The sequence below is a fragment of the Wolffia australiana genome, chromosome 16 (assembly GCF_029677425.1).
Source record: "Wolffia australiana isolate 7733 chromosome 16, ASM2967742v1".
NCBI lineage: Eukaryota > Viridiplantae > Streptophyta > Magnoliopsida > Alismatales > Araceae > Wolffia > Wolffia australiana.
The window spans coordinates 4744107-4816195 of record NC_135850.1 but is presented as its reverse complement, the minus strand read 5'-3'; the positions used below and the strand labels follow the sequence as shown (position 1 = coordinate 4816195).

Sequence of the window (72089 nt, the reverse complement as noted above, 5' to 3'; positions counted from 1 at the left end):
TGATAACATTGCGCATATTATTTACACACAAATATTAATGGGACAAACCATCGTTGCCAAATGAGCAGCAGTATAATATTTTTATTAAATCTAAATATTTTGATGTCCTCAAAACTTTATAAGTATTTTTTTATACAAGTTTATAATCAAAGTATAATATATTCTATATTGTATACATCCTTGGAATTCATTCTTAACATCATATGTTAATGAGAAGTAAAATACTAAATTTAAATGAGATATGGAATAATGAACATCTTTGATACAATATAATATTACACATATGAATCTATCCCATGGCAAAAGATCTTGATATTCCAGAACAGGAAGATTAATGGGCATGAATTCAATGGAATCAATAATGGTCTTAGATCAGATCCTTGAGCTGTTCCAAACCCATGGCCTCATAAATAAATAGAATATGTGACAAATATATTCCAAGAAGTATCTCTTGTGAAAAATTATTAAATAACTTTTTTGATCTTAATGTGTTAGTTATGCTCATAAATTACCCCAAATATTACTCATTACCCTAGATACTAAATGCCCAAGTTTTCCACTAATAATGCATCATGACAGCATGGAATAAATAGATAATATAAGTAGTCCCCTATTCGACACATTATCAAATCATCGAAAAAAGAATCCAAAATATGGAAATTTTGAGCAAAGTATGGAAAACCCAAAATATGGGATAGAAACTTGAGATAATTAAAAATCTGAAGAAAGTTTGAGCAAAAAAAGATCATGGAGGAAGTGAAAAGTTAAATAAAATTCAACCATATTACTTAGATAGATAAAGAAAGCTTATAAATATTGGCCTCAAAAAAAACCATGTGATGTTTTATGAATTTCAGAAACTATGCTTAAAGATCAAATAAATATAGGTTATGCAATAAAGAATGATTAAACCTAGATTATGCTACAAAGGCTCTCACGAAAAGAAATATAACTACAATTGATGGAGAATCAATTGAATACTAGGAAATCAGGAATGAACAATATGATATCCAAGAAAAAATGGTGCAAGGATTACAGGAAACCTACATATGTACCAAAGCATTAGAAAAAATCCAACGTGAAAAATACCTAACAGGGGTAAATCACATACCATAATGAATAATCTGCGAGAAGAAACAAACAAATTATAATATTAGTAGGGCCAGTTTTAAAAATGCTTCCTTAGTCCCATGATCATACTGAAATGGCACACCTTTGATCTTCCTTAAGTATCATCGAATAGAAGAAGTAAACATCATCATTCACAGTAAAACATGTACAGTGTATTTGATTTACCACAGAATTTGGATAATTGTTTTATTTTTGTGTAGTTTATAACCATAAATTTTACCCTATAAAATATAATTTTGACAGAAAATAGGTTGGAAATTTCTAAATGTAAATACAAATCATTGACACCAAAATTTTAAAATAAGTACAAAACGTGTCACTCACAGAATTTGGAAATTCTGAAAACTCCTTAAACACGAGTGAAACCTTTACTAGTCTATTTAATGATGGGACTAAGGAGAAGATTGATAATATAGATAATGTATTCGCAGCTACATACTTATTCATAAATATGGTTTTCAATTGAGGTAAACCCATTACGTACTTGTTTTGTACATAAACATAGAGATGCATTACTAATTGATTTATTTAACCATGTAAAATGGTTTAATTTGCAAAACATGAGGTGATAGGTGATAAGATCAAATTAGACCAATAAAAATATGTTTTTATATATTATGTTTACCTCATATTTGTTATTTGTGATTGTATTATCCACCATTTAAGGCTAAAAGGAGACATCAATGATTTATTTTCCTAAGATTTATTTCATGTGTTTTATTGTTTGGTTTACTGCACCTTGTGACTCCTAAGAGTCAAGTGGACCTCCTACATCATCTTAGATATTGATTTGAAATATAGGAGTTATGGAAATGAATAGTAAATTTTGGATACAAATGCGAGGAAAACAGAAACCCAAGCCATCTTCTCAATAATAAAAAGATGTCAACGACAGAAGAACCTCACTCCTAAAGTCCATTAAGACCTCTTTAAGAACCAGGTCAACTAAAGGCAAGACTTGTGGGTCTAACCCATAATTTGAAATTTAATGTCTATTCTCAAATACCAGGAGGGAACATGAATCCAGGCTAAAAATAAAGTAATCCTATCCTTCCAAACACTTGGAATTAAATCAAATGGCGAGTATAGTTTGGGTACTTCCATTTGATGACTTCCCCTCTATCTTTTGTGTATGTGATATAATTTAATGGCATGAATGCCAGTTAAAAACTCCGCAAATAGATTAAAATCATAGCGATTATAGTTTACATACAATGAGTATAATGAAGACAAATGATATGTCCAACAATAAACAAACCCTGATGAGAAAATATTATGACGATTACTTGTCTTTAAAAAACATCCTTAATATTTTTCTTCACGGGATACTTGAGTGGCACATCAAAATATCTGGATAGAATAACATTATGTATTCGTACTCATAAGATGAAGATGGATGATCTTGTGAAGAATTCTACAAATAAAATATGGAGATATTTTTGATTTTTTATAATTAAAAACATTTCACCAAATTTATATCTATCAATCTTTGGAGTTTTAGTACTAATTATCTCTCTGGTTGATTCATGTGAGGCTTATGCAAGTGTTCCTTAAAATCGATATGCCAAATACATATTTTGAGTGGACAGTCGCTTTTTGATAATGACGTGCTCATTTTGGATCACAGGATTTTAAGCAGTATTCACTTGGATGCAATAATAAGGCCACCAGAGCGATTATTCAGTCAATGTAAAATCATTTTGCCTTGGCATAAGATAAGTTAGCTCAAAGAAAATGATGCAATAAAGTCCTTAGAAAAGGTTTTGGAAACATTTTAAAAATATTTTTATCATAATTGCCTAAATTTGATTGCATTGGCTATGATAATCAGTTAGGATTAGATGACTATACCTGAAGTCATTCATGAAGTGTTGTACGGATGAAGGTTTGTATTTACATAGCACTCGATGGCAGATGAACTCTTTTTACATTCAACAACACAAATTGTTGGTGAATTGACTTGTCAGTTAGGTTAAATCGATATGTAGATAATTAATCTATATATTGGACATGGTTGATTAATTAGGTTAGCAAATAAAGGGTTATTGGGATTGTGTATTTATTGATTACACTAGTACATGGGACTGTGAGAAGTATAGGAAGACGGAGTATTAGCGGAAGAGAGAGATTGAGAAGATGAGGAATAGGGATAGGAGAAGGAAATCCCATAATTGAAATAATGAATTGTCCCGCAATTTATAGGGGCGTAAGGCGGTCATGCATTTAATGACTGCATTAACTACATCGTCTGGTGCCATGTTGTAAGGAATGATGGCTGGCGCTAGTAGTCGTGTCGGGCATTAGGGGCAGTCAAGCATCGCCTCAAGATAGCATGAGATCAATCTTGGGCTCCGTGTTTGTGTCAAACAATGGCGTGGCTCGAGGCCAGTGGCGGTGTCCATATGGGATTCCAGAAGTTTCACTGTCATGTCATCACTTGAGGTATCATTATCTCTAACAGGCCTCCCTAAAACCAAGGTGGATTCCACATTGAGTTTTGAGCGGACCCATTGGTAGTGTTGCTTACCGAAGGGTTTTGTAAGGAGATCTGCAAGCTGATCATTAGTAGAAATAAAGGAAACATGAAGGCTTCTTGTTGAGATGCATTAGCAAACTAAATGAAACACAATTTCAATATGTTTCGTCCGGGAGAGAAAAACGGAATTTTTTGTCAGATAAGTAGCACCAAGGTAATCACACCAGAGTGTAGGAGGCATACCTTGATGAAGTTTGAGTTCTTGAAAGAGGGATTCAACCCTGATAATTTTAGCGGTGGCATTAGCAATGGATTTATACTCAGCTTCAGTACTAGAAAGGGAGACAGTGGATTACTTTTTATAAGACCAGCTGATGAGATTGGATCCAATAAAAATAAGGTATCCTTGTGTGGATTGTCGGTCAGTTTGGTCACCAGCCCAATCAGTATCACTATAGACATTAAGTTGCATAGAGGATTTTTGACAGTTCATTAGTGAAAAATTGGCAGTACCTTTATGGTATCTTAGTCAGTGTTTTACTGTAACCTAATGTTCATCACGAGGATCATGCATATGTTGACATGCCTTGTTTAAAGCATAGGAAATATCAGGCCGAGTAACAGTCAAATACTGAAGACTCCGATAATCTTACAATAGATTGTGGGGCCTGGCCAATCTAAAATATTAGTGGGTTTACAATTACCCATATTGGCAGTTTGAAGTATTTGTGCCAAGTATTTAGACTGAGAAAGAGAAATCCCTTTGGAGGTTTGTACTAGTTCGATTCCTAGAATATTCTTGGTTGTACCAAGGTTGCAAACTGGGAATGCACTTTGAAGAGACGAAATTTGAGGGGGGACCATCTGGCCATAAAGACTCAACTACGCCAGCAACCTCACTGAGCAGCACAAGCCGACGCCCACGACGCGTCGTTCAAGTACTCCTTGTGAAGATGAAGCCGCATCTGTTTTCGTTTGTTTCCTTTTTTATAATCGTTGTAATTTCTTTTGCCGGATTCTGGACTTGGCCTCTCAAGTTTTGGGGCCTCGTCCATTTTGAACCTCTTATTTTCTCGTCATTAAAGAGAACCGCTCGTCTCGAGATGGTTCTCTCCAGTTACCCCCAATTGGGCATGCCCCAACCCTAGACATGGTCGTTCTGTTCTGTTCGCTTGAAACGAACACAAAATTCACACAAAAGAACCGCACAGGGCCTTGTTCTTTGTTCTGTTCTTTTTCTTTTTCAAAAACAAACAAAATTCGTACATTCGCACAAATTCATACATTCGTACAAATTCGTACATTCGTACAAAATTAGACTAAAATTTGCACAAAGCAAACAAGAGAACAGAACACGGGTCTGTGTGATGTTATGTTCGAATATATTTTTGTTCTGTTCGGAAAACCGAACATAATGAAAAATTCGCCCAAATTCTCACCAAAAGAACAGAACGACCATGTCTCCCAGCCCTATATAAGGACGGGATGCCCAAGAGGACAATCACACTGAAAATTTGAATCAAAGTGAGATTGTGGTTTCTTTGTTCTTAGTTTCTCCTATCCATAGATAACTACAGATAGCCTTAGAGAACGTCTATAGTCCAATACCCAGATCGTGTCGACGTGGTCTCCCTTCCACGTTGACCTCATCTCTGTGGAACATTGCCCACGCCCAGCCAGCCACTGCTTCTTTCCTCTTCTTCGCCCTTCCAAGATTTCCGCTTTGGACAGGCCCTCAAGATCACCATTTCTTGGAGTAAGGAGTTTGCAGGAGTAATTCTAAGGCCATCTCTTGAACAATCCCGCCCCCTGATGCTGCTTTTCGAGCAAGAACGCCAACAACCGAACAGCTCTTGGGCTTACTGCCAATTCGTGGGGTTCTTGGATCCTTAGAGTCCTGGGATTCCTCCCTCTCCCCCCCCCCCCGTGTTGTCAACAATGATCGGATGCCGTCAGCTTCATCGGCCAGCACCATGCGCCGGTGCCTCACCGCCCGCACAGGTCTTCTGCTCCCACACACACGCAGTTACCGCCAATGCGCGTGCCCCGTGCTGTGTTCGTGCGGGTCGGCTGCCTATTCTGCACACAGTCCCTGAAGCACCCGGGTGCGCCCACCCTTGGCCCGTTGTTTGATCGATCTCGACACTTTGCTAGGTCCAGGTGTAATTCAAATTTCATGCCCAGTTGTCGCCTCACTCTCTGAACTGGCCCATTCCTGGCCTTGTTACGTTAGCGACAGGAATCATTCCCAACATGTTCTACCATTCCCCTCTTGTCGCAGATCTTAACTTTCTTTCAGTTCTTGTCAATTTATTCTTTTGTGCCTTGAGGGATAGGTATCCCTTCGACAAATTGATTTTATTCCACTAAGTGAGAGTTTAGAATTCTCATTGTGGTAAAACATTAATCATTTACTTGGAGGATTGGACGCCGACGGGTAGTGCGACTACCCCTCGTGTTACGCATCGAATTTGGTCCAAAGGGACGTTGGGAAGTCAATTGTGTCCAAAAAAACATTGCAAATTTAGCTGATCAGCCTACTTTGTTAGTTAATTAATTATACATGCTGTTACTTCTCATGAAAATTGCATCACTTCATCAAGATATCTCGTGCATTTGTCATTATCATTTGTGGTGTAATATGAGCCAAGCGGTCCCAGCCGATAGCGTATTACATCAAAATGTTTCCTGCAATAGTATATGAATTAGAGCAAATGACGAGGATGTCATCTACATAGACAAGGGGTAATGTCTTGGAGTTTGATACATTTTTAAATAATAGAAATGTATCTGTTTTAGAGCTGTGAAAACCTTGAAGTGTGAGAAAATCCGATAACCTTTTATGCCACATTCGTGGGGCCTTTTTGGGTCCATAAAATGACTTTTTAAGTAAACATATGTGATTAGGATAGCAAGACTCAATAAATCCAGGTGGTTGTTTCATATAGATTGTTTCATAAAGATCACCATGTAAAATGCATTAAATATATCAAGTTGCATAATTTCCAAATTGTTACACAACGCAATAGAGAGTAACAGCCGCATAGTGGTCATTTTGACTACTAGACTAAATGTGTCCTGGTAGTCAATCCCTATTGTGATGTCGGACGTTGTCTAGGACGTCGTTTTGCCGACACCAAATATGATGGTTCAGTACCGGTTAAGGATAATGGTATCGGTCTACGACAGTGGCGTCATCTGACCGAAAAAATCCTAGAGCAGAAATGAGCTACGATGTGATGCTCGATGCATCTAATTATGGTACGTGCATGTGCCGACTAACAGAGAATACCATAAAAGATTGTCAACGACGTCGTCCACGCTGCCTGCCGCCGTCGTCGAAGCTCGGATGAAATTGCTCACTTATCGCTTTTCATTTTCATCGCTCTCTCTCTCTCGTGTTTTATGTTTTCCCGTCTCATCTTTGCTTTGGTCACGTTCGTGACGTGTCCGTACGTCCTTCGTCGTCATCATGGGGAGGGGTCCTTAAACATTTTTGGACCTCCTACCTTGTGCCCTTGTCTATTGTTTTCTTTTCTTCTTTTTATTTTAATTTCCCCTTTAATCTTGTAATGACGAGGCCCATTATATAAAGGCCCCCTTAATGGACCCTTTCCCCTTTTGTTGACCCCCAAGGGGGCCCCGACCAAATTGGTCTGGCTAATGATCATCCGCTATCCCAGGCCCCCTCGAGAGCCAGGATTCAAAGACGACGATGTGTTATCATGCCAAGACCAATCGTGTCGTCCGTTAGACAACCGGCGCCACTAGTGAGGAGACCTGCACCATGCATAGCGCCGCTCGAGCCACTCATCCAGCTACTAGAGCCGCTCGCGCCAGTCGTCCGACCAACCGCATCGCCAGCCCGGCCGCCCTCGCCATTCCCTTGGAGCAGACACATGGCATCTCTGCCAGTTTTGTTCAGGATTTTCTTCAACCCAGTGCAGGCCACTCGCTCTTCCACAACTAGGATCATAAGCGGCAGACGCGTTGTGACTGCCATACCATCCGCAAGGTAACGGCCAATCATCATTGCCCTAACCCATGCATCAAGCACGCGCATGTCTCCCCGGAGGCCCGTGCTACTAGATTGAGCCCACCTGAGATCGCTAACGGCCAAGCCCCTCAACGACTCCATACCCTAGCACCCGTAGAAGGTCCTCCTTATGCATTTGCCCAGCATGTTTTGTCACTGCATCATGATCATCATGCTAGATCTTCATATAGGCATGCACAGTACAAGCAGGCTGCAGACTTGCAGAGCCAACTCCGAGTGTCAGATGTGGGAAACCTAGTGTCGGTGAGAATTTGGTTGGAGAGCTATTCTCCCAGACCGGCCACAACGCTACATGTTCGAATTGCCGGCCCGTTCTCGACCCTCTAATGAGTAGGTGGATATGCCTACATCACCGAAGTCCCTCCTTCGTGGGGAACCAGCTTCACGTCTAACGTGGCGGGTCCAATCCCGTACTGAGCCCCTCCTCTCCCCTCCACCATGGCCTTTCTAAGCCCCATCAATGTGAGCAAGTTTGCCGCGAACACTTCCCCAGTGTTCTTAACCGATTGGCACGAGTTAATCGATTGTATACTGCTTGGGGTAATCAATGATACAGGGGACAGGGTACCGCGAAGGGTCCTATTTGCCGGTGCGGATGACCCGATCACCACAAAGTGCGACCTCCGCCAGCAGCGACCAGGTCCCCACCAGATGCCGCCGCCAGCTACCCCAACTCGACGGAGCCGAGTTCGTCCGACCCCCGGAGGATTGATGGTGCACGCCATTGAAGATCGTCAACGGCGTCATCCACGCCGCCCGCCGTCGTCGTCGAAGCTCGGATGAAATTGCTCACTTATCGCTTTTCGTTTTCATCGCTCTTTCTCTCTCTCTCTCGTGTTTTATGTTTTCCCGTCTCGCCTTTGTTTTGGTCTCGTTCATGACGCGTCCGCACGTCCTTCATCGTCCTCACAACGAGGGGTCCTTAACCATTTTTGGACCTCCTCCCTTGTGCCCTTGTCTCTTGTTTACTTTTCTTCTTTTTATTTTAATTTCCCCTTTAATCTTGTAATGAGGGGGGCCCATTATATAAGGGCCCCTTAATGGACCCTTTCCCCTTTTGTTGACCCACTAAGGGGGCTTGTTTGACCTTCCCTTTATAAGGGAAAGGGGGCGCCCTAAATATTTCAGATTTGTTTTTCCTTGATTTTGAGTTGAACTTTTCTCCAAGGAAGACAGGTCTCCCCCCTCCCACGCAAGAAGAAGGGAGGGTGAAGAAGGGAAGAAGAGGACTTGCGAGAAGACTGTCCCAACACGCCGGCGGGTTTTCTACAGGCCGTAACCCCTTTATTCTTTCCCCATTGGACAGCCACGCGAATGGCAATCAGCTGCTCACCAGAGTGGAAATCACCATCCCCGAACAGTGCCGCAGAAATCACGGGAGAAGCTCAACAATTTGCTGCCTAATCTACTGCATTGGATAGTTAAGCGAGCACATTGCGAAGTGGTCAAAATTCCATCTAATTGGGCCAACAACTTGACTGAAGCCATCGCCGCCGTCACGAGCAATTCTCAGTCGTATTGTGGGACAGAGACTTGGCGGAGGTCGTCACTGCCGTTCGAGACAATTTCGGTCAACTTTGGGCAACAAAATTGACAGGCGCCCCTCCACTACTTGGGTTGATTCTCCATCAAGTCATGGCCTCAAATTTGGGAATCTACTTGGCAGAGGTCACTATCGCTGCCTGAGACAGTTCACAGTCGACATTACACATCTATTGCAGGAAGAGAAGTGGGCGACGCCAGCGGCGCCGCTAGGTTCGATTCCCTGTCGAATTGGACATCGAATTTGGGCAACAACTTGGCGGAAGCCTCGATCACCGCCTAGATCGATTCTCTATCAAATCTAGGCGCCGACCTTTGGCACCAGCTTGAAAGAGTACCCACTCTGCCACCCACCATCGCTTGAACAATCTTTGGCCGAGTCAGGAATCCCCTAGCGTGAACATCTGCCGATGTTGATTTCCACGTACCATCATCAACGAGTTCTCACCTGATAAGATCTGCGCCAAACAGGTCATAGCCGCCCCATCGATACTGGACGACTTGACTCCTCCCAAACAACACCGGGCAAGTGACTGTGCCTCCCTCGACTCGCTTAGTTGCGCTAGTTGCTATTGTCAGCCGCCTTGGCCTGCGTCCATCATTGAGACCATCCATTGCTCGCGCCACCCTCGGACCCCGTCCGCACTGGTCCATAGGGACGTGCTAGCCAGGTCCCTGACCGCTTGAGCTGAAGATACGTCTCTCGCTATCCTCCTCAGTCCCTTTGCCGAACGCTTTCTGGCTCCTCTCTATCGCACTCGATCCGGCCGCCGCATCGACGATCAGCCTGCACGATGAGCCACCCACGACGAGGTACTCCCTCTCTCCGCCGCTTGTTATTTTACCTCATGCATTATACCTTCATCTTGATTCCACCGCACTCGGTCTAGGTAGGTGAGAGTGGAAAGAATTGAGAGAAAACTATGAAGCAAGTGAGCGTCTTACCGGTATGGACGAGGACATCCATTACATGTGAGCCCCACGGATAGAATCCGTTCGGCCGTAGATGCCTTCATCGTTCTGACGAGGTTCAAGAGGCCATCGTCGTCGTCACCCGGCGACCCCGTCCAAGCTTGGAGTTTGGCACCTCCCTCGAGTCTGAGTCTGTACGTACGACATGTAGGACATTCATCGTATCGTAGTTACATCGGCCCGTTAGGGTGTTGATCCGTCTGATGACGACATCGTCGATGATTGATACCATCATCCATTATCGGCACCGAGCCATCATACTCGGTGTTGACTGGATGACGTCCCAACGACGTCCGACATCATACTGCTTGACTAAATCCCTATGCAACGAGTCGTGCCTTACACTTGTCTAAGGAACCGTCTGCTTTTAACTTACGTTTAAAAATCCATTTTGAGCCAACCACATTTGCCCCTAGGGGAGGCTTCACAAGTACCCAAGTGCAGTTCTGATGGAGAGCAGACATTTCTGCCTCCATAGCAGCTCTCCAGTCTGGAGAGTTAAGTGCATGGATGATACTTATGGTTTCAACGACTAGAGAAGAGGATGTGGAGGGTAGTACCTTGGTTTGGAGTGCATTTGAAGAACGAAGATAAAATAAGAGCCTTAGATATATTAAAAGGTTACTTAGTTTGGCCATACACTGAACAAGTCAAACTGTGTATTTAGGACTCGTAATTTTATGAAATGAAGATAAACATAGTCTTTAACACTATTCAGATATTTGTGTGAATTTATCTTCATTTGGTTTGTTGAATAATTTATTCGAAATTTTAATTACTACCTTCGAGTATTTAAAGCTGACTTTATTGATAATTTAATGAAAATTAGTTACATCAAGATACTACTATCCAATGGTGATATCTTTATTTAAATGTTGTGTTAAACATATCTAAAAGTTTAATATTATTTTAAATCTCAAATCCTAGGCATAACGGCTTGTTTTTGCTCTTAACTCTTGAAAGGTGTTTTGAATTGATTGCAAAATGTAAATATGAAAAATCAAAGTGAAAATGATTATTATTTTATATTACTTAATCATAATAAATGAATATGACTTTTGGCCTTTTGAAATATTACCATTATGCGCCTTTCAGATTTCCAAGTCCACTTATGCAGTTTTGAGCCCTAATTTCAAACCCCTTCTCCTTGCCCTTTGACAATCACAGTCCAAAAGCTAGAGAGATCTTTCAAGTCCTTGAGCAATTTTTAAGCATTTTTTTAACATTCTTTGAAGAGATCATTTGTTTCTAACATCAATCCAAGTCCATAGAATTTAGAATCATGATTTTTGGTGCAGCGTATTTCAAGCTTCAAAGAAAAGAAGGCAGGGATCCGAACTTGTCACATCCTCGACCCTATGACAAGTTTATAGTTTGTAGCATATTTTGTTATACTGATTTTGAGCTTTTATTCAAAATATGAATTGCTTCTAGCATCCATAAGAAACCAAAAAAAATTTAATCGCATCATTTGGTTGTGTTTGGAAAGACTTATAGGGGTTTGAAGTTGGACACGGAGGAATTGAATGGTAAACAAAGGACGTTGCAAGATTGATCTACGGAAGTTTCTCTGATTCATTTTTGAATAGTTTGTGTGAGATAATATTTGTGCGAAATTGTGTTACGAAACCATTCCAGGTAGAATAAGTGAATTTGTTACAGGATTGAAAAACATGTTTGAATTTTAAGCATCAAAGGTCAAATGCAAATTGAGAATTTTATCCAAAGAAAAACTTTGAGGAGAAAAGGACTGAAGAAAAGATGACCGCAAACAAGGAGGTATTATTGAACGGAATCCATAGTTAGATTTATGAATCTTCAACTCTGAATTAATGAATTTTTGACAGAAAATTTTTCTTGTTGAAATACTTCAAATTGAGCATTGTCTTGAATACTATTTTGAGTAGCCATCAATACTAAGTGCTGTTGAGGAGAATACATTACTCAGAAATATACTGTTATTGCTAGATCTTTGTGATCACTCACGTCAAGGCTTTGGGGGCCATAAGAAGAAGGCTTTGGGGGCTAAGTTGAAGTAGATTAAGCACCGTCATTCCGCAGAAGCCTTTGAAGGCTGAGGATGACAAAGCTTCATCGATTTTTTATTTTTCTTGGTATCCTTGTTCAGCACTATTTCCAAGTGATTTGCTTCAAGGGCATTCGCACAAACTTGGTTAGGGCACGTCATCACCTTGGAACGAATACCCTCGAACAGCATTAAGGATTAGCCTAAGCTGTCTAAAAAAAATAATTGTGTCTTCCATTTCCTCTACCTCATTTCTTAAGTAGAAACATCCTAGGCTAATTAAAATAAAATTATAATAAAAATAGAGAACATAATTCACCCCCCCTTCTTAGGTTGTTCCTTAGCCACCTAAACTAACAAGTGGTATCAGAGTCTACCTAGACTTAGAGCCGTAACAGCTGTCTAGGAGTAAATCCTATAGCTTGGGATAGTGACTTTAGACCTCCCTTGTTTGATGGAACAAACTTTTCTTATTGGAAGAATAGGATGAGAATGTTTCTTATGGGGATTAGTGTTGCACAATGGAAACTAGTGTGTGAAGGGTTAGGAGCAGACCTTGATAAGGTAGATGAAATGGAGTTATCTCTTAACTCTAGAGCCATGAATATTATCTTATGTTGCATTGACCCATCTGAACATGAGAAGATATCAACCCTTAGCACTGGTAAGCAGATGTGGGATAAATTATGTATTGTCCATGAAGGTACATCAAGGGTAAAGCAAACTAGTTTGTCTATTTTAATCACTTAGTTTGAGCTTTTCAGGATGAATGAAGGGGAGACAATTAAGGAGATGATGGGGTGCCTAGACATTTATAGATTATGATATTAATCAAAAACTCTTGAGTTCTCTTTCAGATGAATGGAACATGAAGGTTGCCGCAATCAAAGAATCAAAGGACCTGGATGAAAAACCCATCGATAAGCTAGTGGGCTCTAAAGATTTTAGATTATGGATTTTTATGAATTTCAAAAGTCAAGAAAATATAACAAAATGACAATGGCATTTTGTTATGATAAGAGTTACAAGGGCATTTTTGTAAAATAACAAAATGCCCTTGGACGAGAGCAAAGAAAAGATGTAAAATAAAAGGAAGATAGAAGAAGAAAAAAAAGGTGTGAGTGTACGAAGGAAAAATAGGCAGAAGGTTGAATGAGAGCAAAAAAAGTCAAGAAATTGATAAAGCTTTGGTGAAGAAATTGTGGTTCAAGGCAATGGAGAGCTGAAAAAGTCTGGCTGCAGTGCGACTCAAAAGATCAAGACATTCGAGCTGAAAATCAGGCTTGTGATCTAATTCTATTTTTCATTGTTTGTGAAATCGTTCTATTGCTGATCTATTTCAGGAAACGTGATTGAAGATCGACATAGTTTAAAATCGTTTCTCAAGAATCGTGATTGCAGATCGACATAGTTTAAAATCGTTTTTCAAGAATCGTGATTGCAGATTGACATTTTTTTAAAAAAATCATTTTTCAAGAATCGTGATTGCAGATCGACATTTTTAAAATCAATTTTTAAGAAACGTGATTGCAGATCGACATTTTATAAATCGTTTTTCAAGAATTGTTACTTGCAGATCGACAATTCTTTTAAAATCGTTCTTCAAGAATCAAGATTGCAGATCGACATTTTTTTTAAATATCGTTCTTCAAGAATCGTGATATTAGATTGATATTTTTTAAAATCGTGATTTCAGATCGACAATATTGAAATTGTTTCTATTACAAATCGGATTTCAAGAATTATGACTGTAGATTTCATGTTCTAAAATCTCTGTAATCTGAATTAGATCTTAAAATCGTAACTGCTGAACCCACGGTTGTAAAATCTCTGAATTGTGAATCGAATCTTAAAGTCACAACTGTTGATTCACTGTTTTTAAATCCCTGCATCTCAAATCGAAAGTTAAAATCATGACCGTTGAATTCTCATTTTAAAATCTCTGGATTTCGAATTGAACTCTAAAATAACTGTTGATTCTACAGTTTTTAAAATCCCTATATCTGAAATCAAAAGTTAAAATCGTTACTGTTAAATTCACATTTTAAACTCTCTGAATTTTGAACTGAATATTAAAATTCTTGACTGTTGAATCTACGTTTTAGAATTCCTATATTTCATATTGAATTTTAAGATCGTGACTGTTGAATATTTCAATTACTGTGACTCTCATAATCCTAACCTTGAAAATTTGATAGTCTTAAATCAAATCCGAAATTTGGGTTACCTTAATCAAAATTTAGTAATTACTTTTCTGGTGCAGGATTTAAATTCTAAAGAATATTTTTTTTGGTATTTGTGATTGCGGAGTATTGAACATCATAAAAAATTGATATTCAAATAGATTTCTGAGGTTATCAGATTAGATACCGCTTTCTTAAATCTGTGCACAAGAAGCAGCAACTGTGACTGAAAATTACATAATAAGGAGCAACGTATATTCTTACTTAGGTGAAAATTGTTTGTTGAAATTGGAATATTCTTAGCTAACTTTTCAGGAAAGTTGAAGACACGTTTTTCAATATTTTCACAAGTTCTTTCAGCACTTGTGAGACTAGAGATACTACTTTGAGTAAAGGCGATTTTTGGAAGCTGAGAAGGACTTAAGTGGTCCATTGGAGAAGAAGTGAAAGCAAGGATACCGTCAAAAGGCTAAGGGGGCTCAAGGTCATTCTTGTTTTTCAATTTCTAGATAGGAGGTATCCGTGTATCCCTATTACCAGGCTGTTTTAGCTTGGGGGGCTATAAACTTGGTTAGGGACATTATAACTCCAGTTGGATACCCCGGGACAGGATTAAGGGATTAGCCCTAACCTGTATAAAAATTCTGGGTGTCCAATTCGTCACTCTTTATAATAAGATAATAGGTATAGATATCAGGAAAATAATAGTACAATAAATAAATAAATAAAAACAACAACAAAAAAAAGGAAGGGAGTGGTCTAATTCACCCCCCCCCCTCTTAGACCATTTGTAGGATATTAATCCAACATTTATAGATTATGATATTAATCAAAAAATCTTGAGTTCTCTTTCAGATGAATGGAACATGAAGGTGACCGCAATCAAAGAATCAAAGGACCTGGATGAAAAACTCATCGATAAGCTAGTGGGCTCTCTCATCATACATGAGATGAACAAACAGAGAAAGAAGGAATAAGAGGCACGTTACAAAGCTACTTCAAGTAAGAGAAAGGAGGAGAAGACAAAGGACATAGCTTTGAAGAGCGATGAACAGTCCACTGATGAAGAAGAGCAGATTGCCATGCTCTCTCACAAGCTAGGACATCTCCTCAAAAAGAGAGGTAAGTGGTTAGCCTTTGAAAAAGTAAAAACTTGTTTTAACTACAGGAAAAAGGGACACTTCATCTCTTAATGCCCCAAAATGGAGAAGAAAGAAGAAAGGAGAGGTAACACAAAGGATGGAAGTGACCAACGAAGAAGATTTGAAGATAAGAAGAAGAAGAAAGACTTTCAAGCAACATGGAGCAAAGAAGATAAAGAACATGCACCAAATGGGAAGGATTCCGGATCTAAGAGTGAAGATGCTGATGACTACCACATGGCAAAATCAGCCTCATGTGAATTTACTTATGAATCGTCTTCTATAGCTGATTTAATGGATGATAAAGATTTGAAAACATATATAGATGATATTTTAAGAAAATATGCAGATGCTAAGAAAAAAACTAGAATAGAACGAAAAGAAAAGATGGAAGTTATTGAATCGTTTACAAATGAGGTAGCTAGTTTATAAAAATAAAATGATATGACAAGCAGTAGGATGAAACTCAACAAAAACGTGATTATCAGTGGGTAACAATTGAATAGACAAAAGGTTCTTGGAAATTTAAGGCACATGAAGACAGTTTTTAAGTAAAAGAAGACGATAAACACGAGATTATAGTATATAGGATGAGCTGAGTGATTTAATTGACAAACTTGTGCCATCTCCCATGTATGATTGCTCTAACCCGCCATAGGGAATGGCACAGTGGAGATTTTGTGCGTCGGTCGTGACGTGATGAGTTGCACCACTATCAGGATACCAGGTTTGCTGGTGGGGATGCGGGCGGTGCAGTGGAGCGACTCAACCAGCATGCGAGGCAGAGTATGCTTGGGGAGGTCCTCCGGAGGTATGTCCTAGTGGTCGCATCATCATGGGCGAAGGAGAGTACACTCAAATTGTGCGACACTCTAGTGTATGGTGGCCTTGTTTCAAGCACAGCTGACACCTTGGAATAAACCGTCTATTAGGACCTCCTCGACCACGAGTGTCACCGTTCCGTGAGCCATAGTGTGCATTTCTCTCTCAATGTGAGGTTGTTGGCTGGTATTGGTTGTTGGGGAGATTCATCTTGGTCTGATTGGCCATAGGGGCAACTGGAGCTGCTTCTGCCTCAGCGTCGCTTTCGAAGTTATCCAGAGAGACCTCAGCTCAAAGAGAAGCAAGTAAATCATCGAATGTAAGGTTTTCATTCCGGTGGTAATCCCAGTGCAACACGACCGAAACTTAGAATCAAGACCTCAAATATGACGGTTCGATCGGCCACAAATTCTCTGTCATTGACCAACTCTACCAAAAGTTCCCTAAACTTGGAGATGTATTCGTCTAGGGATTTTGTCCCTTTCTTGATGGAGTGGAAATGCAAGGTTAACTCCATAATCTGAGACTCATAGGCATAAGAGAGCTCGGTGGTGAGCTTCTCCCAAGCTTCTCGAGCTGTAAGACAACCAGAAATGACAGGGAGAAGCTCAGATGACATAGAGGAGATAATGGTAGATAATACCTGTTGGTCGATGCGTTTCCATGGAGTATTTTGATCATCCATATCTTCTTCTTCAAGCAATGGAGGATGATTGAGATGCCTCCCCAAGCCTTGTGCCTTCACAATGGGCGGGATTTTGATTTTCCAAGTCATGTAGCTGGCCTTTGTGATCTTGAGGGACATAGTTGGTGTTGTTGTGACGATGGCCGCTCGAACTTGTGGATGATTCCCCACTATTGGGGCTTCAACTGGTAAGGGAGGGATAGGCATTGCCATCGGCATGGGAATGCCTTCAGTGGAGGAACTGGCAGCCTCGTGTAGCTCTGATACCATGTGAGAAGAATAGGAAGATGGCGTACTAGCGGAAGAGAGATATTGAGAAGACAGAGGAATAGGGATAGGAGAAGGAAATCCCATACTCAAAATAATGAATTGTCCAGAAATTTGTAGGGGCGTAAGGCAGTCATGCATTTAATGACTGCATTAACCTCATTGTTCGGTACCATGCTATAAGGAATGATGGCCAGCGCTGGTAGTCGTGTCGGGCGTTGGCAGTAGATGAGTGTTGCCTTGGGACAGCACACAATCAGTCTTGGGTGTCATGTTTGTGTCGAACAATGGCGTGGCTCAAGGCTATTGGCAGCATCCGTACGGGATTCCAGAAGTTTCACTATCATGTCGTCTCTTGAGTAGTACGATGAGCGTACACCTGCTATAGAGGTATCATTATCTCTGACATGGACTAGTAGGCTATGCATATGCAATTTATTAGATATTGGAGGACATACTTAAGAGTGTAAGCTTTTCAATAAAAATACATTAACTCTAAAAGGTAATAAATCTCCAAACAAAGAATGCAGATGCAAAGTTCTCTTTCGGTGCCCTCTTTCTCCCTTTATCCTTGGGTGCCTCCTCTCTTGATGTGACTACAATATCATCTATGTCTGTCCCCTATCGATGTCCATGCTGATCAAGTAGTAGTGTTCGGCCATCCTGATACTGGTACCGGATGATGGTATCAGGACGGATGCTGTATTGGATACCGAAAAGGCAATTTCCAGTATCCGTTCTATTCGATATCCAGATATCGGATAGCAATATGGGATATCGGTTGCTACAGTGCCGATATCCGATACCGATATCCGTCTCGATGTCGTCATCCGTCTCTATCTCAAGGGGGAGGATGATGACATCGGATATCGGATTTCAACATACACATCGAATTGCATTCATAAGCTAATTTCGTGGGTTTTTTATTCAAAATTTTGAATCAAAAATACACGAAAAACAGAAAGAGAGCCGTAGAGGTTTTGGACAATGGACGGCGGATGGTGGACGGCGGCATCGGTGGGCCGCGTCATTAGCGGAATATGCGAAAAGTGGAATCGACGATCGTGGATTCGCAGGTACGTTTGGTCATGTTCGTATTGGTCGTTAATTTATTTTTCTTATTTTGCCTCTAGCTCTCTTATTCTATGCCGCTTAGTTCTTCTAAATTTTCTTTTTTTTTCCTACTTCATTTGCTAATTCTCAGTTCTATAGTTAAATTAACTATAGCATTGCATCAAAATGCTATAGTTAAATTAAATAGGAACATATGTTTTCACTAGAGATATCTTCATGGTATATGTAGGGCCTGCAACAAACCTATGGTTTGCTGTATGTTTTTGGGCAGGGTAACTGATGTGAAACGGCGACAGCCGGGATCGATCGGCGCGTTTCACGTCACAGGGTTATGATGCGAATGTATGGGATGTAAGCCGAATGATGAGAAAATACGAATGAGCAGATAAGGACTTGACGGATAACGACGTCGGTCGTACCGATCAATGAGAGACGAGTGATCCTAAGATCAAACTCCCAATGACCCGCTGGACCTACTAGACGTCTACTAGGTGAGGGGCATCTAACAGCCCTGGAGCGTTCGGCGTCCAAGTCGGATGACAGTCCGTCTACCACAAGAATCCCTATGCTCGACAAGGTGGCTAGTCCTATCCGATGATGTTCGATAATATCACGGTAGCGGACGCGATAGGGGAAGACGAGACTGTCGAAGATAATAATACTGGAGTTTATAGAGGGGAGACGAGACTGACCTTTGTATCGCTTAGTCCAAGGCGTCCAAGTCGTCGAGCAGATGCTTAGTGTCGGGTCGTGCGGACGAGTGTCGTTGACGAGGACAAAACCGGGTGCGGACGGTGCGGTCGTAACTACCAACAGAGAGCTGAGTCCACGGGTGGCATGCAACAAAAGTCGGAGCAGAGGGCGCACAAGGCGCGCGCTTGGCTGGCCAACGGCGTAGTCGTGTGGGCGGGCAAGACAGCGAACCAAGTATCGTGGGAATAGTCGTGGGGGTGGGGCAGAAAACCAAGTAATCGGTTATGGCGTAGAGGGTGGGAATCAAGAAATCAAGAAAGATGAGGGCGAAGGGGAGAACAAAGGGGAATCAAGGAGATATTGTGAGATCAAGAAATCAAGAAATCATGAAATCAAGAATTCAAGAAATCAAGAAATCAAGGGGAAAGAAAGTGGGCGATCAAGAAAGACAAGAGGATGCGGTTGGGAATCAAGAAACGATGGGGAAAGGAGGGTGGGCGATCAAGAAAGGCAAGACGAGGCGGTTGGGAATCAAGAAACGATGGGAGAAAGGAGGGTAGGCGATCAAGAAAGGCAAGACGAGGCGGTTGGGAATCAAGAAACGATGGGGAAAGGGGGGTGGGCGATCAAGAAAGGCAAGAGGAGGCGGTTTGGAATCAAGAAACGATGGGTAAAGGAGGGTGGGCGATCAAGAAAGGCAAGACGAGGCGGTTGGGAATCAAGAAACGATGGGGAAAGGAGGGTGGGCGATCAAGAAAGGCAAGACGAGGCGGTTGGGAATCAAGAAACGATGGGGAAAGGAGGGTGGGCGATCAAGAAAGGCAAGACGAGGCGGTTGGGAATCAAGAAACGATGGGGAAAAGGGGGGGGCGATCAAGAAAGACAAGAGGATGCGGTTGGGAATCAAGAAACGATGGGGAAAGGAGGGTGGGCGATCAAGAAAGGCAAGACGAGGCGGTTGGGAATCAAGAAACGATGGGAAAAGGGGGTGGGCGATCAAGAAAGGCAAGACGAGGCAGTTGGGAATCAAGAAACGATGGGGAAAGGAGGGTGGGCGATCAAGAAAGGCAAGACGAGGCGGTTGGGAATCAAGAAACGATGGGGAAAGGAGGAAAGAGGGGAAATTCAAGAAATGTGGGAGGGTGTTCAAGAACGGTGGTGGGGTGGATCAAGAACGAAGAGAAGGGGGGGTATGGATCAGGAATGGTGGAAGGGTGGAAAAAAGGTACCAAGAAATGGCTTTCTTGAACTGTAACAACCAAGAACCCTCCAAGAAAGAGGAGTTCTTGATGGATCTGGGGTGTGCTCCCTCGGCGGAGCAGATTTCCCAGGTTGATGACGTGTCGGCGATGCTTCTTGAATCTCCCAAGACCCCCGGAGTAATCTCGACGGCCTCTTTCGATTCTTGATGGCGCGACTTCTTGAAACTCTTTCCTCGCACCGGAGTGATCTCGACGGCGCGCTTTCAAACGTCCCCCTCGGAGTGATCTCGACGGGAGAGACGTGGGCTCTACCCACGGAGTGATCTCGACGTGGGGTGGGGCTAGCCAAACCCCCTACACTACTCTCTACGATAGGGGGGGAGACGAATTGTGAATAAACTTTTCAACAATGACTCCAAGGTGTTCCTTGGGCATGCCATCCCCTTATATAGTGAGGATGGGTGCCAAGTGAACGTGGGAGAGGACGAACCGTCGCGAGACGTGGTTCGGCCTCCCTTACAAATTCAAAATACAAACATAAAAAGTAAAAATGATGAGGACGGGGCCCAACAACATTGGCCCAGTCCACGAATCCAAAAATACAAACACACATGAAAATGAGCATAAGTAAAAAGATAAAAGTTCTTACGCGGGGTACTTAAACCCCGGGTGGCGAGCGTCGGCGCGAGCTGCTCGGCGTGGCTGACGACATCCTGTCGCGTCATCCTCGAGATGGTTCTTCGTCATCGTGGCGTCGTCCTCGAGATGCTCCTCCATCAGTAACTCAGTTTTGTTTATTGGATTGATGTACCCTTAAATGGGTAGAATCGAATCCTTATTTTAGCAAACCATGTATCTCATGGGAAGAAAACTCATCCTTAAGTTAGAGTTCATAAATGATGTTCGTTGTTGCTTGCAAATGAAAAATTATAGATCTTCTAAATAACATAACTGCAATAAAAGCATACAATGCTGAATTCCGTTGATTGAGAGTACGTGCATGGTTGTTTTTAGAATTCCTTGGCAGTGCAAAGCCTGAACTAGAGTCAGACTTGGTCAAATACTCCATCGAGATAAAAACAAGGTTAGAGTCTCTGTGGATCTTGTTATGCTATAGTTAATCAGACTGAATCAAATGAATTTTCTGGGTTGGAAACTAGTGATCTGATATCAATAAAAGAATCTGGCGAGAAAGACGATTGATATCTGTCCTCCACAATATGAATATTTCTGTCACTCCATCTGAAATTTTTTATTACATAGCCTTCCACTCTTCTCTCCTTCTATCTCACTCTCTTGTTTTTTTTAATCCTATCCTCCCTAATTCTCATTCTCTTGTCTCATTCACACCCACTCTAACATGTCTCATGGAATATTTGTGTTCTCCATGTCTCTCATCTTTCTCCAATCCTCCCTCTCCCACAATGTCTGAAACTGTGTGAATTTTTCTGACTTCTTGTCTCTTTCTCTTTGTCCCTTCTCTCTCTCATTTTTCCCAATCTGTGAATATTTCTGTCACTCCGTCTGAAATTATTTATTACATATAGTCTTCCACACTTCTCTCCTTCTCTCTCACTCTCTGGTTTTTTTTAATCTTATTCTCTCTAATTCTCATTCTCTTGTCTCATTCACCACCACCCTAACATGTCTCATGGAATATTTGTTATCTCCACGTCTCATTTTTCTCCAATCCTCCCTCTCCCACAATGTCTGAAACTGTGTGAATTTTTCTGACTTCCTGTCTCTTTCTCTTTATCACTTCTCTCTCTCATTTTTCCCAATCTGTGAATATTTCTGTCACCTGTCTGAAATTATTTATTACATATAGTCTTCCACACTTCTGTCCTTCTCTCTCACTCTCTGGTTTTTTTAATCTTATCCTCTCTAATTCTCATTCTCTTGTCTCATTCACACCCACTCTAACATGTCTCATGGAATCTTTGTTTTCTCCATTTCTGTCATCTTTCCCAATCCTCCTCTCCCACAATGTCTGAAACTGTGTGAATTTTTCTGACTTCCTGTCTCTTTCTCTTTATCACTTCTCTCTCTCATTTTTCCCAATCTGTGAATATTTCTGTCACCCCGTCTGAAATTATTTATTACATATAGTCTTCCACACTTCTGTCCTTCTCTCTCACTCTCTGGTTTTTTTTAATCTTATCCTCTCTAATTCTCATTCTCTTGTCTCATTCACACCCACTCTAACATGTCTCATGGAATCTTTGTTTTCTCCATTTCTGTCATCTTTCCCAATCCTCCCTCTCCCACAATGTCTGAAACTGTGTGAATTTTTCTGACTTCCTGTCTCTTTCTCTTTATCACTTCTCTCTCTCATTTTTCCCAATCTGTGAATATTTCTGTCACCCCGTCTGAAATTATTTATTACATAGCCTTCCACTCTTCTCTCCTTCTATCTCACTCTCTTGTTTTTTTTAATCCTATCCTCCCTAATTCTCATTCTCTTGTCTCATTCACACCCACTCTAACATGTCTCATGGAATATTTGTGTTCTCCATGTCTCTCATCTTTCTCCAATCCTCCCTCTCCCACAATGTCTGAAACTGTGTGAATTTTTCTGACTTCTTGTCTCTTTCTCTTTGTCCCTTCTCTCTCTCATTTTTCCCAATCTGTGAATATTTCTGTCACTCCGTCTGAAATTATTTATTACATATAGTCTTCCACACTTCTCTCCTTCTCTCTCACTCTCTGGTTTTTTTTAATCTTATTCTCTCTAATTCTCATTCTCTTGTCTCATTCACCACCACCCTAACATGTCTCATGGAATATTTGTTATCTCCACGTCTCTCATCTTTCTCCAATCCTCCCTCTCCCACAATGTCTGAAACTGTGTGAATTTTTCTGACTTCTTGTCTCTTTCTCTTTGTCCCTTCTCTCTCTCATTTTTCCCAATCTGTGAATATTTCTGTCACTCCGTCTGAAATTATTTATTACATATAGTCTTCCACACTTCTCTCCTTCTCTCTCACTCTCTGGTTTTTTTTAATCTTATTCTCTCTAATTCTCATTCTCTTGTCTCATTCACCACCACCCTAACATGTCTCATGGAATATTTGTTATCTCCACGTCTCTCATTTTTCTCCAATCCTCCCTCTCCCACAATGTCTGAAACTGTGTGAATTTTTCTGACTTCCTGTCTCTTTCTCTTTATCACTTCTCTCTCATTTTTCCCAATCTGTGAATATTTCTGTCACCCGCCTGAAATTATTTATTACACATAGTCTTCCACACTTCTCTCCTTCTCTCTCACTCTCTGGTTTTTTTAATCTTATCCTCTCTAATTCTCATTCTCTTGTCTCATTCACACCTAACATGTCTCATGGAATCTTTGTTTTCCCCCGTTCTGTCATCTTTCCCAATCCTCCCTCTCCCACAATGTCTGAAACTGTGTGAATTTTTCTGACTTCCTGTCTCTTTCTCTTTATCACTTCTCTCTCTCATTTTTCCCAATCTGTGAATATTTCTGTCACCCCGTCTGAAATTATTTATTACATATAGTCTTCCACACTTCTGTCCTTCTCTCACTCTCTGGTTTTTAATCTTATCCTCTCTAATTCTCATTCTCTTGTCTCATTCACACCCACTCTAACATGTCTCATGGAATCTTTGTTTTCTCCATTTCTCTCATCTTTCTCCAATCCTCCCTCTCCCACAATGTCTGAAACTGTGTGAATTTTTCTGACTTCCTGTCTCTTTCTCTTTACCACTTCTCTCTCTCATTTTTCCCAATCTGTGAATATTTCTGTCACTCCGTCTGAAATTATTTATTACATATAGTCTTCCACACTTCTCTCCTTCTCTCTCACTCTCTGGTTTTTTTTAATCTTATTCTCTCTAATTCTCATTCTCTTGTCTCATTCACCACCACCCTAACATGTCTCATGGAATATTTGTTATCTCCACGTCTCTCATTTTTCTCCAATCCTCCCTCTCCCACAATGTCTGAAACTGTGTGAATTTTTCTGACTTCCTGTCTCTTTCTCTTTATCACTTCTCTCTCTCATTTTTCCCAATCTGTGAATATTTCTGTCACCCCGTCTGAAATTATTTATTACATAGCCTTCCACTCTTCTCTCCTTCTATCTCACTCTCTTGTTTTTTTTAATCCTATCCTCCCTAATTCTCATTCTCTTGTCTCATTCACACCCACTCTAACATGTCTCATGGAATATTTGTGTTCTCCATGTCTCTCATCTTTCTCCAATCCTCCCTCTCCCACAATGTCTGAAACTGTGTGAATTTTTCTGACTTCTTGTCTCTTTCTCTTTGTCCCTTCTCTCTCTCATTTTTCCCAATCTGTGAATATTTCTGTCACTCCGTCTGAAATTATTTATTACATATAGTCTTCCACACTTCTCTCCTTCTCTCTCACTCTGGTTTTTAATCCTATCCTCCCTAATTCTCATTCTCTTGTCTCATTCACCCCCACCCTAACATGTCTCATGGAATATTTGTTATCTCCACGTCTCTCATCTTTCTCCAATCCTCCCTCTCCCACAATGTCTGAAACTGTGTGAATTTTTCTGACTTCTTGTCTCTTTCTCTTTGTCCCTTCTCTCTCTCATTTTTCCCAATCTGTGAATATTTCTGTCACTCCGTCTGAAATTATTTATTACATATAGTCTTCCACACTTCTCTCCTTCTCTCTCACTCTCTGGTTTTTTTTAATCTTATTCTCTCTAATTCTCATTCTCTTGTCTCATTCACCACCACCCTAACATGTCTCATGGAATATTTGTTATCTCCACGTCTCTCATTTTTCTCCAATCCTCCCTCTCCCACAATGTCTGAAACTGTGTGAATTTTTCTGACTTCCTGTCTCTTTCTCTTTATCACTTCTCTCTCTCATTTTTCCCAATCTGTGAATATTTCTGTCACCCCGTCTGAAATTATTTATTACATATAGTCTTCCACACTTCTGTCCTTCTCTCTCACTCTCTGGTTTTTTTTAATCTTATCCTCTCTAATTCTCATTCTCTTGTCTCATTCACACCCACTCTAACATGTCTCATGGAATCTTTGTTTTCTCCATTTCTGTCATCTTTCCCAATCCTCCCTCTCCCACAATGTCTGAAACTGTGTGAATTTTTCTGACTTCCTGTCTCTTTCTCTTTATCACTTCTCTCTCTCATTTTTCCCAATCTGTGAATATTTCTGTCACCCCGTCTGAAATTATTTATTACATATAGTCTTCCACACTTCTGTCCTTCTCTCACTCTCTGGTTTTTTTAATCTTATCCCCCCTAATTCCCCTTCTCTTTTCTCCTTCACCCCCCCTCTAACCTTTCTCATGGAATCTTTGTTTTCTCCATTTCCTTTATTTTTCTCCAATCCTCCCTCTCCCACAATGTCTGAAACTGTGTGAATTTTTCTGACTTCCTGTCTCTTTCTCTTTACCACTTCTCTCTCTCCTTTTTCCCAATCTTTGTATATTTCACTCCCTCCGTCTGAAACTACTTATTACCCCTAGTCTTCCCCCCTTCGATCTTTCTCTCTCACTCTCTGGTTTTTTTTAATCTTATTCTCTCTAATTCTCATTCTCTTGTCTCATTCACCCCCACCCTAACATGTCTCATGTCGTATTTGCTATCTCCACGTCTCTCATTTTTCTCCAATCCTCCCTCTCCCACAATGTCTGAAACTGTGTGAATTTTTCTGACTTCCTGTCTCTTTCTCTTTATCACTTCTCTCTCTCATTTTTCCCAATCTGTGAATATTTCTGTCACCCCGTCTGAAATTATTTATTACATAGCCTTCCACTCTTCTCTCCTTCTATCTCACTCTCTTGTTTTTTTTAATCCTATCCTCCCTAATTCTCATTCTCTTGTCTCATTCACACCCACTCTAACATGTCTCATGGAATATTTGTGTTCTCCATGTCTCTCATCTTTCTCCAATCCTCCCTCTCCCACAATGTCTGAAACTGTGTGAATTTTTCTGACTTCTTGTCTCTTTCTCTTTGTCCCTTCTCTCTCTCATTTTTCCCAATCTGTGAATATTTCTGTCACTCCGTCTGAAATTATTTATTACATATAGTCTTCCACACTTCTCTCCTTCTCTCTCACTCTCTGGTTTTTTTTAATCTTATTCTCTCTAATTCTCATTCTCTTGTCTCATTCACCACCACCCTAACATGTCTCATGGAATATTTGTTATCTCCACGTCTCTCATCTTTCTCCAATCCTCCCTCTCCCACAATGTCTGAAACTGTGTGAATTTTTCTGACTTCTTGTCTCTTTCTCTTTGTCCCTTCTCTCTCTCATTTTTCCCAATCTGTGAATATTTCTGTCACTCCGTCTGAAATTATTTATTACATATAGTCTTCCACACTTCTCTCCTTCTCTCTCACTCTCTGGTTTTTTTTAATCTTATTCTCTCTAATTCTCATTCTCTTGTCTCATTCACCACCACCCTAACATGTCTCATGGAATATTTGTTATCTCCACGTCTCTCATTTTTCTCCAATCCTCCCTCTCCCACAATGTCTGGAGCTGTGTGAAGGGTTCTGGCGTCGTTCCCGGTGGTCTCCGTCTCTTCTATCACTCATTTTTCCCAATCTGTGAATATTTCTGTCACCCCGTCTGAAATTATTTATTACATATAGTCTTCCACACTTCTGTCCTTCTCTCTCACTCTCTGGTTTTTTTTAATCTTATCCTCTCTAATTCTCATTCTCTTGTCTCATTCACACCCACTCTAACATGTCTCATGGAATCTTTGTTTTCTCCATTTCTGTCATCTTTCCCAATCCTCCCTCTCCCACAATGTCTGAAACTGTGTGAATTTTTCTGACTTCCTGTCTCTTTCTCTTTATCACTTCTCTCTCTCATTTTTCCCAATCTGTGAATATTTCTGTCACCCCGTCTGAAATTATTTATTACATATAGTCTTCCACACTTCTGTCCTTCTCTCTCACTCTCTGGTTTTTTTTAATCTTATCCTCTCTAATTCTCATTCTCTTGTCTCATTCACACCCACTCTAACATGTCTCATGGAATCTTTGTTTTCTCCATTTCTCTCATCTTTCTCCAATCCTCCCTCTCCCACAATGTCTGAAACTGTGTGAATTTTTCTGACTTCCTGTCTCTTTCTCTTTACCACTTCTCTCTCTCATTTTTCCCAATCTGTGAATATTTCTTTCACCCCGAACTTTTTCGAAAATTCAAGTTACAGCCCTTACTTGTTTTTTGCCGCGACACAGCCCGAAGTCCCATTTGGTCCGCAGCCTGTGACGTGGAGACTACGTGGCTGCCAGGTGGAGTTCCGGCGGAGTCCACCTAAGCGGAATCCACGTGGCAGCCGCGTGGATTCCACGTCACTACGCGATTTGAAGAAAGAAAGATTTTAGCCCGCCCAATGTGAGTCACGCGGGAGAGAGCTGAGAAAGGCGACGAAGGAGAAGGAGACGGTGGAGAAGGAGGAAGAAAGGGCGCGAGGGAGAAGGGGCTTCTTCTTGGCTACGGGAATCGTTGCGAGCTTCTTCCTGGCTACGGGAGTTCCACGAGGTAGGGTTTACTGCTTTTTTAGCTATGTGTAACTTTCTCTATCTCTCTCTAGATTTCATGGTTTACTGCGCTTTTAGCTACGTGTGGGTTGCTTTCTCTCTCTCTAGATGGACATACATTACTGCTTCTCAAAATACCGATGATCTTCTATCTTTATCTTGAAGCCCATATTTTATTGCTCTCTCTTCGATTCATGTAACTTTTTGTGTCTCCCTCTAGATTTCATGGTTTACCGCATTCTTTAGCTACATGTGGGTTTCTTTCTCTCTCTCCAGATGGACATGCATTACTGCTTCTCAAAATACCGATGATCTTCTCTCTTTCTCTTGAAGCCCATATGTAACTTTCTCTGTCAATTTTAAGATCTTGTTCAATGACTTTTGAAAGTTCTTATCTCTGTCCCTCTCTTAAATAAAGATTACCCAGGGCTGCTATTAATTTTTAGCATTCTGTTCAGTAACATTTGGAAAGCTGTGCAGTCTCTCTCCCTTTAATGAAGACTACCTTGGGCTGTTTGGTTGTCTCTATGTAAAACTTTCAAACTCCATTCTTGCAGCTTTCTCTCATTTTTCACATCTTGTTTAATGACAGTTGAAAATTTTACGATCTCTTTCTCTCTTAAAGGAAGATTTCCTTGAGTTGCTCTTTTGATTAACAAGACATTGGGAAATTGCAGTCTCTCTCTTAAATGAAGATTCGCTTGGGCTGTTGTTTTTTGTCTCCGTGTAAAACTTGCAGACTACATTCGTTTAAATTTCTCTATCAGTTTTGACATCTTGTTCAATGACATTTGGATAATTTTAGTCTCTCTCTCTCTTCATTAAAGATTATTTATGACTGTTACTTTTGCCTTCATGTAGAACTTTCACACTCCACTCATGTAACTTTCTCTATCAGTTTAAACATCTCATACAATGGCATTTCAAAATTTCAGTTCCTCTCTGCCATAAATGATGTTTATGGTGAGCTGCGTTTTTTGACTCAGTGTAAAAGTTAACTTTCTCTCTCTTCTTTTCATCTTACCATGTTTATTTTTTAAATTTGTGTCGTTCTCTCTCTTTCATTCGTATAAGTTATCTCTCCCGCATTTCCTTTCTCTCGCTTGGTATAAATGTTTTGAGTTCACTCGTGCAATTCTCTCTTATTATGTGTATCATTATTCTCTCTCTCTCTCTCTTTATATCTCTTGGATGAATAAGATTATTTTCATGACAAAGATGTTGGTGTTTCTCTATTGATCACGGAGGATATGGGTGTTTCTTTCTCATACTTATTGGTGAGAACAAGAAGTGTGATCCCTATTTAATTTGTTTTGAATTTGTTTTGCTTTCTGTTATGAAAAATATGAAGAGTTGTCCTCTTCTCATCATAGTCATCTATTTTTTGCGCTTTTAGGCGTTCTTCTCTTCTTCGACAGTGGACGCTTGGATTCAAGTAATGTAAGATTTTATTATCTCTATTTGTCCTGCACGTCTTATAATTTTAATTTTTAATTATTTCCAATGTTATTTCAGATATATTTGCACATCGCAATACTAACCCTCTTCGCGTTGATGATTCAAATTATTTTTAAAATTGGTAATGTACTTTTTTTGGCGTTGAACTCTCTACAGAGTTATAAATATGTCTGTGGGTTGTATAATCTTTTTATAAAACCTGCATGATGAAAATTTATGGTGTTAATGCATGTTCTATTACTATTTACCATCCGTCACTTAACAGGGCCGATGACGAGTGCAAGGTGTTCGGTTTTGAGTATAATAGCGATGATGACTCAGAATATGATATCTGTAAGGAAGTTGAGGAAAGTGACGTGTATTTAAGTGCACCAGACGAATATTCCAGTGAGGAATGGAATGACGAATTGGTAGATCATAGCGAGTATGACGATTCAGAGGATGATATGTTAACCCCCGATGGTACCGATGACGATGATGAAAATCGAAGGTACAGATACAGGGGCAATACGTATGATCCGAGATGCCCCAATGAGAGTTTTATATTTCAAGTGGGCATGAAGTTTGAATCGGCGTCGCAATTTAGGGCAGCTGTGAAGGACCACGCTATTTGGAACGGATTCAACATCACTTTTCCGAGGTCCGGTGACCGGAAAGTGGAGGTCGTCTGCAAGGGAAACTGTTCGTGGAGGATATATACTAGTTTGGATGCTAGGAGAGAGGCGTTTGTTGTGAAAACGCTTAATGATACTCATATGTGCAGCAAGACGCCGAGGAATAGCCAAGCTGATTATCACTAGGTTGCGAAACACTTCTTGGAGAAAATTCGAATGAATTTGGATATGAAGGTGACAGATATGATGCGGGAAATAAATGATCTGTTCGAAATCACTGTTTCAAAACAAACATGCTATAGAGCCAGAGCCGAGGCGCGCACGAAGCTTCTAGGAACATTGGACGACCATTACCACATGCTTCCCGCATATGTTGCCGAGTTAAAGAGGGTAAATAGGCGTGGTACTTTTGAGCTGGTTCTCGATAGAGCGATCCCAGATTCCTTGGTTAGGTTTAAGAGGCTCTACATATGTTTTGATTCGATAGCAAGAGGGTTCCTTGAAGGCTGTAGACGAGTCATTGGAATGGACGGATGTTTTTTGAAGACCAAACTGAAAGGCCAACTATTGAGTGCTGTCGGCAAGGACGGGAATAATCAAATGTTCCCCATCGCCTGGGCGGTAGTTGAAGGTGAAAATCAATCTTCGTGGACGTGGTTTATTCAGCTACTGATGAATGATCTAGGAATGGTGGACGGAAATGGCTGGACGATTATTAGCGATCAGCAGAAGGTACTTAATTTATTTCTTTGGACTCTTATCGCCATCGTTAGACACGTGTAGTAAATTAATAGATGTGTACCGTCTAACATTGTGCAGGGACTGGAGAACGCAGTGTCCTCCTTATTGCCCAATGCGGAGCATAGGAATTGTGCTCGGCATATCTACGCGAATTGGAAGAAGAAAGGACATTCCACGGCATTTTTGAAGAACTTATTCTGGAAAGCTGCGAAGGCCACAACGCACGAAGATTTCCAACGGCTGATGAGGGAGATGAGCAGTGTGAACCCACAAGCCGCGCAAGACTTCCAAGATATAGGTATAAAGAAGTTTTGCAGGGCGTACATTAATGAGGACAGAAGGTGTGAGGTGATCGACAACAACATTTGCGAGTGCTTCAACAACTACATCATGCAGGCCAGGTGTAAGCCAATCATCGACATGCTGGAGGATGTCAGAGGTGCAATAATGCAGAGGGTAGCAAAAAAAAAGGGAGTTATTTTCAAATAGAACTGATACGTTATGCCCTCGGATAAGGGAGGTGGTCGAAGAGAACAAGAAGAAGTCCAGGAGATGCACTCTTAGGCATGCAGGGAAGTATCAATTCGAGGTCACAGACTTGGGAAGCAGGTTTGTGGTCGATGTACTTCACAGAACATGTAGTTGCAGATATTGGGAGTTAAGGGGCATTCCATGCGCCCATGCTATATGTTGCATTCATTGGGTCAAGGAGGACCCCGTCATTTTTGTCAGTGAATGGTTCAAGAAAGACATATACCAACTAGCTTACACTTATGGTATCCCGCCAATGAATGGCAAAAACCTATGGAGTGAAGTTGATGGGAGCTATGTATTCCCTCCTCTTGTGAGGAGACAACCTGGAAGGCCCAAGCTAAAGAGGAGGATTGACGTCGCTGAGAAAGAACCCACAGTACATAGATTGTCGAGGAGAGGCCTGCACATGACGTGCTCCCTCTGCCACCAAGTTGGGCATAATCGGAAGACATGTACCCAACCAAAAATGAAAGCTGGAGGCCAGGTACAGTTTCAATTTTATGTCTAACTTTGTTTACATGTGTCATTGTTTTTTTCCGAATGTTAACCAATTAACTTGTTTCACTAATCATGCAGGGATCTTAGGAAGCTACATATCTGCCAATTGTCGAAGACCATCGACGGTGAAGTTGCAATTCGGCTATGAAACACAACGCGCTCAAGCTTATTAATCGCTCGCCCTAAACAAACATTTGTAGAACAGGATTCAGTTCTCGGTTGATGATACAAACTTTGTTATCCAATTCCACAGACTTCTCGTTCATGTTCGCCGTTCTGAATCGCCGTTGATTAATCCATGCATTTCGGTACTTATTCGTCCTTCCTGTTCGCCCATCTTCTTCGTCGTGGCCCATGTTTTCACAGTAAAACAATAGGTTCTTACGAACTAAATCGGCCAGTGTCATGCCTACTTATAGTACGTATTCTCCAATAAACCAAGAAATTGTCTTCCAATAAAACATATTTCATTATGTTCCTCGAGACCTCAAAATTGAGTCACAGAACAGAATACAATTCACAAGTCTGCGAAAATGATACGTCCTCGTTCACAATTCGATACAAGTGATCCATCATGCTTGCGAGATGTCGGCAAAATTGATATGGCCTCATTGAATGCCCGGGGCACATCAAAGGGGGCGGGAAGGGTCGAGCCAAGCAGTCCACCTCCGGGCCACCTCCGGTCCGTGCTGGGTCAACCTCCAGGCATGGTTGAGCTGCATGCTCCCCTTCATTAGCTCTCTGATAAGCTGATAAGCTGCATGCTCCCCGTCATTTCAATGCCTCCTTCACCGTCCCCTGCTCTCACCCAGCAAGAACATATTTTAAATTCAAATTGCCAATCAAGAATAATGTTTAACTTTATTGAAATGCTGTTTATTAATAATAAACGCATGGTGCAATATAGTTGTTCGTCTCACCTGGCACACAATGCAGCCCGGCTGTGGGGAACTCAGTCTCCTACGTCTAGGAAAGGCAGGAGAAGTTATTCTGAGGTGTTTCTCCTTTTTTGATTGATTCTGCTTTCTTTTGGAGGGCTTGGCGTTCCTCAAGGTAATTTCTAGCAACAACATCTTCAAAGGTGCTCGACAAACCATGGGAGATTTATGATCTTTCTTTTGCCTATATTGCTGCAACTGAATAGAAATGAGGATAAAAAATGAGAAAAATAGCATGAAATATCCGTAAAGAGCAAGAAACTGATGCTTGGGACAATGAAAAAGCAACATGAAAGGGAATTAGGGCAAGAAAAACCTTCTTCCGTCCGGCGGCTAATAGATTCATCGTGTTCTTCTTTCTTTCCATTAGATCTTGCAGCATGGGCCAAGAGGGAACCGGGGGGTCAACGATTCAATCCTCACAAGAATCTGCTCTGCAAAGGGACCCACCAATTAAAGAAGCAAGAAATTGAATCCTGAAGCAGCCTAAATCCATGACGACCGCAAGAGAAAAGGCACAGATCTACCAAGAGAAAGTGAAAAAAGTGATGCTTCTGTCCAAATCTTCCCGCAAAAAAAAAGTGAAAGGTTTAATCACGTGCATTATCCAGCTAAACAGAAAAGAAGACGCTTGCTTTGTTTACCTACAGAATTTGATTTGCTTCCTCCGACGACTTCTTCAGACCACGCCGCATCCTGGCTTCCATGTCCTGAAGCTCTTGATTTAGAGATCCACATTCTACCTGAAATAGCCAATGGAGTTCACTGGAGGTTCAAACCCACATGAAAGGTGCTACATCAAAAAATGAAGAGAAACAAAAGGGCATCCAACCTCAAGAAGAGCAACTTTGTGTTCCAAATCCATTGCCTTTGATATGCTTTCATCTGCAGACCTCTGAAAATTGATCAGTCAGTAGTAGGATTGGCAGGCCAAAATAGACAAATTCAGAGACAAATGAGAAAGCTCTAACCCAATTAAAAATAACCTCTTCAATCAACTCATAAAGACACACAACTGGCTTATTTTATCATAAGGTACATAGGAACTGATAGCGACCACGATACAGGTCTTTAGTGAAGAAGGAAGTACTTGAAGAAAAGGAAGCCCTACATATGGATAGATAGAGACTGAGACGAGTTAAACACAGTTGGTACAATGGCAGTGCAGGTCCGTATCAACGCCTGAATACTTCCTAGGAAGCTTCTGCGGTATTGACTAGGCCCATGCATATGGAGCCTCTCCCATATTGGCCAGCCCTCTACACAATCTCTCTTGCTTATTCTTCCCCCTCCCCCCCCCTTCTTCTAGCTGAATCAGACCCAATGAATGCATCACGTGCATGTTCTTCATTGAGGGGCTACATGTATTTATTGAGTATTAGCCTACGGACAAAAGACGTAAATAACATGGAGGGGCCGGGATCATATCAGAAATCTTTCTGTATTGTTTTAATTTAAGTAAATTTATTATAATTGATCATATATGCATAACCTGGCTGTAAAGCACCACAATAATCACAGATATTATAATGCATATTTATATTAGGCATTCTCGAAACTTGTAATATCAATTATTATGTCAACTTAACTGCTTACTAGTTACAATGGGCACACTAGAGAAACATTGAGACGTGGAAGAATTTTGAATGCGTAGAGCAAAATGGTCAGAATGACCCAAAGAGAATTCACATTATACAAGAGCGGTGGCCACTTCATCAGCACATACACTTAGATACCTTCAAATGGAATATCAGAACGACGTACCTGCATTCTTACAAGTGCATTTGAGGCCTCCACAGCTCTGTGTTCCAATTCAACTTCTCTTTCAACGGCTGCCTTCAAAAATAAAATGTGTAACATTAAACCAAGAATCAGAAACAAAGAAGTGAACAGAAGACATTCTCATAGATGCTGCTTAGACCATCTTGGTGGCATTATGCGCTATCCTCTCTTCTTCTGCTCTGCGCTCAGCTGCAGCGAGCTCTTCACGAAGCGCCTGGCGAATAAAATAAGATTGTCAGAGAAGAAAGAGAAGACGAGAAATATGACGAACAGAAGAGTCAAAGAATATTTTGCAGTTCAAAAAATATCGTTAGTCTCAAGTATAGTTTAAAAAATAATAGAGGCAGTGAACTACCTGTATCACCCTTGTCTCACTAAGTTCACGGCCTCTCATCAAAGCATCCATATTTGCCTGGTTCAAAATGGGAAGTTCTGCAAATGAGATCTTTTCCAATCATTACATGAATTATTAGAAGAACGCACTAAAATGAACGATAATTGTTTCAATCAGTTGAGCCAAAGCCAAAGAACAGTCCTACAAAGGGAGACACTAGTGTAATCTAAGAGTGGAGTTAGTTTAATATCAAGGAGCACTCTATCAAGTGAGTCCATATGTTGCATCCGAGGTTCATATTTAATATGGGGAAAAGTTCATTCAAAAGTGCTCCACAAAACCCTGTGGAGGCAGTTGACAGAAAAAGTATAGATGTCTCTTGGATGGTGGAGCCGTCTTAAAATGTAATTCATAAGCTACAAAGGAAAAAGAGTAAAGACAGGAAACCTGTAAGGACACAAGTTTTCCTTCTGCTGTTGATGCTTGTTTCTTGAAAGCGTCTATAGAGCCAACAAGCTTCTCGATTTCTGCATTTTTAGCGGTCAGCGCATCACCCATACTTGACTCCACTTTACTCATTTCCATTTGGGCCAATAATAAATATTGTTCTAGCTGTTTGATGGAAGCTTCATATGAACTACTGTGTCCTCGCTGATAAACAGCAGATAAAAAGTAAAAAGAAGTTATTTGAAGAATCTACATTTGCGCAAGTATGGAAGCAAATCCGTCGTTGAAGAATCTACCTCTCTCATGAGGAGTTCTTCCAATTGAGTGTTCTCAGCCTTGTACTCCTGAAGCCGAGATGATAGCCCGGCACAAACCTGTTTCCAAGCATTAGTTAGGACATCAAGGTGAGAAGACTGACATTGTGACGTTAAATGAATAAAATAAATGGAAATAACTATGGTCAGAACGTAAAAACGAAGGGCTGGCTCATAAAATAAGGCGCGAAAAATTGGGGAAGAGGATAGGAAAATAATATGCTGAAGATAAAAGAAAGAACTGAGCTGAGACTGAAGATATTTTTTCAGCAATGTTCCCTGCCGGGTGGCATTGGCATTATATTATGCACAGAAGATATCAAAAGTAGAGGACGCACACTCAACCAACAAATGAAAATTTTTGGATTTAGTCTAGAAATGTACAAGGGAAAACAAGAAACAAGTCAATAAAAGGTTAAGAGTACACAGCCAACTCACCCTTGCTAGTCTTGCTTCTTTTGATTGACCAGTAGAGACTGCACTTTTTACCAGAAACTGTGCCTGACAACAAGAAAAATCATTGTTTAGCAGCAAAAGGCTCAAATTCATCAAAGTCAATACGTTGGATAAAATGTTTCTTATTCTGTGCTAAACAATGTTAGAAAACTATGCTAGTGATTCTTGTGAATCAAAGCCAATTTTCCAAAGTATTTGGCTTTGAATCTAGAATCGAATAACAGCATTTTAAATACAATTTAAAGTTCATTTTAGAATCATCCATGAATTCATTTAATCATTCAAATTCCAATGCCAACAAACGGAAAGAGATAAACGAACCTCGTCAAGCTGTTCAAGCAATTTCTCAGGCATTCTGTCACTTTTATGGTCATGTATCTTATTGGTGCTTGAAGTATCCACCGGCTCAAACGCATGATCATTATCCTTACCTTTCCAGACGCTTTCTTTTTTCCCCTGATCCACCTCCAAGTTATCTTGGCCAACATTTGAGTTATCTCGGTCAAAGATCTCCTTATCTTGTTGGGGAGCATTGCCCTCTTTGGGATCAGATTCGTCAGATGATGTCCTTGTCATTTCTGAAATTTCTCTAGGTTCTTCGCTGCTACTAACAAAATTATCAACAGATGATGCCACTTTGACATCATTATCGGAAGTCAGTATTCTTCCCAAAGCAAAAAAGAATCGGCGAGGAAGAAGAATTGAAGATCAAATTTCAATGAACCCTAGAACAGCAAGCGCAAATGAACGAATGGGTATGGAAGAGCATGAATTTAGCTCGCCCATCTCCTCTTTATCCCAGGGCACCTCCGTGGCCCGAGAGCAGGCGTTGATGACGGTGTTGTAGGTGAGGACCGTCGACGCGACAGAGTAGGGCGGCCGCTTCAGCCGATCGAGGAGGGCGAGGGCGAGGGCGTGCTCGCAACGATTCCGGCGCCGACAGCGTTGATCAGCGCGGAAGCCCCTTCTCCCTCGCGCCCTTTCTTCCTCCTTCTCCACCGTCTCCTTCTCCTTCGTCGCCTTTCTCAGCTCTCTCCCGGGTGACTCACATTGGGCGGGCTAAAATCTTTCTTTCTTCAAATCGCGCAGTGACGTGGAATCCACGCGGCTGCCACGTGGATTCCGCCTAGGTGGACTCCGCCGGAACTCCACCTGGCAGCCACGTAGACTCCACGTCACAGGCTGCGGACCAAATGGGACTTCGGGCTGTGTCGCGGCAAAAAAAAAGTAAGGGCTGTAACTCGAATTTTCGAAAAAGTTCGGGCCACACCGTGATATAACCCCTTTTTTTTAATCTTATCCTCTCTAATTCTCATTCTCTTGTCTCATTCACACCCACTCTAACATGTCTCATGGAATCTTTGTTTTCTCCATTTCTGTCATCTTTCTCCAATCCTCCCTCTCCCACAATGTCTGAAACTGTGTGAATTTTTCTGACTTCCTGTCTCTTTCTCTTTATCACTTCTCTCTCTCATTTTTCCCAATCTGTGAATACTTCTGTCACCCCGTCTGAAATTATTTATTACATATAGTCTTCCACACTTCTGTCCTTCTCTCTCACTCTCTGGTTTTTTTTAATCTTATCCTCTCTAATTCTCATTCTCTTGTCGCATTCACACCCACTCTAACATGTCTCATGGAATCTTTGTTTTCTCCATTTCTCTCATCTTTCTCCAATCCTCCCTCTCCCACAATGTCTGAAACTGTGTGAATTTTTCTGACTTCTTGTCTCTTTCTCTTTGTCCCTTCTCTCTCTCATTTTTCCCAATCTGTGAATATTTCTGTCACTCCGTCTGAAATTATTTATTACATATAGTCTTCCACACTTCTGTCCTTCTCTCTCACTCTCTGGTTTTTTTTAATCTTATCCTCTCTAATTCTCATTCTCTTGTCTCATTCACACCCACTCTAACATGTCTCATGGAATCGTTGTTTTCTCCATTTCTCTCATCTTTCTCCAATCCTCCCTCTCCCACAATGTCCGAAACTGTGTGAATTTTCCTGACTTCCTGTCTCTTTCTCTTCATCCCTTCTCTCTCTCATTTTTTCCCAATCACTGAATATTTGTGTCACTCCATCTGAAATTTTTATTACATAGTCTTCCACTCTTCTCTCCTTTTCTCTCACTCTCTTGTTTTTTTATCTTCTCCTCTCTAATTCTCATTCTCTTCGGTCATTTTAACCCACTCTAACATGTCTCTTGGAATTTTTGTTCTCCATGTCTCTCGTCTTTATTCAATCATCCCTCTCCCATAATGGCTGAAACTGTGTGAATTTTGATGACTTCCTGTCTCTTTCTCTTCATCCCTTCTCTCTCTCCTTTTTTCCCAATCACTGAATATTTGTGTCACTCCATCTGAAATTTTTTATTACATAGTCTTCCACTCTTCTCTCCTTCTATCTCACTCTCTTGTTTTTTTTAAATCTTATCCTCTCTGATTCTCATTCTCTGGTCTCATTCACACCCACTCTAACATGTCTCATGGAATATTTGTGTTCTCCACGTCTCTCATCTTTCTCCAATCCTCCCTCTCCCACAATGTCTGAAACTGTGTGAATTTTTCTGACTTCCTATCTCTTTCTCTTTATCCTTTCCCTCTCTCATTTTTTTCCCAATCTGTGAATATTTCTGTCACTCCGTTCATATATTTTTTTGTTACATAATCTCGTACATCTTTCCTCCTTCTCTCATACTCTCTCGGTGAAGTCCTTGCATGTTTCATGGTGTTTGGTTGCCTGTCATTTTTTACTGGCTGTGCAATGTATCAAACAGAAATTCAATTAAGATTTTCGGGATTTTTTTTCCTATCTTGTGCTATGTTTCTTTCTTGTGTTATGTTCCACAATGTCGTAATGTCATTAGATTTCTGAGTGTAGATCAAAATCATGCGTTGATGTATTAAATAATTTTTACTTACCAAATTACGACTTCAGAAACATGAACCCACCGAGAGGTAGTGGCCCACCCCAAGATGGATCTGGGTCAGGAGCTAATTGTCTTGAACATATGAACACAGGAACATCTCGTGTCGTTTAGAGTCACCCTCGTTTGAACCGTTCAGTCATCGTTGACTACTTCAAATCCATTGGTGATGGATATTCTGCATGCTTACTGTGCCGGGAGAAGAACACGCACAATAAGAGAAAAGCGATAAAACGACAAGCCGACAAAAGCACCAACGTATTTTGGAGACATTTCAAAGGTTGCCATCATTCACGTCACGCAGAGCTTAAGGGCGTGGTGTGTGAAGACCCTGATCAGCCGTGTATATCAGAGAAAATGCAAATTAAACAACAAGGATAGCCTAGTCGACGAGGGTCGATTAGAGGCCATATGCCAGATGAGACGAAGAATCTCATTGCACGGTTTATATGCATGACTGATCCACCATGGAGCATTGTTCAGAATGTTGTGTTCAGGGAGATGTGGCGCTACGCGACACTTCTCAACGTGGATCCCTTTGGTGCAAAGGTCATTAAGCAGTGGACCATCCAAATGCATGGGCGCATGGAATAAGATGTAAAGAAGCTATTGTAGAACATGGACCAAGTGTCCCTCACCGTAGACGCGTGGATCGTTGAAAACGGTACTGGACTTCTAGGCTAATCATCCATTGGGTGGATGATAAATAGGTGTACCTAGAGCGGGTACTTCCCATCCGAGAAATCATCGGCAAGCACGATGGGGACAACATGGCGTCCATCATTCTCTTGGCCATACAAGAATTCTGTCTACAGCCAAAGGCCAGCATTCAGCGCCAAACTTATCTTATTAATTCAACATGCGACTTTACATGTGAGTGGTATTTATGCAGGTGTACGCCGTGACTACTGACAATGCCTCGGCGAATAAAAGGATATTGGCATTGATGGTGAGAAAGATAAAGATCGTCAACCCGATGTTTAGCGCCAGAAGGCAAGTCCCATGCATTGCACACATTTTGAACATTGTCATGCAAGTGGGAATAAAAAGCTTCGGCATTCCTTCGGCCCAAGCTGTAGAGCCCGAAGAATGTGACATGACCAGGACAGCAGACCAGTACAACAGCGACAAGGACGACGAACTTGCAGATATATTATCACGTTTGGGTGATGACGACAATGTCAGAGCACGCTGGCCTTTATGTTTGGGTAATGTAGTTGCGAAGGTGCATACACTAGTGTGATGTATTCGGAGCTCTACACAACGGAGAGAACATTATGCAAAGGCATGCGAAGATTACCCCGAAGTTAAGGACTCTAACATAGTCGTCTTAGACTATCTTACCCGATGGAGCAGCACTTACGTTATGTTAGCCGCCGCCGTGAAGAAGCGTGATGTAATTGATGAAGTGCCGAAGGCCTTCGGGTGGAAGGGGAATGATGTAATAGAACTACACCGAGATCGATGGTTTGTATTACAACACAATAAGAAATGGTAAATTAGATTAAGATCTATTTAAGCAAGGGGTATGTCAATAGAAACTCTAACTGAGCAATATAAGATTTCTTCTAACTAGAGTGAACAATCAATTAATCCCTCTAAGGAAGGGAATAGCGAAGATAGACTCCCAATGACCCTCCTGACTAACTAGGATGACTACGACGTAAGGGGTGTTTGACGGCCCAAGGTTGTTCCAATTCTAAAATCAACAAGTAATCCTCTACCTCAATGAATCCCTAACTCACGACAAAGTGGCTATCCTATTCAATTGTCGTCTTTGTCCTAGACAAATGAATTGAGAGGGGAAGGCTGCACTACACTAAGTAACAATACTGAAATGTAATGGGGGGAAGGACGAGAAGATACCTGAATGAAGCTAATCCATAGGCGGGCTTATAGGAGCGATTGAGCTTGGCGGTGTCGATGAAGCACGTGTGTGGTCAAGGCTTGCTAGTCGGAGACGAAGGGCACCAAGGAGATTCCCACAGGCGCACGGCAGCGTGCGGATGGGGAGAGGCCATGGCGGGCCTAAGCGCACGGAGGCAAGGATCGGGGGCGCAATGGCAGCGTGGGGCACTGTCGCGGGCGCGCGGTAGCGCACGCAGGCGAAGGCGGTGGCAAGGAGCAGCGCTCAGGCCCGCGAGGGCACGCGGGCGCCGAAGAAAAGTCCACGGGCGCGCGGCAGTGTGCGGAGGGCAGGGGCCACGGATGCGTAGTAGTGCGCGGTGGCTAGGGTCGCGGTCGTGGTGGCAGCACGGGGCGCGGACGCGGGAGCGCGTGGGGGCGCTCGGGAGAGGCAGGGTTGGACGTCCACAGGGCGGTCCGGCAGGGCTGGAAGACCGCAAGACAAACAAGAACGGAAAAACCTCCTCGTTTCTTGGAGCTTCTTGGCGGCAAAATAACAGGGCAATTTCCAGAGATGGGGTAGCCGATGATGGAGATTGACAACGGTGCATCCTCGGAGTGATCTCAATGAGGGAGGCAAAGGCGACGATGGTTCCCAGAAACTAAAAGTCTTGAAACTTCAAGAAGTCTACCAGGACAGGCGCAGGTTGTCCCGGCGGCGTCCAAGCAGTCTCCGAGTGATCTCGACGAGGTCGTTGACGGCGACAGCTCACAGAGTTGTCTCGATGTGAGGCGGGATGCGGGCAGCCATGTTCCCAATACTCTCTAACTTCTATCTAATCCTCTCTAAGCACTAAGGTAGGAAAGAAGAACACAACTTTCAATTCATCAAATCCTTCCTTCACTTGGGGCATGCTATCCCCTTATATAGGGAGGATAGATGCCAAGTGACGTTTCTAGAGGAGGAACTGTCGTGAGACGTGGTCCGTCTTCTAGTCAACGGTTACAATAAGAATTGAAAGATAATGTGGACAAGGCCCAAACACACCGGCCCGGTACGTAAGTTCAATAAAACGAAAATACAACCAAATAAATAAGGCGCAAAATGAAATAACACCTTACGCGGGATACTTGAACACAGGGTGGCGAGCGTCAACGTGAGCAGCCCGGTGTGGTTGAACTCGTCCCCTCCCGGTGTTGTCCCGATGGTCCCTCATCAGTTAAGGCGACAAAGATGTCGAAGGACGAGTGGGAGTTGGCGAAAGAATTTTGTCGCATTCTTGGACGGTTTGTTGTATCCACCGATCTTGTTTGCAAGATATTGACGCCGGCATTGATGGATCCATTCCACAAAGCTTCAATGCTCCGTTCGGGCATATGAGAAGCAACCATCGCATACGTACGGTCCTTGTTACCATGTGACTCACCGAGGCATGGACCGAGAGGGGACGCTGAAGAGGGGCACTCAAGAGGTAAAAAGTTTGACTCTTGGCTACAGAACATTATGCAAAAAGTCCAACCAGCACATGTGTCAACGAGGTCGGCGTGGGACGAGTTCAACCAATACCTAACGGAGGTCGTGCCTAGTGAGGGAGTGTTCACTCCACTATCTTGGTGGGCCAGCACAGGGGTGAAGCGCTTCCCCTTACTTTCAACCATTACAAGAGAGTTGTTGTCGGTATGTGCGAGAAGTGCTGATGTCGAGCGCATGTTCTCAGTAGGCAGCGCTATTTTCATGAACAAGAGATCACGTGTGTCAGCGATAAGCATTGAAACAGTCATCAATGGTACACTAACGTTGAGCTGGATTCGAATAGGGAGGATGGACAAGATGTGGTACTCACATGTGCTCGAGGTACACATCAACTACATTGACTACATTTTTTGCATTTCTTACATAATCATCGTTATTTATTTTTTATCTTTCGCTATGCAGGCGACGACCAAGTAAGCACAAACCTCTAACCAAGCCGTGGGGAAATTCTTAGGGAAAGGGCGTATTTTTTACAATTACATATTACAGAAGGCCTCCTTTGTTTAAAACTTTGCACCACTGTCCTATATATTTATTGAATTTTGGTTAACATTTCAACTTAACCATTTATGTAAATTAGTATTTTTATTTATTGAATTTTGCAACATTTTCCTAAGAAATAATTAATTTTTCCAAAACTATAAATGTACACGTGTCCAAATAAGTTAATTACCTAGTTCAAATTGGCACTATATTTAATAATATAAATATTAGTTCCATAAACCGTGTTGAAGCACCAAAAAGTGGGGGAGAATTTATTTAATACTTCTGCAACATTTCCCTAAAAAAGTTTAAGAAATCAATAATTCTCACTTAACCAAACAAGTAAATTATTTAGTTCAAATTTGCACTTTTTTAAATAATATATTGATTAAATAAACCATGTTGAAGCAACAAAAAGTGGGGGAGAATTTATTTGAGAACTTTGCAACATTTTCCTAAGAAATTGTTGAATTTCCCAACGATATTAAGGTTACACTTAACCAAACAAGTAAATTACTTTGTTCAATTCTGCACTTTATCTAATAATATAAATATTGGTTCCATAAACCATGTTGAAGCTCCAAAAAGTGGCGGAGAATTTACTTAAGAAATTTTGCAACATTTTCCTAAAAACTTATTGAATTTTCAAAAATTAATAATTCACACTTAACTAAACAAGTAAATTACTTACTTGAAATCTGTACGTTATTTAATAATATAAATAATGGTTAAATAAACTTGTTGAAGCACCAAAAAGAGGGGGAGAATTTATTTTTAAAGTTTGCAACATTTTCCTAAGAAATTGTTGAATTTCCCAACAGTATTAATGTTAGACTTAACCAAACATGTAAATTACTTAGTTCAAATCTGCACTTTATTTCATAATATAAATATTGGTTTCATAAACCACGGTGAAGCACCAAAAAGTGGGGGAGAATTTATTTATGAAATTTTGCAACATTTTCCTAAAAATTGTTGAATTGTCTAAAGTTATAAATTTACATGTAACCGAACAAGTAAATTACTTAGTTCAAATCTGCACTTTATTTAATCATATAAATATTGGTTAACTAAACCATGTTGAAAACCAAAAAGTGGGGGAGAATTTATTTAATACTTTTGCAACATTTTCTTAAGAAATTGTTGAATTTTCCAGAATTATAACTTTACATGTAACCAAATAAGTTAATTACCTAGTTCGAATTTGCGCTTCATTTATTGATATAAATATGGTTAAATAAACCATGTTGAAGCACCTAAAAGTGGGGGAGAATTTATTTAAGAAACTTGCAACATCGTCCTAAAACATTGTTGACTTTTCAAAATATTAATTTCTTTCAAATATTAATTGCGGGCTTCGAGTCTGCACTTTTATTCTTGTAAAATTCCATTATATTAGTTTCGTTCAAATATTAATTGTGGGCTTTGAGTATGCACTTATATTTATTTCGACATTTGGTAATAGACGTCAGAGGGACATATCTAGTGTTTACAAGACGTAGCATCTGTGGGCGCGCGCTATACCTCAAAAGAATTTAGAAATCTCCCATATGGGATTGCGATGGAATGGGAAAAAATGTGTGGATATCGGTTACCGATACCGATATCGGCAACCGGTATCCGGGTATCGAAAACCGATGTCCGGCACCGTCCCATTTGTTCCCGGATATCAGATGTCGGTTGTCCGATACTGAATGACGGATGGATATCGGTTGTGCGAGCCCTACTGTGGGCCTACCCTTGAACTCAAAACTGGGCTTAAGTGTCCAGCATCACTTCTTGATTATGATTAGTTGGTGGACGCTATGAATTCCTTTCGGGAGGTCTTAGATGATGAAATTAGTTACTGGAACGTTAAGAATGAACGTTAAGAATGTTTCTTTAAAATGTTGCGTGGAAAATTACGAGGTTCAATGACCTTGATTATCGTTGAATATGGTTCTTCCGGTGTAGAGTTTCCCTTGAGAAAAGCAAGGTCTCCTCCATATACATTTATAGTTCAGTATAAACGGGAACTCCGGCGCCATCGGATTACTTGTTATGGCGGTGACTCTTGAGATTGCGAGATGCCCGCGTGCTCCGGGTCATCTTTTTCCCTCGAATGGGAGATTTTTATATTTTGCCGCATCAAGAATGGTCCACGAACTTTGTCCTCTACGGATCAAATGCCACGCAAAAACGTGATCAAATTGTAGTATCCCTCACCTTAGATTTGGAGATGACAAACGCGAATGTCTGTTAAGGAATGTTTTCTCTTAGCCGTCCATGGCTTCAACGCTAAATCGGGGTCTCGGAATGGCCCCAAACCCCATAGATTAATTAATTATTGAAACTGACCAATATTGGGCGATGCCCTTCAACCAGAACTAGCAACCTAGCTTGCCAGACAGATAGTCGTAGGGGTTAGGTTAAGTTACCACTTCGCTGCCAAGTTCTTCCTCCGCCAGCTGTTGTGATGCCTAGTTTCGGAGACAGGATCCGGCTCGAGATCGAACCGGCGCATGTCCAGTCTGGGCCATTACAAATGTGAGATTTCGTATCGGAATTAAGTTTCTCCTTGCATTCATACCTTGGTAAACTGAAAGAGAGTCAGAGATAAAAGGAAAAGAAGAGTATGCCGAGACATGGAATGGAGGAAGAGAGGCCAACGTCAATGGACAGAGATACTGTCAGATAGTGAAGAAATGAGACCAAGAAAACAAGGCAGGAAGAGCGTTGGTTAACAATGCCAACCGAAATATATTAGTACAGAGAGAGAGAGAGAGTGAGAAATTTAGTCTGGATTTGGGTAATCCCGTTGTAGAACTGGAAAGAAAAATTTAAATGTGAGCTACGTAGGAATTGAATGGCATAGCTATAAAGGGGACAGAGTTCGAATGTTCAAGAGACAAACAAGGTAGAGTGTAGAAAGGTATATGCGGACACTATCGACTAAGTCAACTGAGGCAACCTCCTATGATGATGCCCAGTTTACTCTTTCTTTTGTCAACTGAGACTTTCGTAATACCCTTCTAGGCTTATACGTCTAATGTTTTATTTATAATGACCTTGAAAAGTCATTTTGCATATTTCCACCCTCTTTTCTTAAAGGTGCGATACTTAAGATTTATGACTACGGTCATCGTCTTTTTAAGATTGGCCAAATAGAAAACATATTGAGTTCTAAAAGACGGTTAACAAACTTTTTTTTCAACTACGGATTTCAATTCACCGCTGAAGTGCGGACCGTCTCTCTCTCTCTCTCTCTCTCTCTCTCTCTCTCTCTCTCTCTCTCTCTCTCTCTCTCTCTCTCTCTCTCTCTCTCTCGCTCGCTCTCTCTCTCTCTCTCTCTCTCTCTCTCTCTCTCTCTCTCTCTCTCTCTCTCTCTCTCTCTCTCTCTCTCTCTCTCTCTCTCTCTCTCTCTCTCTCTCTCTCTCTCTCTCTCTCTCTCTCTCTCTCTCTCTCTCTCTCTCTCTCTCTCTCTCTCTCTCTCTCTCTCTCTCTCTCTCTCTCTCTCTCTCTCTCTCTCTCTCTCTCTCTCTCTCTCTCTCTCTCTCTCTCTCTCTCTCTCTCTCTCTCTCTCTCTCTCTCTCTCTCTCTCTCTCTCTCTCTCTCTCTCTCTCTCTCTCTCTCTCTCTCTCTCTCTCTCTCTCTCTCTCTCGCCCGCTCTCTCTCTCTCTCTCTCTCTCTCTCTCTCTCTCTCTCTCTCTCTCTCTCTCTCTCTCTCTCTCTCTCTCTCTCTCTCTCTCTCTCTCTCTCTCTCTCTCTCTCTCTCTCTCTCGCTCGCTCGCTCGCTCTCTCGCTCTCTCGCTCTCTCTCTCCCTCTCTAACTCTCTAACTCTCTTTTCTCTCCCCCTCCCTGCCTCTCTCCCTCTCTCTCTCTCTCCCCTCTCCCTCTCTCCCTCTCTCTTTCCCTCCCCCCCTCTCTCTGTCCTTTCTCTCTCTCTCCCCCTCCCTCTCCGTCCCCTCTCTCTCTCCCCCCCCTCCCTCTCTGTCCTTTCTCTCTCTCTCTCCCCCTCTCTCTCTGTCCTTTCTCTCTCTCCCCCCCCTCTCTCTCTTCCTTTCTCTCTCTCCCCCTCTCTCTCTGTCCTTTCTCTCTCTCCTCCCCCTCTCTCTCTTCCTTTCTCTCTCTCTCTCTCTCTCCCTTTCTCTCCCTCTCTCTCTCCCTCCCTCTCTCTCTTTTCATTTCTCTCATTCTCTCTCCTCCTCTCTCTCTCTCTCTCTTTCATTTCTCTCACTCTCTCTCCCTCCTCTCTCTCTTTCATTTCTCTCACTCTCTCTCCCTCCTCTCTCTCTCTCTTTCTTTTCTCTCTACCCCTCCCCTCACTCTTTCCCTTCTCTCACTCTATCTCTCGTTTCCGTTCTCGCACACTTTTTCTCTCTCCCTCCCGCTCTCTGTCTTTCCTCTCTCTCTCTCTCTCTCTCTCTCTCTCTCCCCCTCTCTCTCTCTCTCCCTCCCCTTTCTCTTTCTCTCTCCCTCCCTCCCTCTCTCTTTGCTTTCTCTCTCTCTCCCTCCCTCCCTCTCTCTCTTTGCTTTATCTCACTCTCCCTCCCTCTCTCTCTTTCCTTTCCCTCACTCTCTTTCCCTCCCTCTCTCTCTCTTTCCTTTCTCTCCCTCTCTCTCTCTTTCCTTTCTCTTCCTCCCTCTCTGTTTCCTTTCTCTCATTCTCTCCCTCTCTCTCTCTCTTTCCTTTCTCTCACTCTCTCGCTCTCTCTCTCTCTCTTTCATTTCTCTCACTCTCTCCCTCCCTCTCTCTTTCCTTTCTCTCTCTCTCTCTCCCCCCCTCTTTCTCTCACTCTCTCTCTCTTTCCTTTCTCTCACTCTCTCTTTCCTTTCTCTCACTCTCTCCATCCCGCTCTCTCTCTTTCCTATATCTCATTCTCTCTTCTTCCCTCTGTCTCTCTCTTTCCTTTCTCCCTCTCTCTCTCCGTCCCCCTCTCTCTCTTTCCTTTCTCCGTCTCTCTCTCTCTCTCCCCCTCCCTCCCTCTCTCTCTCTCCTGGGAGCAGGTGTTCTTAAGATTCATCTTCAATTTCACTATAGTACATTTCTATCCTATCTTGTTATTAGAGTAAAACTGTAATCATTGAAAACGTGTGGTATATATATCTATACACCATCATGTGGAAGACGACAATGAAAAGATCTACAACTCTCCCTCTGATGGAATTTCAATGAGATTAAATGATGCAAATGAATTGGCCATTTAGCCAGACGTACTCATGTATATTTATAACTTCGAGTTTTATTGTGAAAAATTCATATAGTATAATATGATTTCAAGGTTATCATTGCATCAGTACTCAGTTATTCAATGAAAGTTTGTTGATATTGATGATCATATTAAGAAACTTGCTTGAGTCATAATGGTTTATGTGCTTGAAGATGACTAACAATATGCAACTTGCTCTCAAATTATATTATAAGGAAGTATGTATCTTCCACATTAAATCACTGCGATCATCAAAAAAATTTGATGCCATCAAATACATTGAAAGAAATATATAATTTCATTTGCTTTATTATTTTTATTTTCAGGTGCTTTCTTCTTGATACATAATTTTAATTTGTTACTGAGCTAACTATTATGATATGGGCCTCTCATAACAATGAAAAAATTCATGATGATAAATCTATGTCGCCATTGAGAACTGGTTTATCCTAAAAGTAGTTATGGAACCAAATTTCTATACCTTGGGATAATTGGATTGTATCCTCATAATGGAAATACCAGTGAAAAAAACATAGTTTTGAAAAAATAATAAATATTTATTAATTCATCATTTTGTAACAACCATGGCAACTAATGGTTATGTTTGTGATCTAAAACTTTACTTTTGCCGTTTGAAACCCATTTACCTATGGTTTAATTAAGATTTTTTAGAAATTTTGTGTCAAATCCCAGGCAGCTTACAAACTTATCCTCAACATATATGAAGTTTGATGAAAAGAATAAGTAAACGAGGAACCTGGAAACTAGAATCAGTAATTATATTAGTATTAAAACACGGGATTCAATATTAGTACATTATAATTTTACTCAATCAATTTTCTTTGCGGGATAATAAGACTATAAAATTAAATATCTCGCAAGAACATTCAATTAGTTGACAATGGTAAAGACTATGGAGAATCACTTGAGTGTGTTCTCCACGAGCTCCCATTCACACCACAGTATAATAAATGAAACATTGTGCAAATATATAATTCAATGTTTTTTAGTTCTCTGAAATGCCCACACAATAGCTGAAGATTTTAAAAGTGAACCAGGAGGCATGGTCAAAAGGGCCCTCAATAACATCAAGTAACATATTTTTTTAAAAAAAATTAGACCATTATTTCAGGCAGAGAATATGAATATTGAATAAAAAATTAAGTAATTTCAGTAATTTGTGAACCAACATAACTAATCATTTTAATATTTCTCATAAATATGTAGTGCTTTATTGAAAGTTTTAATACTTTTGTTTATCTCAAATTTTACACATGGTCTACAATTTGGCATAAATATTATATAGCATGTTAAATTACCATAAAAATATATGATACAAGTTGGAGTGACAAACGCCAATAAAAACGCATGCACGAGACTAAAATGTGTGATATTTTACATTTTTGAATATCCATCATCATGGTGTTCCCTAAGTGGTACACCTAAAAATTCCTCCAAATGTGGAAAATTATACTTAAGAATGGTCAAAGACATTTAAATAATTGATCATACAAAGTGGCTAAGAGAACCATTAATTCGCATATATCTTTATTTCTTGGAGGATCCTGAGAAAAACTTGTTTTGCATATCTAAATCTCAGTAATATTTTTTGAAGATACATGAAATGATCAAAATCCCATGATGCATGATGCAAGCATGAAGTGAGAGTTACTGCTGGCAATGACTGCAAAGATAGAGATGACATGAAGGGGTGACAGTGTTGGCAATTACAGAATTAAGAGAACAGTGTGGCGGGCGTGGGTCAGGGTGAAGGAAAAAAAAGAGTTGGAGAGAGATTGGTGACGGCGCAATGGTGGATGGCAGGTGCCATACCTGGCGTGAGCTTGGAATTGCAGGTAAAGCTGGGTGATGATCTCTATAAATGAGTGGTGTGAGGGTGGAGATGGGATGACACACCCACTACAAATGAGGGACCAGTGGTATAGTGGTGGCGACGACGTCAACGCACCATCTTCAGATGCGCCGCCACCATCATTCGAGACGCCTCACATCCTAACCCGTTATCAACGTCAACTGAAGAACCACCATTATGACGACCACATCAACGCATCGACAACGGACACGCCTCCACTTATGTAGGAAATATCCCGTGTCATGACATGTCACCAACGACAACTGCAGAACCATTCATGATGTGACGAGTCGACACGTCGCCTTGTCCTTGACAGCTATTTTATTTCTTATTTTCTCTTTCCTCCAAGGCCTATATGTAGGCCAATTTGCAAAAGAACATTTAGCGAGTTTATTTCAAGATTTGAGTTTCTCTCCTTGGGAGGCTCACCCTGTAAGGTTCTAGGGGCGTTGAGATGGATGAACAAATCAAAACGATGTGCAGCGTAAGACTTATGCGAATGGAACGGCATCAACAAAAACATTAAACAATGTACCTTTGCACAAATCTGATTCGTGATTTCTTCGATCCCAGAGCAAGACGAGTCGAGCTGCTCAAGTGTGCAGCCTCTAGACGTATCCACGCGGTCCTCGGCACGTCGGATCTCCTCCTTCTCGTTGACGAGCCCGTTCTTTCTCCGTCGGCACCGTTACGTCGTCTCGATCACATCAGGGATGGAGAGGGGTTGTGGGGAGAGTGGAGAAGAAGGGGAAAGGCCCCTGAACAATTCTGGCCTGGGTGAATTTCGTTCAGGGCCTTCCCATTATTATAATAAGTGGGTAGTTTTCATAAAAACCCCAAAACTTAAGTATATCTTCCAACGTCCAAAATACCATTTGCGTGTGACCCTCTAAGCCAAGTATCAGTCTAGTTAACGACTCCAGCAGCCCAATAACCTTTATTGGCCTTCCAAATTAATTAACTATATCATCGTATAGATTAATTAATGTTGGATCGATTTAACCCAATCGATAGGTCGAAACTCCGACACGTGGGGGGCCAAGCTACACCTCGTGCTCTAGAAGATACAAAGGAGTGTGTATCGACTCACTCATGGAACTTGTTCGTCATCAGTTATCGTGTATGTATAATCCCTCATCCACTTGATACTCCTTGGACGACTTAGGGTATGGTCAACTGTCAAACCCTAATCGGTCATCTGAGTTAGTACTGATGCATTTGGCAATCATCGGAGAACTCTTCTCTGATATTTCACTGCCTTGGCCAAGGACTTCATTGCATCATCTTCCTTGAGTTGTCGCCTCTTATACCGAGGGTGGACGATCCCATCTTGACCACTTAATCGCCTTCGTGTACTTCTTGATGCACCCGAACTAAGACCGTTTAGAATCCCATGATTAGAGACTCGTTGGGCATAGCCAAAGTGCAACCGCCCATCCACAAGACGTCTTTGGTGTCTCAGGTCTAAGGACCACTTACACAACCGTGACGTGAATCAAACTGATTGATAGTTCGGTATAATACCATTCAGGGATTCGTACGGATCAATTCAGTGAACTCTTTCCACTAAAGAGCACCCACTATCTATCCTTAGTGTCGCCATACTAATGGCTACAGGACCGGCCATACTCATCATGTGAGTGAGGCTAGATAGTGCTATTCTATCCGGATACTTCGATGTCCTTCTTGCGTATCCTTCGAATAGGAATGTTTAGAACACATGCTTAAAGACTAGTGATCTCCGCATTACGATCTCATCATAATTCACTAAGTCCAATCATGTATTCATGGACTTTATTATACGCATTGCACTATAATGAATGTGTTCTATTAATTAATATGGAACGAGATGTGGAATGTGTGATTGGCTTGCCAGCGACATATATTTCCATCACACCCTACCTTCTCCATTCCGTTCCAGTCGCAGCCACTGCCGATCACCACCGGCTGTTATCGCCACCGCGCGCTGCACCCTTGAGCACCACCCTGCACCCCAACCGCCTGCGCCTAGCGCCCAGGCCGCCTACTCCCTGTTCCTTGGCCGCTGCTGTGCGTCCTGGCTGCCTTGTGCCTAGGTGCTAGCCCGCGCAGGCGCTCGCCCCCGCGTAGGCGCTCGTTCGTACAGGCGACCGCCCTACGCATGCCACTCGCACACGCCGCTCGTTCGGGCGCCCGCGCCTAACGCGCCTGGCCGCGCGCTGCCGCGCGCGCCGGCCGCGCGCCGCCACACGCTTGACCGCCCGCACCCGCCAAGCGCTGCCGCCGCCGCGCACTGGCGGCCCGCGCCGACTTCGCACCGGATGCCCGTGCCGCTGACGCTTGGCTGCTCAGCGCCGCGCCCTGTCCGCCCGTGTACATAGAGTCCCCGACCGCCAATGCGCCCACCATGCCCCAAGACGCGGTCACGGGCACTGGTCGTTGTGCATACCATTTAGGTATCAAGGCGCTGCCCGCACCCCGTAAGGGGGAGACTCCCCCCTTGACCCTCCCCCCCTGCCAGCTGTCCGCGCAATTGGATCCGCGACACCCTATTGAAGCAAGTCAATCGTCCCGCCAATGATGCGTCAAGAATTCCCCGCAACCGCTTCACGCACTATTAAGTGTCGAGGTAGTCCTACACTATTTGGTGCCATGTTCTTCGTCGAGTATTCTTCGAGTGTTCATCCGCCGTTGTCGGAGTAGATTTAGATTTTGAGTCTTCTAAGCGAATTGCACGTTCAAAGTTATTGATTTTGGTGCTTTTGCATCACCACGGTGGTTGTAAGACAGTACTCCTCCCCTCGATGAGGAAAGGGCCTGCAGCATCAGTATTTCACCGAAGTTAATTTTCGAACTCGACACATCTATACATCCTGCATCAGATAAACAGCAGCCAGCTACAAGCAGGCAACCCTCAGGTGTGTGTCTTGGCACATGAGCAATAATTCAGAAACAACTCCCATGGAGAAATTGAATAAAACTCACTTCCAACTGTACAAGTGTAGACATAAAGGGAAAGACATTTCATAAACTTTCCCATGACACTTTTTTGGAAAAAAATATAGAAGGAAATATATATAAAAAAGAAAGTTAACCTTTGTTATGCCTGCCATTATGCTATCGTAGACGTTCCATTATTTTATGCCAGACATTCCGGCTTGCTGTTCCGCATTTCTAAGTGAACAATTTTGAGGGAAGGATCTTAAACTGAGGCCCCAACTACATTAATTTGTCACGATTTTTGCTAATCTTTTACATATCTGTTTCTCTCAATAAAAATGACATATTCCATGGAACAGCGCTGGAAGTTCGAATAGCGCATAAATTCTCGATTATTCAATTCACAGCTATGCTACATGCAACTTGGTAACTTCCAGCCCTTTTGGTAACTACATGCAATTCACAGCTATGCTACATGCAATTCACAGCTATGCTACAGCTATTCAATTCACAAAAGTTCCAGCCCTTTTTTGGGTTGTAATGCAAGTTGCTAGATAATCGTTGTGATTTTTTAGGTTTTAAACCCCACGTCTTTCTTGTAGTATCCTTGAATTGTGTGTTTTGCCTTGTTTTTCTAGACTTGGGCAGTACTCACAGATTTTAAATTCCACCTGTCAAAGTATCCCGTCTTCAATTCATACGTGTCTTCCAATGTAATGATGTGACCAATAGTCTCATATGGCTGGGTTGGCTTGAGATGGTCATGTCACAACTTGGGACAGCGTGCAAAAATGGCATCATCATTTTCCTATGGCTCCGTACCTTTTCGTCTATTTATGAAGCAAAATACCGCTTCGGACTCGGCCAACTGGAGCCTTCTTTTGCGATAACTGCTCTCTTACAGGCGAGTCAGTGATAGGGTCGAGAAGTTGCCCGTTTACTGTAACTGGAACCATCAATCTAGGTGATGGAAACCCTGACAAGAGCCCTTCGAACAGAGTGGTGAGCGGAGAGAATGGAGAGGGATGCAGAAATGGCAAGGTCGAGGTCACAGAATGGCCAAGCAAAAAAAATTATCGCAGCTTTCGACGTCGTGATAGGATAGACATGCGCGTAGGAAAAAGGCTGGGAGCAGCGAATTTCGCTCGGTGTTTCGGATAGATCCTGTGCCGCGTAAAACCCAGTGGATACGTAGAGGTTTCTCTGGAAAGAACGAGTGATATTAATGGATAGATAAAGAGAGATTGGGAGGTATATACGTGTGGAGAGAGAGTGGACAGTTAGAGAGAGAAATCGTTAGATATTCAGATAGATTGATGTGAAAGGGAGAGATAGATATATTTAAGTATTGAGCGTGTGAGATATAGAAAGAGATAGAAGAGAGCGAAAGATAGGGAAAGAGAAATAGATTGTTTAATAGAAAGAAAGATATTTTCATAGCTAGATAGTGAACGACAATGAGAGTGTGTGAGAGATGGGAAGGGAGAGAGTAAGATAAAGAGAGCGTGTATGAGTAAGAGAGTGAACCAGAGAAAGAGGAAGACTAGGAGAGAGTGAACGAGGAAGAAAGAAAGAAAGAGGGAGATTGGAAGAGAGAGAGTGAACGAGAAAGAGAGAAAGAAAGAAAGAAAGAGGGAGATTGGAAGAGAGAGAGTGAACGAGAAAGAAAGAGCGAGGGAGATTGGAAGATAGTGAGAGAGTTCACGAGAGAAAGAGAGAGAGAGAGAGAGAGAGAGAGAGAGAGAGAGAGAGAGAGAGAGAATGAAATGGAGATGGAGAGAGAGCGGGTGAGAGAGATTGAGAGGAAGAGCAAGAGAAAGAGAGTGAGTGAGTGAGTGAGAGAGATTGAGAGCGAGAGAAAGAGAGAGAGCGAGTGAGAGAGATTGAGAGCAAGAGGGAGAGTGAGGAAGAGAGAGATTGAGAACAAGAGAAAGAGCGCGTGAAAGAGAGAAATGGAGAATTAGAGAGACTGTTAGTGAGTGAGAGAGAGAGAGAGAAATTGAGAACTAGAGAGAGAGTGAGTGAATGAGAGAGATTGAGAGCCAGAGAGAGAGAGTGAGTGAGAGAGATTCAGACCAAGAGAGAGAGTGAGAGAGACTTAGAGCCAGAGAGAGAGAGTGAGAGTGAGTGAGAGATTGAGAACAAGAGAGAGAGAGAGAGTGAGAGTGAGTGAAATATTGAGAACAAGAGAGAGAGAGAGTGAAAGAGATTAAGAGCCAGAGAGAGAGAGTGAGAGTGAGTGAGAGATTGAGAACAAGAGAGAGAGTGAGAGTGAGTGAGAAATTGAGAACAAGAGAGAGAGAGAGAGAGTGAGTGAGAGATTGAGAACAAGAGAGGGAGAGAGAGAGAGATTAAGAGCCAGAGAGAGTGAGAGTGAGTGAGAAATTGAGAACGAGAGAGAGAGCGTGAGAGAGATTAAGAGCCAGAGAGAAAGTGAGACTGAGTGAGAGATTGAGAACCAGACAGATAGAGTGAGAGTGAGTGAGAGATTGAGAACAAGAGAGAAAGAGAGTGAGAGAGATTAAGAGCCAGAGAGAGAGTGAGAGTGAGCGAGGGATTGAGAACAAGAGAGATAGAGTGAGAGTGAGTGAGAACAATAGAGAAAAAGAGTGAGAGTGAGAGGTTGAGAACAAGAGAGAGAGAGTGAGAGTGAGTGAGAACAAGAGAGAAAGAGATGAGAGAGGTTAAGATCCAGAGAGAGAGTGAGAGAGTGGGTGAGAGAGATTGAGAACAAGTGAGAGAGAGTGCGAGAGTGAGTGAGTGAGAGAGATTGAGAACAAGAGAGAGAGAGAGAGTGAGAGTGAGAGAGATTCAGAACACGAGAGTGAGTGAGTGAGAGAGAGAGACTGAGTAAGAGAGTAAGAGAAAGAGAGAGAGAGTGAGTGAGAGAGATTGAGAGGAAGAGAGTAAGAGAAAGAGAGAGAGTGAGTGAGAGAGATTGAGAGGAAGAGAGAGAGTGAGTGAGTGAGAGAGATTGAGGCTCGAGAGTAAGAGAAAGAGAGTGAATGAGAGAGATTGAGGCTTGAGAGTAAGAGAAAGAGAGTGAGTGAGAGAGATTGAGGCTTGAGAGTAAGAGAAAGAGAGTGAGTGAGAGAGATTGAGAGGAAGACAGAGTGAGAGATTGAGAGCAAGAGAGAGATTGACTGAGAGATTGAGAGCAAAAGAGAGAGTGAGTGAGAGAGGTTGAGAGGAAGAGAGAGAGTGAGTGAGAGATAGAGAGCAAGAGAGAGAGTGAGTGAGAGATTGAGAGCAAGAGAGAGAGAAAGAGTGAGTGAGAGAGGTTGAGAGGAAGAGAGAGAGTGAGTGAGATATCGAGAGCAAGAGAGAGAGTGAGCGAGAGATTGAGCAACAGAGAGAGCGTAAACGAGAGAGATCGAGAGAGAACAAGAGAGAGAGTGTGAGAGTGAGAACAAGAGGGAGAGTGTGTGAGAGTGAGAACTAGAGAGAGACAGTGAGAGTGAGAACAAGAGAGAGTGAGAGTAAGAACAAGAGAGAGAGTGTGAGAGAGAGAACAAGAGAGAGAGTGTGTGAGAGTGAGAACAAGAGAGAGACAGTGAGAGTGAGAACAAGAGAGAGTGAGAGTAAGAACAAGATAGAGAGAGAGAGTGAGAGAGATTGAGAGGAAGAGAGAGAGAGAAAGAGCAAGAAAGAGAGAATGAGTGGGAGAGATTGAAAGAGAGAGAGAGAGAGAGAGAGAGTGATTGAGAGATTGAGAGCACGAGAGAGAGGGAGTGGAAGACAGAGAGCAAGACAGAGAGAGAGTGAGAGATTGAAAGCAAGAGAGAGAGAGATACTGAAGGTGTGGAGGAAGTGAGTGAGAGAGACTCAGTGAATGTGGAGCAGAGGAACAGTGCGCGTACGAACTAAACAGTTGCTTTGTCTACAGATGACGATACGCCAGAAGAGAATGACGTCGCAGTTCATCTTCTTTATTCAGATAAGTCTGTCGACTTTAAATCTCAGCTTAATGCTCTCCTCAGGCAATCCACCCTTCAATAAAAAAAATTAAAATCAGAAGAGTAAAATCATCGGTTCGGAATCGGTAAATCAGTTTCAGTGAAGAAATCTCTCCGGTCTGAGACGAAATAGAATAAATAGGTGATCAGCTAGCGAGAACAAAATAAAAGGCTGAAAAATAAAAGGTCTTGAATCTACCAGCTGGCAGTATGGGGGCGTCAGTAGATTCTAAGCCACATAGTCTATATTCGGGAATAGCTCGTACGGTTAAACATTGTTGCCGAGCTGAAGTTTCAAACGAGGGCAGCTAACCTACTCAAACTCCGTTGTCTTTCTGTGCCTCACTCTCTATCTGCTTCTGTCTACACCGAGTAATCTGTCCCTATATTTGTATGACCATCATCAAACCCTTCTTCGAGGATTCTATCAGAAAGGAAGGGGACAATACCAATTGTAAAATGGCTGCCGCAAACCCGAAAGGCCAGGTAAACAGGAGTTCAGCGCCTACCTATAAATCCGCTTCTTTCCTCGACCCTTCAGTGTCACTCGCTCTCTCACCTTTCCTTCCAACTGTGACGTTTCTCTTTCAGTGTTCTACTGTTTTCCTTTTAGGCGGTGATCGAACTAAGCCTGAAACTTCAGGCATTCCATTTCAAGTCCAGCTGGCTTCTTTGAGAGAAACCCATTATTACCGACATCCATCCTTGCCATTCTTGTAGCTTCTTTTACCCCGCAACCTCTACAATCCTTTTTCTTGCCAACTCCTAACCATAACATCCTTATCTTACCAAGAAGCACCGTCGCAGCTTCGGAAGGGAGAGATGAAAGGGCCATTGAAGGCCGTAGGAACAAGCAGGCGGAGGTCTCAGCGCAAAGACCGCCATAGCAAGATCTTCACGGCCAAGGGTCCCAGAGACCGTCGGATGAGGCTCTCCCTTGACGTGGCGCGCAAGTTTTTTGATCTTCAAGACATGCTCGGCTTCGACAAGGCGAGCAAAACAGTCGACTGGCTCCTCAACAACGCTAAAATGTCTATCAAAGATCTCGCGAGCTGTTCTTCTAACGCCAACCCAGTGGCCGGTAAGAGCGAGTCCTCTATCTCCGAGTGCGAGGTCATCTCTAGTGCAGTAGAGAACTCGACTTTCCCATCCACTAAGGGTTTTCCTAAGGGGCCATCCCATCTTGGCCTCTCTAAGGAGTCTAGGGTTTTGGCTCGGGCCAGGGCAAGAGAGAGAACAAGGGAGAAGATGGGGAGAAGAAAGTTGTCCACTGAGATGTTAGATGGCAGCTGCAGTGGGAGGTCTTCCCCGGAATTGATCTGTGGAGAAGATCCAGTGCCCAGTCAGGAGGTATCGACTTTGATTGTTCCGAGATCAACTTCGTTCGAAATAAACGGGAGTATCATCAATCAAACCATGGGATTTCTTCAAGAGCAATGGAGCATGCACTCGTCGAGTAATGCGGAAGAGCAACGTGTTATTGTCCCTGACGCGAACCAGATCATGGCCTGGTTCTGGGATCCGTTCTGTAACCCCTCTATTTGATGGTTCTCTTGTTCTTATGCTTCAACTCCTTGTGTCCTGATTCATCGTCCGTAGCTTTGTTGATTTTAGTGTTTATTCCGACTTCTCGGTTTTTTTGGGGAGATGAACTTTTGATAGGTCAGTGAAATTAAGTTTGGAGAACGTTTTCAAGTGCATCTGAAAGTTCCTGCAGTGACAAAATCCAACATACGGCTCACAAATGAGGCGTCAATTTCCTTTACCGATTGACATTTCAGAGGAAACAGTAAAATGTTATAATATTATGCTTCATCTACACTTCAATTGACTGTCAACCATTAAATTCAGGACGCCAGAAAACCCACAGCGGAGGCAGTCACTTTCGCTCAGTATCGGGGGTGGTCAACAATGTCATGCTAGAAAAGATACGAGTCCTGCGCGTAGAGTTACGGAAAGAGTTCATTTGTTGTCGTTGTTTTTTGGTTTTGGAAAACAGTAAGAGTTCTTGGGAAGTCAGGAAGAAGTCCACTGACCTCGCTCAGACTCCTGAGCTGTCTGTTTAAGTACCGGCAGCCTTGTGCCGGAAATACTTGATCTGAATTAGAATTTATGAATTTGAATTTGAGAGATCACATTATGTTCCCGAAAAAGTAGAATACTACCGATAAGCTAAAGGAGTGAGTTCTCGTATATCTTCACATCTAATGATGATTCATGCAATCAATCTAACTCGCAGTAACATCATGATCCATTCAGATGTGAGCTTGGCAAATCAAATTGCAAATTGATTAGTCTGAGAGCCTTGAAACCAACATTCGACTTCATCGCACGATCAGAGGCTAATAAATTGATCGTTGTTCTATGTAGTAGGTAAGCTACCTGCATGCCCAACTAGGGTTTCCAGTCCTACCGTTGGCGAAGTGACGACTTAGGACAGTTCATCTCACGTGACAATAAAGTATTACTATCTCGCTCAGGAGCGACGAGTTAGGGTTTCCATGTGTCGTCTTGCTCATAATGAAGCATACGGGTTCCATAGAGTGCATGTGAAGTAGATAAAAAAAGCCGACTGACAGCGCGTTGATTAGAACTATGAGCATGTGCAAAAATTTGAGTCTCCCTGCATGCGAATGGACAACGGGGAGTGGATGTCTGTCCGTGGGGTCTGCTCGCGAAAATACGACACACATTCCTCTGAAACTACCTATAGTGGGCCAATAAACAAAGTACAAGGGCTCGAGAATCCTCGCCCAGACTAGTCCATTGTGAGGTTCGTCGTCCGTTCCTTCCATTACCATCATCAGTTATCCTTTAAACTCTGCATGGTATGATGAACTGAACTATCATAAGACTTTTATGTAACTCGAACAAAAATTACTTGAAATTACTGAAAAGAAATTTCTATGGAATTTGAGGCCCCATGAGATGTCGTCCAGGGGTTTTACGTTCTTTTCTTTCCTCGACGAAGAAACGTACCCGTCCGCGTCCGTTCATGAGTGAGGTCGGCGTGGGCTGCTGCGTAGAGTGAACTAGGTGGAGTAGACAGGCGCCCCCCTGTAGGGACGAGGGAGTAAGCTGTGACAAGACGGTGACTACCCATAGGGATGAGTTGCGCGCCTCGGCTTTCGACAGAATAAGATGATGACGAGTGCAAGAAGCGGAAGATAGGGGCATCAAAAGTAGAATAAACCTAAGACGTTAATCTATGTGATGAGTCGAGGCTTCGCAATTCAGAAAATAAAAAAGTAGACAAAATAAGACCTTTGTCCATTTAATGTACTGTGGCGTCGTGCTTGAACGAACTGAGCTATATTTTTCGTTTCCGAAAGAGAAAAAGAAATAAAGACGAGAAAGATAGGGGCAAGGCTTCGCGATTCATTGAGCTATTCTTCGCTTTCTGAAAATAAAAAAGTAGAAAAAATAAGACCTTTGTCCATTTACTGAGGCGTCGTGCTCGAACGAACTGAGATATATTTATACTTCCGAAAGAGAAAATAGAAATAAAAGAAGACTTATCCATAAGCAAGCAGCCGCTTTTCCAGAGGCACTTGGAATTGTCCTCTTAGGATTCGCCCTGATACTGACACGTTTTAGAGAAATCTCATTTAAACCCACCCACAAATGCACCTCGGTCAAAAAAACACGCTGGAGGCAGATCGAGGCAGCATTTACTGCAATTACTGTTGGGAAAAAAAATGCAGCGCTTGTCTTTCTCCTTGCGTCGCAACAGCGTGTAGGGCATACTCTAGGGTTCGATGGATTTTCAAATCTGTTTTTGTGTGCCGTTAGAATTCGCGTGTTTCCTAACCATGTTATCCAACCTTATAGTTTCCATGCGGAACACTTGTAAGTGCCCTCCGTTATCTAATTATCTAGCGAAACTTTTGTTCTTGGTACTAATTATACGCCAAATCTTTCCGATAAAGATCTCGAGGGAATCAGGCCTCCTTATAGACAACTTCGGTGCTGCCAAAATTGCGAGTATTCAGGAATACAGACAGCAACAGCGTCAACCAATAGGACAATATGAAGTCGTGTAATGAATGAAGTGCGACCCAATAGGTTCCAAGATAGATTTTATATGAAGTATAAGTGGTCAGTGTATAATCTATGTAAGAGACAGAGAGACGTTTGGAGTTAATAGAAGATTCGAAACAAATACAATCTTTTATTACTTCTTATATCTCTATTATAAATATGAACTTCTCTGTATGATTAATTCTTGCGGAACAAGACATCAAAAAATGTCGTACTTCCTAATGTCACTCTCTCTCTCTCTCTACATATATAAAAAGTGCCCACTGCGAGCCCCTATACGTAAGCCATTGGAGTAGATATTTCATATAAATTATTATTTTTAACCCCCTATTATGACATCCCTTCACACCAAAGAGAGCACTGCGCTTTTGGAGATAAAACACTTTCACATCGTTGTCACTCAAAAGAGGAAAACGCAACTAAAAGGGGAATCCTAGGAACAGATCCAAAAGGGACTTGGTGGGATCTATATCTGAGAGATGGAAAGTAGTTGTGAACTAGGGTGTTAGGGTTTCGAATCCCTCCTCCCCCACAACTGGCCCCAAAAGGTAAGGGAAGGCGCGACTTTATTTTAGGAGGGGAAAGTAATGATTGGGATAGATACTTCAAATATATGGATCTTGGGTATGGGTGTTTTGTCGAAATGGGATGGCCTTTTTCTCGTAAATTAATTATATTAGGTCTAAATCTCTCTCGATATATCACTTCTATTTTTGTTCTTCCTAAACAGTTGTATGATTCTTTCAGAGTCGATTCACTAAATAAGTAGGTACACAACAAGACGACTACCAAGTGATGGGGGATCATGGGCGAGTTTAGTAGAGTTCAATCTTTTTCTGAATTTTAATGATCTCCAGTAAACAAAACAATCTATTACAGAATCTAAATGGCACCTTCAAGTAGAGTCTAAGTTTCAGAACAAACTAAAAATAATGTCAATTTTTTTTTATTTGACATGCACAACTAAGTCACAAGATCACTACAACTATCAATATTTTGTTTCCATACCAGGAATTACAAGAGAAATCTGTATTAGTACACACATCAATTCAAAAAGGTTAAAACAAGTGAACAAAGAACACAACATTGGTAAACTTAAACTATATGATGTAGGACGATGTCGGTGACGTCGTCCCAGGGGTACTGAGTTGATGCTCTAATACCAATTTGATGTTGGACGTCGTCTAGACATCACTCGGTCGGTACTGAGACGATGCTTGGTTACCAAGATGATGTCGAATGTCGTCAATGACATTGTCCGACGGGTAATTCCCTAATGGGGATGTGACTACGTGATGCGATGAATCCTAGGTGCACATACACGCAGGCCCCTACTCATGGGAATTTGTCGAGCTCCAGGCTCCAGGGGGGGTGACTGATGACGATGACGGGGACCTTCTGACCCTCTTCGGAGCGACGACGACAGCTACAACATCAAAGAGAATAATTCCGTTGGCGCTCGCACATCACGAACAGGCTTAGCCCGTACCTAGGAAACCACTCAACTCGTAGTTTTCAATAGAAATCTCTCACCAAATTCTTACCCAAGCGTGGTGGAGTGCAGCCTAAAATATACTGGAAGACGTAATATAACTGAGGATCAAGGGGAATAGCGTACCTCGATGGCAGTGGCGTTCGTCGTGGGGATCTTCGTCAATGCATAGGCCAATGCGGGCAAGTAGGCGGCGGCATGCCATAGACGAATACGGCTTTGCTCAACTGGCGGCGGTGGTCGCGGTGCAGGAGCAAGGTGTATCAGCGTAATACGACATAATACGACGCGGTAGGTGTATCCGCGTGCTCTAGGGTCGGTTGAGTGCACAACCAAACAGATGGGCACGTGTGAGGCTTGACAAATCCGGCGTGGCGTGGACACGGTGTTGGAGTTTAATCTTGACTGAGTTATTTTAGGGGTTTTAGTTTGACAGGGATAACTGGTTTGTAGGAAGATGTGGAGGCAGCATCTTATTTTAAGGAGCTAAAGACTTGTGTCTTTACCAACCAAGCGCATGGACAGGTGTGTGGTCAAGGTTTATTAAAATCCATCGGCAGTTATGGGGGAGTGCCTATAAATATGTAGTAGTTTTTATTGATGTAGTATGCTGTGTGCATCAATGTTCCTTTCTCTCTCAAAGTGTTCTTGCATCTTGTTTCTTTGTGTGAGATCAAGAGAGTGAGGGCTTAGAAACCTTTCTTCTCTGTGTGAGATCAAGAGAGTGAGTGCTTGTCCTTCCCTTCTCTGTGTGAGTTGCTGAAGTGAGAGAGCTAGGTTCCAACACACGGGCGCGGCAATAATAGAGGCGACGGTGGCGCAAATGGCACGAGGAGGTTGCCAGTCGAGTGGCGAAGCACTAAACACTTTTTTGTTGGAATCGGGCCCGGTCGGTGTAGTCACTAACGTGCACAGCGTTAAATTGACGTGCTGATAATTTCTCATGACACATGCGATGGCCAGGTGATTTTGTAGGTGACCGTCTGGTGGCTTCGGCGCAAGATGAAAAAGGAGTGTTGACTGGGAGGTCTCACCAGAACGTGCGGTGTTTGGTGTTTTCCTTGACTCGGCGAAGGCAGTATGAGTGCGCTAACTAGGTGATTTTGTGGGCGTCCGTTTGGTGGCGTCGGCGTGGGATGCGGCTGGAGCATTGACCGGGAGGCTCACGAGAACGTCCGGCACGCCCACGACAGGTGAGCACCAAGGGGATGCCTTAGGACATAGGGCATCGCTCACTCGGGATCGCTGGTGCATGACAATAGCACGCGCACGCCACTGTTGGGGCGATGTGTTCGTGGCGAGCCGAAAGTATGGGAAGTGTGTAAGCAAGGTCCACGGGCAGCGGGTGCAACTGTGATGCAGGACAACGTCAGGACGTGATCCTACCACCACCGAGGGGGGTGGATTCGGTGTCGAGTGTGTCGTTGACGGACGTCTACGCCGAGGGAGGCGTCCGACACGAGTTTCCTACAAGGAAGACCTACGATGAAATGCGCGGGTGTAGGGTATCTAGTACGTACAGTTGCCGACAAGCAAGGAGTTGCCAACCTACAGGACGTCGATGGGGTCACCCACGGACGGGGGTAGACCTCCTGACCCTCGTCCGAATGGACGAGGATGCTACGCGCCGAACGGGATGACTCATGCCAGATGGTGCACGCACGGAACGGGCGGACCCGACTCGTACCAAACAGGTAACACACTCAAATTCAGAAGATCTTCGCTCAACCTCACACACTCACCTACGTCTAACCCGAGCGTGGTGGAGGCAACTGAGAGTATACTGCAAGAAATAAGAGACGGGACGGAGTGGCGTACCTCGTAGTCGTCCAGGGAGTAACCGATCGGTCTCGGGCGGTTCGGGAGCATGTGGTCGGTGTCGGTGGTAGCGGGAGCGGTCGGCAGTCCGGTGCGCGACGAGCGCCGGACGCAAGGGACGGAGTAAAATTGACGGTGGGCGGACGCGCCAGCTAGCGTGCGGTGACGCGCGACAAGCGCGGCGCAGTGGGCGTGACACGGAGGGCGTGGGCAAGCGAAGCGCTGCAATGCGGGTGCAGGCGGTTGGTGCAGGGCACGGGTGCGGCACGGCGCGGGTGCGCGATGCTGCATCTCGGTGCAACAACGGCACAAGCACGAGGCAGTGCCGGCGGTCGGTGGGGCAGGGCACCAACAAACAGCGGCTGCAATAGGTGGCGTCTGCGTATAGGCAGTCAACACTTGGTTGGCCCAGCGGAGACAGCGTCGGGTGTTCCAACGTGGTGATGACAAAGCTTCCAGCCGAGGACGAGGGAGTGACACGGACGTCGGGAGGTGAAGGTCGGGTCAAGCTCGGGAGATGATGGTACGTCCGCAGGCTCAACGACGGCAGCAAGGGGGAAGGGCGGCGAGTCGCAAAGGACACAACCGCACCGGAATGACGTCCCCTGCAGTTTGACGGTGCACTGCGGCACGTCGCGAGGTGTAATCGGCAGGAACGACAGCTAGGGAGGCGAGACTTAGGGCGGCAATAACTCGTGCGGCGGGCCTTGGCGAACAGCGACCATGTCAAGTGACGTTCGCAGTGACTGCGACGGACGCGTTGCGGCATTGCTGCGGGTCGCGGCGTCGCTGCGCGTTCACAGCGCGGCGGCGCGGCGCTGTCCTGCGGCGCGACAGCATGGCGGGAATGCATGGAATTGGCTTGGCGCGGCAAGGCGAGGTCCTGGTGGCGTCCAGAGGCGATGGCAGCGGCTGCTGGTCTTCCTTCTTCCTTCTCTTCTTCCTTCCTCCTCTCCTCTCTTCTCCTCTTGGGTCGTAACCCTAATTCTTCAACGAAGAAACCTTGTCTTTCAAAATCAACGAGAGGTGGTTGTTTAGGGCACCCGTCCTTCCCTTATATAGGAGGGGAGAATATGGGTGGCCCTTAGACCAAAACAAACATAAAAGCAAATAAAAAAACAACATGAACCTACGACCTTAGAGAAATGAAAACGACGAGGAAGGACAGGGAAATTGAGAGGAGGGGGAAGGGGAGATTCTTATAGGATGAACCTCCCTCCTAACACATGACCATGACTGAGTTTTATAATAACGAACAACGATGACCAAAACCAAAACGACGAACGAAATGAAGATGTAACAATGATGATGACGTGTCCGTTACCCGGGGTATTTGAATCCGGGCGTGCGTACCACTGCCTTGGCGTGCCGAGCGGGTTTGAACACGTACGGCTGGTGATGTCGAGGGCGACGGTGACGTCTCTGAAGATGTTTCCGGGGCTGCGGCTGGTGCTGTGCCATCAAACTGCGTTCGAGTCTGCACCAACGGCAACGGCTCAAGCACGCGAACTATGGCAGCAGTGAGGCAAGCGTCGCGACCCAAGGGGTGAGGGAGAACAGTGTCCTTCTTCCCTTGCTTGGCATGTGCTTCTCTTCTCTCTCTATTCTCCTTCCTCTCCTTCCTCCTCCTCCCCAGCTTTTCTCTTCTTCCCGTGAGACCAAAACGTGATTGAAAACTTTCAACAATAACTTCTGGTTTGCGGACCTATGGCGCCCACTTCTCCCTTGAGTCAAGTTGGGCCCCTAGGGTGGTTCAATAAGGGGGGGGGAGGTCCATTAAAGGGGGTCCATATAGCTAAGGACCCCCCCCTTTAAAACCACAACAAAAATTTAAAGACTGGATGACAAAATGGCGATGCGACACACGACCAAACAGACATGACGCAACAACATGAAAATGACAAAGAACACGATAAAATGTTGAACAGAACGAGCATGATCTGCTAGAAATCAAAACTGGCGATGGTCCAGTCGTGCTCTCCCACGGGGTATGTGACCTGGGTGTCTTCAATTACGCCTTGGCGTGCCGGTCGGGTGGGACGCAAACCAGCGGGCTGTCGATGACGATGATGTCTCCGATGGACTAAGCTGGTGCGTTCTATCACCATATTTTTTAATTAAATTCTCTTATGGAAACATGGAAAATTACTATATTAAAACACATTGATTTATCTTATAACCTTGTGTGAAGCTTTTTCACTCTTAACTTGCTCCTTGGGAGAGTCTTTAAGTCGTTACCTGTTTGGGTTTTAAATGTGTCCAAGCGACCAATGTGATGTTAAATATCCTCTTGAACGTCTTCGACCCTCCATGAAGAGCTAGTGGAGCTTTTCACTCAAAATACAGAAAAGATAATAAGGGATCGTAGAGGTCTGGTTGGCATGGAAACCTAACAGGGGTGCCCCTTCTAATCTATACTTTGTTTACAGATTTTTTCATTAAAATCCTTATAATTATTATGAATATCCACAAACATCTGTAGATCTTATGTGTGTTACCATCTAAGCCCATGTATCAGTTTATATAATAGCCTAATAACACTTACTGGCCAGCCTTATTAATTAACTAAATCAACACATATATATTAATTAATTAATAATCAAGTTTAGTCAACCAATAGGCTCAGCTTCCACTCAGAGGGGAGCCGAGCTACACCTTATGTTCTAGAAGATGTCGTGTAATGATTTAGCTCTATGATGTAACCTATAATATCATTGAGTGCCATATATGTATAATCATTCACTTCCTTCGTGTGGGGTGCCAAGCTGCATCTTGTGCTCTAGAAGATATAATGTAGTGATTTAACTCTCTCAAGTACTTCCCCAGATGATTTAGGGTATGGTTATCCATGAAACCCTAGTCTATCATTCCCTTTAGTACTGATGTGTAAGGGGGATCATTAGAGAATGCCTTCTCTAACATCCATTCTACTTAAGGAATGTATTTATTTCCTCTTCTCAATCTCCTCTTATGCCAGAAGCTGATGATTCCATCTTGACCACTTTAACACCTTTGTGTACAAAGTGCTATATCTGAGCTAAGGTATATTAAAATGTTACATTTAGGGACTTCATCCATCCACAAGCTGTCATGTATGTATGTCTCATGAGTAGGGACCCCTTATATGACTTTGACATTAATTAACCTAGTCGATGATGTTAAGGTACCATACAATTAAAGATTTATACAGATCCACCTAGTGAACTACTTCCCAAAATAACACTCATCATTTGTCCTTAGTGTCTCTACAATAATAGCCACATAATCAGGCATAATTATTGTACAAGTGATATTCCTTTCATGTTTAGAGACACAAAACATGAATGTTCATTTTGGCGAATTTGATACTGGTCCAAAGTATCCATCACATAGAAATTTATAAAATGTATGTTTAAAAACTAGCGATAGATTTATTATGATATCATCATAATTCATTAATTTGTCGCAAGTATTTAGATCCTCATTATAAACATCACCCAAGAATAATAATAAATGACAATTTATTTTAATGAACTAACTATGCCATGAAAGTGGGCTTTTTTACATACACCACGCTGGGATTTATGTGGATCAGTTCAATGAACTCTTTCTCCAAAGAGCACCCACCATCTGTCCTTACTGTCTCCACACTAACAACTATAGGATCAGTCATACTTAACTTGTAATTGGGATCATATAATGTTATTCTATCTAACATTTCAATGTCCATCTCGACTATCCATCGAATCAAAATTTTTAGAATACATATTAAAAGAATATTTATAATTGTATAATGATCTCATCATAATTCAATAGGTCATTGCACATATTCATGGACTTGATTATAAACATCACACATGAATGAAGAAAATTTTCATTGAACTTCAATAAAGACATGGTGGTGTGATTGGCTTGACGGCCACATAATCTCCATCACGAAGCATAAAAATTTGTATCCTATTCGATACTTCACATTGTGTGCTTCACTACAGACATGGTTGATTTTTTGTGTTATATGATTTGAATGACATGGATATGAAATGTGACTTTTAGTCTTAATTAATTATGAATGACTCAATATCTTAAACATTATGGTCATCATCAATCATGATCATCTAAGGTATGTATTGTTATAGGTCAATTGTACACATGTTTATTTTGTTTTGAGAAAGAAAAAAAAGCAATATGATTCTTATGTGTTTTTGAATTTACCCAATAATGTCACTTAGTCGATTAAATATTTATAGAATTCTATTTATTTTGAAAATTTACACAAAATTCTCCCTAAGTTTAGATACACAAAATTTATCTGAAGTTAAATCTAGAATCTGTTTTGTTCGTATTGCGCGTAGAGTTATCAGAAGTCAGGATCTCTTGGATCCTTCAAGAAGGAAAATATTAAAAAATCTACATTTTACATGATTGTTAGTATTATATGCTTTCCTTACAAAGACATTTCATTAAGGTTTATCATCTTCTCCCCATCCTCACCCCTTCACATTCCAAAAATATTTAATGAAAATATATCTCATGAATCAAGCATTTCCATTCAGTGATGTTGTGATGTTAAAATATCAAGGTTCATCAATTTGGGATATGATGAGAACCTCATTTTCCCGTGAAGTACAGTTTTCCTGTATATACTATATTTCAATTCATTAAAAATTAAAATATCATAAAATGTCAACTCTCTATACTATGTGGAACAGCCCAAGAATCAGTGATGCAAGAGTGACAAAAACATTTTGCTACGACTTCTTTAAACATCCTCAAACAAGACATGAGGTTTGATATACATAGTCTCTTTCACTTGGGGAAACATAATCAATCCTGTGAACTTAACCATCATAGAATATATTGCAGACGTTAGCTACAATGTGCTATCTAAGGTAATATGATCGATTTATAATTGGAAAGTTAGTATATGAAATATTTTTCAACGTACCTTGAAAAAAAAGACAAGTTACTATTGAAGTTATAAGTCCATACAACCTTTGAAACTTTAAGTGTCATAGGCATGCCGGAGATAGCTATGATTCAATTCGTCACTTATGTAGTCAGAGGATAATATTATCCTACACCAATTTTAATGGATTTTGGTAACTCTTATTCAACGAGATAAAACTTCAAGCTTTGGAAATGATAACCATGAGTTATGGCTCGTGGATTAAGGATTTTTTCAAATATCAAGAAACAACATATGCATCTAATACCTTTACCCTTGCACATTTGTGTTTCAGATTTATCACACTGCACTCGTTATTTTACAATGTATATGTCAAATTGTTTGCCACTATCCTGATTTCTTCAGTTCAATTTCAAACATTCTTGATGACTTACCTTTTTGTTTTAGGAATGAAGTATATAAATGCATTTATCTCCAATTAAAAACCTAATTGGGATTCTGTTAACCTTCATGTTTTTAACATTTAAGTTGGTATATTCTGTACTCAATGATTATTAGACCTAAGCTGTTCTAACCTCTATGATTTTATTGCTTTATTATACATTATTTTTCAGTGACAAGGGTGAAATTAACCGCACATTACCAGTTTTTTGTGATAAAATGGCGTTACTTTTAAATCTGCCCAAATAATAATTACTATTGAAAATGTTGAATATTATAAACTACCGTCTCTTCTTCATCCAATATTATCGACTGGCACATCTTCCAGCATTTTTCAAGCTTAGTGTCAACATTTTCTGTCAGCGCCACAAGGGCCTTCAGGGTAATGATGGGGATGGGCTACAACCATATCCAAGCATGAATGGATCTTCCAGAATAAGTGTGGGAGAAGCTTCTTTGATGGATGACTTGTTCAGATCAGATCTTCGTCTTATTTGGCTGCCTCTTCCCACTTGTTACAATACTAGAGCAGATATGTGCTCCAAATCCAGTGTCATTATCCCTATAGAAGGACAATAAACAGTCCCAGGCCAAACTTCGTCACCCCTCACTTACTCGCTCCACCACCAAAAGAAGAATAAGAGGTTAGTGAGAGTAATACAACATACAAGCATAAATCGATGTCATTCATTCAGACTTGTTCGTAGATGAATGCAAACAAATGGAACATGAAAATCATGTTTAGGATTTTTATTCATCCACAAACATCAATCATTCACCACTGAATGATGAACTTTCAATCCCTTTTTTCTGTGAATAAGCAATTGTGAAGTCTTCTAATGAATTTTTTCATAACAATATTTGAGGCCTTATGTTTTTGAAAGAGCAAGGCGAGTGGGAGTTATTTTAATGAAAAGATGGACAAAGGTGATTCATTCCACACAAAAACTTATGTACAAGTATCTCACAATGTTGATTGAAAAAATAGTGGCTTAATCAACAAAACAAACATAAAACACTGTTGAACATGTGCAAAAGGTTAACTATCTTTATAGTGCTGGGATGCGGACGGGACGGTTTTTTCGTCCCCGGACGAAAAAATCGTCCCGTCCGGGGGCAAGGATGAATTCTGGGACAAAAATTCGTCTGGAGGACTGCCGGACGGGACAGTTTTCGTCCTCTAGGATGAGAAAATCGTCCGTCAAGAGGTCCCCGGACGACGGACGGACGAATCTGGATGGGAAACCGTCGGATTCACATCCGACGGTTGAGATGTTGACACGTGGCCTGGCGAGGACAATTTATAATATATTATAATATATTATTAATAAATAATGTATTTTTTTGTCCGGGACGAATTTTGGGACAAAAAATCGTCCCAAGAGGACTGGACGGGACGAATTTTCGTCCCGGGATTATTGGACAGGATGGTTTTTTTGACCGCAGATGAAAAACCATCCTGTCCTTCGTCTATATTCTAACATGGGACGTAGGACGAGACAAATTTTGTCCCGAACCGTCCACGTCCCGTCGCGTTCGCGTCCCTGCACTATAACTATCTTTGTATTTCTGGTATGTAAGAAGTTTTATTGAACGGACTTCAAAAAAAGAAACTATAGAAGGCGTGCTTCATCCTATATGATAAAATGCAAATTCCCAAAAAATGCATATTTCATAAATACAATAATGAATATTTTCAGATTTGCATGTTACCATGTTTTAAATTGATAAACCTAGCCTTCTGTATGCTTTTAAAATTGTTTTACTTTTGTGTTATACACTAGAATTCTTAAGAAATTAATATTAGATGTCATATTATATAGTTATTTTGAGTTATTAAAGGCATATATTAATTTTTCTGCATTATTTCATCTTTGACATAATTTTCTCATGACTGGTTCAGTAAAATTTTAATTTTATATTTAGTAAATAATTTTCATTTAATTACAATATGCATTTATTAATGTTTTATGTTATATGGTATGCTTCTATAATTTTCTGCGGTAAAATTCGCAGAAAAATAATTTTCAAGTCTGAGTATATTTTTTATTCATTCTAAACTCTTCAATGGGATTTAATGGCATCACAAGATATTTACATTTTGAAAATATACACCCTTCTTTAGCACATGTACGGCTGGTGTAGTTTGGCTGGATAATAAGGAGAAAAATTTACATGGTATCTAAAAATTTGTGATACGCCATCAGAATCTTTAATTTTCTACTCCCTTCGCTAGTAGGCGGCGAAATAATTACATAGTATTTTATGATTTGCAACCCCATACCATTCCTGAATGATTTTTATTTATCTTTGCCTTTTTATCCTTTTTTACATGGAGAGGTGGCAGAAGATCCTTGATGGGTGGAGGAAATGAAGAGTAGGGTGGCAACCAATTGGAACACTGACTTAATCCAACTTGTGACTGTGTAGAGGGAAGATAAAGGAGATTAATTGTTTTTACATTGATCCTTCTGGATATTGAACCATCTGATTGGGCTCATTTTAAGGGGGGTTTCATCTTTTTACCCTCAGTCCATTTAAACATATGGATTGATTTTGAAAGTCATGTAGAAAGGAAGACACTTTTGAGGCTCTCCCCAAATCTAGTATGCCATGAAGGACAAAACAACTTCTTGAGTCAATTTTCTTTGCATCTAAATATTTATAATATTTGTATTTGACAAGGCAAGGGGTGTGGGTGCTATTGAGTCAGCGGGTTCATGGTATGTACACCCTTCCAAACACACCCCAAGGGTAAAGCCAATTTCTTAGAATCGCT

General features: G+C 42.0%; 3 protein-coding genes across 3 annotated transcripts; 1 reads left to right on the top strand and 2 right to left on the bottom strand.

Moving 5' to 3' along the window:
* Positions 1 to 33221: 33221 nt before the first annotated feature.
* Positions 33222 to 35288, bottom strand: LOC144713968 (golgin-84-like). Its single transcript, XM_078588708.1, has 6 exons — positions 35141 to 35288; positions 34715 to 34771; positions 34499 to 34573; positions 34342 to 34413; positions 33410 to 33472; positions 33222 to 33320 (listed from the first exon to the last, which is right to left on the bottom strand). The coding sequence occupies exons 1-6, from the start codon at positions 35276 to 35278 to the stop codon at positions 33222 to 33224; spliced, it is 504 nt and encodes a 167-aa protein (XP_078444834.1). The 5' UTR covers positions 35279 to 35288.
* LOC144713777 (golgin candidate 1-like) lies at positions 35286 to 36293 on the bottom strand. Its single transcript, XM_078588461.1, has 3 exons — positions 36232 to 36293; positions 35893 to 35955; positions 35286 to 35514 (listed from the first exon to the last, which is right to left on the bottom strand). Exons 1-3 carry the CDS (start codon positions 36262 to 36264, stop codon positions 35377 to 35379), a joined length of 234 nt encoding a protein of 77 aa, XP_078444587.1. The 5' UTR covers positions 36265 to 36293; the 3' UTR covers positions 35286 to 35376.
* A 20624-nt stretch (positions 36294 to 56917) lies between these two features.
* LOC144714028 (transcription factor CYCLOIDEA-like) lies at positions 56918 to 58251 on the top strand. Its single transcript, XM_078588769.1, has one exon. The coding sequence runs from the start codon at positions 57456 to 57458 to the stop codon at positions 58176 to 58178; it is 723 nt and encodes a 240-aa protein (XP_078444895.1). The 5' UTR covers positions 56918 to 57455; the 3' UTR covers positions 58179 to 58251.
* The last annotated feature ends 13838 nt before the right edge of the window (positions 58252 to 72089 follow it).

Excerpts from the sequence above, each read along its gene's own strand:
- LOC144713968 (XM_078588708.1), bottom strand. The coding sequence starts at position 35,278 with ATGGAAATGAGTAAAGTGGAGTCAAGTATGGGTGATGCGCTGACCGCT. Across the intron at positions 34,414-34,498 it reads CGCATAATGCCACCAAGATG|GCAGCCGTTGAAAGAGAAGT; the intron begins GTCTAAGCAGCA and ends TTATTTTTGAAG. Across the intron at positions 33,473-34,341 it reads ATGCACTTGTAAGAATGCAG|AGGTCTGCAGATGAAAGCAT; the intron begins GTACGTCGTTCT and ends ATCAATTTTCAG.
- LOC144713777 (XM_078588461.1), bottom strand. The coding sequence starts at position 36,264 with ATGCCTGAGAAATTGCTTGAACAGCTTGACGAG. Across the intron at positions 35,956-36,231 it reads TGCTTGAACAGCTTGACGAG|GCACAGTTTCTGGTAAAAAG; the intron begins GTTCGTTTATCT and ends TCTTGTTGTCAG. Across the intron at positions 35,515-35,892 it reads AAGAAGCAAGACTAGCAAGG|GTTTGTGCCGGGCTATCATC; the intron begins GTGAGTTGGCTG and ends GCTTGGAAACAG.
- LOC144714028 (XM_078588769.1), top strand. The coding sequence starts at position 57,456 with ATGAAAGGGCCATTGAAGGCCGTAGGAACAAGCAGGCGGAGGTCTCAG.